The sequence below is a fragment of the Puccinia triticina genome, chromosome 3A (assembly GCF_026914185.1).
Source record: "Puccinia triticina chromosome 3A, complete sequence".
NCBI classification, from domain to species: Eukaryota; Fungi; Basidiomycota; class Pucciniomycetes; order Pucciniales; family Pucciniaceae; genus Puccinia; species Puccinia triticina.
Window position 1 is genome coordinate 8,235,627 of NC_070560.1, and position 59,903 is coordinate 8,295,529.

Sequence of the window (59,903 nt, forward strand, 5' to 3'; positions counted from 1 at the left end):
CTATGGTGCGCCAAATGGCCCCAATTTTTTTCTGCCACAAGAATACAATCTTTAAAACATATGCTGAGCTTCACGGCATTAGCACACTGTAAGCGCTCCCGGGAGGGGGGCGCTGCACTAACGAGGCTTACAAGGCGAGGACGAGGGGACAAGGCTGAGGCCTCGGGAGGACTTCTGGAACCAATGTTTCCTTTGATTGCGCAATCCTAGCTCAGGAGAGATGGAAGGAAAATCTCTGTTAGACTACGTACAAGCTGAGAGGAAAGGAGAAAGAATAGGAAACTGGGCAGACTCACCTAGCTCAGGAGAGATGGAAGGAACATCTCTGCTGAACTAGGAGGGGCGGGAGGAATGGTTGGACTAAGTATGGGTCTGTTTGGGATCCTGTGATCCATCTTGTGAAACCCCAAAGGCGGGGGGTTACACACACCTCGGGGCTGATTTGGCGGATTTCCTACTAAGGCAAACCCCCAAAACCTTATCTATGGTGCTCCAAACGGCCCCAATTTTTTTCTGCCAGAAGAATACACTCTATAGAAAATATGTTGAGCTCCAAGGAGGTATTACACATCAGGAACACCTTCTATCAACTGTGGGTCAGCTATGCTAACCAAACTTAACTAAGTCCCTCCCCTGCCTGAGGCTTTGCCAGAGGGACTTATGACTAATCTGCATTTCTCACATGAGAGATCCAGATAATTGACCACATTCATCATTATATTCCTCATTACTGAGTCAATTCTCAACCCCTCCTTACGGGACTCATTTTTTCTGAATGACATTCTTCTCAATAAAATTATCATGTATTTTTTATTCCATGTATCTAGCTCATCTACCTCTAAAATAAATATTTCAAAAACCAGGATAAAAGTCAAAATCACTGTGATGTTGAGCACATCACTACATTTCATTCTCAATTCATTTAGTATTTCCATAGTGCACTGACCCAACCACATTGGGACCCAATACGCAGAGATGATTGGTGGAAAAAAATAGAAACACATACTTCTATCATGTTGTATCAGCGAATTGACCTCAAGATAACTGCGCACAGTGTAGGACTCATGTGGGACACTAAATATAATTTGGTGAAATATCCGCTGAGGGGGAAATAAATTGCTTAATAGGTTGAAAGGCTATTACAACTTACGGGTGGTTTGAAAGACCTGCCCCTCTAATAATACTATGCAAATATCTAAGAGTCTTGTAATCAATATTTATAAAGATATGGCTGATTCCAAGATAGATCTTACTTTCATATAGTAATCTCTATCAGACCTAGATCACTTGATTCAACAGGCTAGCAAATCTGTTATAACTTCTTTGCTCGCAGGCAATATACTTACTTTGTTATACTCGTACTACATGTTCCTAATATGCTGTTTAATGCAAACTTGTTGTTGTGTTATTCTTGGTTTGACTACTGCCAAAAACACTAATACTGCTACTAAACTTCTACGCTACTTGTACTAACCACTAATACCGCTAATAACCGCACTGCTGACTAAACTACCGTATGTGACCAAACCTCTGTAGGCTGATGATAACTAAACTAACTAACCACTTGTGACCAAAACTCTGTAGGCTGATGGGGAAACCTCTGATGAGGGGAGAAAGGGCCTCCTTATATATTGAAGGGTGAGGGATTTTTGCTCCAGGGAAGCTCCTCATGAGGGATTATTGCTGCAGGGGATCTCAACTACACAGCCTCTCATGCATGTACTGCGCTGCATGTACAAACAACAAGGGGTTTATGCTGCAGGAGACACTCAACTACACAGCATCTGCATGCATGTGCTGCACTGCCTTACAAACAATGAGGGATTTATGCTGCAGGAGACACTTCCTGTACAGCTTATCTGCCTGCATATGCTGTGCTTCGTGTACAAACAATGAGGGATTTATGCTGCAGGAGACACTTCCTGTACAGCTTATCTGCCTGCATATGCTGTGCTACATGTACAAAAAATGAGGGAATTATGCTGCGGGAGACACTTCCTGTACAGCTTATCTACCTGCATATGCTGTACTATGCGTACAAACAATGAGGGATATATACTGCATGAGGCGCTTGAGCTACACAGCACTTTCATGCATGTACTGCGCTGCATGATGTCATGTGTTGCTATGCAACCAAGCCATCTTCCATCCTCTTCCACACACTCTGCATCCATTGTCTAACCTGTTCCATTCCCAATGTTGGGGGTCAAGGCCTCTCCTCCCATCTTGCTCCATCTTCCCTTCTTCCCCCACACTGTATTACACACTCCCTCCACTATAATACCTCTGCAATGGGCTTTTGGCATTGTCACACATATGGAACACCACAACGGGCGGTTATATTCTGATCCGGTGGAAATTCCAAGAAACTCGAGGAAATGGATGTTTTAGAAAAATAAAATGAGGGGGAGTATGGACGCAAAAAAGTCTGAAATTATATCAGAAGGAGGGGCAGATGCAGGCGTATCATCCACCCAAAACTTAGAAGGTTGAGTATTGTCAGAGTTGAGTTCTGGGGGTTCAAAGGAAAACACCACCAAAACCAAAATATCTCTCATGCAAGAAATGCAGATTAGTCATAAGTCCCTCCGGCAAAGCCTCAGGCAGGGGAGGGACTTAGTTAAGTTCGTATGCTAACCATAGCTGTCAGTGTAGCGTAGCGCTGCGCAAATATGCTATTTTTAGTGTAGTGTTAGTGCATCTGCGCTAACGCTACGCGCACAGGGTGCAAAGCTATTTTAGGTTTTAGTGTAGCGTTAGCGCAGATAAGCGCAATTGCACTAACGCCACAATGGAGCGCGCGCTGCGCAAATGCGCTATATTTTAGCGTAGCGTTAGCGCAATTGCGCGCATCTGAGCTAACGCTACGTGCACAGGGTGCAAAGCTATTTTAGGTTTTAGCGTAGCGTTAGTGCAGATACGCGTAATTGCACTAACCCCGCAAAAAGCGCTCCGCAGCTCGCCGTGGTGTAGACGTGAGGGAGGGACTTGTGTTAAGTTCGGCTGGCCCGCCGCCGCCGCAGACTTGTGTTACGTTCGGGGGAAGGGGACTTGAGTCTCGTCGCTCGTCACAGCGCGACGCGAAGTGGTATTTCGCGCATCTACCCCGAGTCGCGAGGTTTCCGGAGTACAACCCAAAGCAAACCACCATCACCACGAGCTGAGCAGCCTCCCCGATCGGAATAAACATACCTCAGGATGCCGCCATTTGGATTTGACAGGGTAAATGCCGCTCTCACCACATGCCCTCCGAAACAACATGCCGATGTCACTCTGCTTGCTCCTTTTGTAGGGCTCGGTCAACGTCGTCCCCGTCCTCGGCTCCGTGACTGATCTCGACACCGCATCTAGTAGTGGAGCCGCACATGTCGGAGGAGTTCCGCCCTACAAGAAGATTCAAAACCTCCGAAAATTTATCCTAGATTTCAGGCTGGGTGAATGTTTCATTTACAGGTACACAACCCCTCACGCAATTCGCTCTGTTTCCCAGTGGCCTTATTGTTCTTGTTCTAATCGCTCTTCCAACGCACCAACTCGTGCACCCGGGCTATTCTAGAGATCGGTTGCGTACCAATTTATTAGCTAAGGTTTATGCGCTCGAAGTCGAAATGCAGCATCTGATCGTCTACGATGAAGAACTGGCCCATTCGATCTCGAACATGCCAGGAGAAGTTCTACCGTTGGTCAGTCTCAATTTTTTTAATCGGAAGCAAATTATCACTCAAAAAAAATAAGTTAATGATTGGGTGACCAGTTCGAGATTGCGGTCAGAAAAGTAGCAGAAGCGCTGGTCTCGCCGATGGCCAAATCAGGAGATTTGTATGACGACGAGGATCCTGAGATCGAATTGGCCGCTCAAGGCATCCATGATCTTCCTGATTTTCAAGTCACTCTCAGAAGTGAAGCTCGATTGATGCAATTCAGAGATCTATTGGTCAGTCAGCCTCAGTCAAGAATTGCCATGCTTTTTTGTTTGTTTGTTCGTGGATCTGATCATTCCTATGTTTTACTGGCCAAACTACATCTGTGTCCCACAGGCTCCAAACATTTCCAAACTTGTTCGGATGCCCGGAATCGTAATTTCCGCCTCAACTTTGTCTTCTCGAGCGACGATGCTACATTTGGCATGCAAATCATGCCGACACGTACGCCGGATCGCCGTCCAAGGAGGCTTCACCGGCTTCACCCTACCGCGGGTGTGTACAGCGACGCCGATCCAGGGGGAAAAGAAAGAATGTCCTATGGACCCCTACACTATCATCCACGAGAAGTCTCGCTTCGTCGACCAACAGTCTGTCAAGCTCCAAGAAGCACCTGACATGGTCCCCGTCGGTGAGCTCCCCCGTCATATCCTGCTCTCCCTTGACCGATACCTCACCGGCAAGGTTGTCCCTGGCTCCCGGATCATCGCCACTGGGATCTACTCGACCTTCAACGGATCGGGGAAGAACCAAGGCGCAATCGCCCTGAGACAACCCTATCTGAGGGTCGTCGGGCTCGAGCTCGATGGAGACGGTCATGGGACTAATGGCGGGCACCATCAGTTTAGTGCGGAGGAAGAGGACGAGTTCAACAGGATGGCCAATTCGCCAGGGTTTTACCAGAGATTTGCCGAGTCGATCGCCCCTTCGATCTATGGTAACGAAGATATCAAGAAGGCGGTCGTCTGTCTCTTGATGGGCGGGTCGAAGAAGATCCTACCGGACGGGATGAGATTGCGAGGGGATATCAACGTCTTACTACTCGGAGACCCGGGAACGGCGAAGTCCCAGCTGTTGAAGTTTGTCGAGAAAGTCTCCCCAATCTCAGTTTACACCTCCGGGAAGGGTTCCTCGGCCGCCGGACTGACGGCCTCGGTTCAACGAGACCCTCAGTCGCGCGAGTTCTATCTCGAGGGGGGCGCCATGGTCCTCGCCGATGGCGGCGTGGTCTGTATCGACGAGTTTGACAAGATGAGAGACGAGGACCGGGTGGCAATCCACGAGGCTATGGAGCAACAGACCATTTCCATCGCCAAGGCCGGCATCACCACCATCCTCAACTCCAGAACTAGCGTCCTCGCCGCTGCCAACCCGGTCTTTGGGCGGTATGACGATATGAAAAGCCCCGGAGAAGTAAGCCCTATTCTCTCTTCTGATTCATCCCATAACCAGCATAACTCTGATCTTGACCCTCTTTCTATCTCTCCAGAACATTGACTTTCAAACAACGATTCTATCAAGATTTGATATGATTTTCATCGTTAAAGATGAGCATGACGAGTTGCGAGACAGGGTGTGCATGCCTGTTGTAAAGGTTTTCGAGCTTCCCAGTTTTATTGATTACCCTGCATATATTGCAGACTATCGCGCGGCACGTCATGGATTTACATATGAATCGGCCTGTAGAAGCACAGCAGACCGGAGAGATCGATTTACAGAAGATGAAACGATTTATAACATACGCCCGAACGTAAGAGACGCCGATCGACGCTCCAGAAGCTCTACAGAACATTAATCCCACATGTTACTAACCATCACCCCTTTTGTCTTAGTCGTTGCTCCCCCCGACTCTCGACTGAGGCGGCTGAGGAACTCAGCTCGCATTTTGTTTCGTTGAGGAAACAGGTCCAACAAGTCGAGCGAGACAACAACGAGCGGTCTTCGATCCCGATCACGATCAGGCCAGTCGCAGATCTTTTGCATTAAACACGAAGCGAGGGTAGAAAGAGCTGACCGTGGATGCTAAAACAACACATAGGCAGTTAGAGGCGATCATCCGGATCTCCGAGTCGATCGCCAAGCTGAGTCTGTCGCGTCGGGTAGAAGTGTACCATGTAGAAGAGTCGATCCGCCTTTTCAAGTATTCGACAATGGATGCCGTCCAGGCGGGAAACATCGAGGGGATCACCAAGGGAGAGTTACAGGAGGAGATCGCCAAGGTCGAGACCGACATCCGACGGCGGCTGCCCATCGGTTGGAGTACCTCCTATAGCTCGCTCCTCAACGAGTTCGTCAACCAGCAAGGATACAGCGCTCATGCCTTGGAACGGTGCTTGTATATCCTCGAGAGGAGAGAGGTCATCAGGTCCGCGTCTACTCTTTGATCTCTTTCCCTTCCCCTTTGTCGCTCATCTTGTCTTTTTTTCTCTTCTGGAAAATTAGGTTCACCGGCCAGAAACGCACCGTCCAAAGGATCGGAGCTTAGAGGCTCTCTATGCCACACTTGGAACATGAACGTACACAAACTGACATTAAGATGGTGGGACGTCTTACTCTTCTTTCCTTCTTTTTACCTGCTGCACAAAATTTGTCTTTCTCTTAGTTTTTTCAACTTACATGATCTCCTTTTTCGAAGTATTGTCTTACCACACTTTTTTTAATCTTGTTCAATGACGGAGTGCACTGTTTAGATATTATATATTGCTATCATCAAATATCTTGGCATACAGAGCGATCACCACAGAGTTTTGAGAACAATTTTTCCTTTTTGTTGCATGAAAGGAATCTGGGGCAGCTACTGTGGAGGTCTCTTGTGCCACTGCGTCAGTGAGATCCTTTCTGAGGCTGTCTTGCCATGCTAATCTAGCATTCCAGCCTTTTCCTTGCAGGCATAATGTTTTATTATTAGAGCTATGTATTGAGGTCATGATAAGCTTTCACTTTTTTGTAGTCATCTGAATTTCCATGCTTCTCTGCTTTTTATGACATGCATAAAGTGGTTTGGATATGCCCAAAAGGGGTTTGATTCTGTAATAGCTTGCAAACCCTAAGAAACTTTGCATTTCTTTCATCTTCTGGCGGGAGGGATGGGATTTCCTGTTGGTGATACTGGGAGTGTAGTGGCCTTGTTCTGGTGATCCTGGGTTGTCTGGAGGTGTGGTTCTGGTCTACTGAAGTCTGTGGGTCCTCCTCAGGCAGATCCTGACTTCAAAAATTTTCAGAGTTTGCTTACATAATTACATATGTACAAGTGGTTGGCACGCCTGGTAGCGCTGCCATGTCACAACTGCGCATGCACGCCATAACTCAAGAACTCAGGGAAGGAGTAGAGTTACAAAGAATTGGTGAGTTATAACTAGGGTTAAATTTGAATGAGGAAACAGAATCTGAAGTCAAAACAAAAATAACTTTTAAGATGAAAAAGATATAAGAGGATTTAGGTGTAAAGGAGTAGAAAAGGCAGACTTTAGGCTAACTATGTTGGCTCTAAGGCTGACAGAGGCCCAGCCCATGATTTTTCACCCCCTTCTATGTGCGTACATCAGGGTGACAGTAGACCCTAAAAATACCCAGTTGTTGTATTCTTTCTTGATAAAGGATGCAACAAAGGATGACAGGCTTGGTAATGAGAAAACTGTTGTGACATGTATTTAGTACTTGACAGCGTTAACTGTCACAGATATTTTTTAGATAGTTTTATTCTGATTTTATTACACTGTAATAAAATCATCATTCCTGCAAGCTACCACTCCAACAAAAACTAAGGGTAAAAAGGGAAGGAGAGAGCACTCCTCTTGGAAATGGGTCTCCCACAGAACTACTGTAACTGAGACTATCTAGGGTCTAGACTGGAGGAATTTCCATTGTGGTGATCAATTCTGGCACACATGTAAAATTGACCATAGAGCAATCGGTGCAGAGTGCAGAGAACACAGAACGGAGTGAAGCGGAGTGCACAACTGAAGGCGGCAAGGTGGTGGTGTGTAGAGCTCAACGGTGGAATAGAGATGGCACTTGGCACCCGCCGGCGAAAAGTTGAAAAATCAATCAACTTCATGAGCATTTGAATAATATGAATTGAACCCCAAGAAATACAATTAACAAACAGTTCAAATTGAATTAGGATTTGATTTCAGCCATTGTGCCTTAGTTTCAACTAAGTTCTAGATGACTTCTGCATAAATTCTAGGTGATTTAGATTAATTCAGGATCAGTTACAGATCAGTTATGGATGAGTTCCAGATAGAGAATTTCAACCAGTACCTGGAACCCACAGGTGGTGACGGATGCCTGATTTTTTGGAAAAATTGATGTGGTACCTGGGTACCACCCCCAAGTACCGCTTTCCCCTGCTGTTTTAATTGAGTAACCCTTGGCCCACTTTGAACTGACCTCAATGACTGACAATAGACCAGCAATCAGCCAGGACAGTCCTGGTGCAATCATTGAGGGAAGTAACAACTCCCCTCAATGACAAGTGTGTGCTTTCTGTTGGGGGAGTACCCTCAATGACCATGACCAACCTGTTTGATGACCAGAACAGGTCAGTCATCAATGTTCTGGTCATCAAGAGGTTCCCCCCTTGATGACAGACCTGTTCTGGTTGTAAAGGAGAGAATATCTTGATAACTCATCCATTCCGGTCATCAAGGACAACCCTTGATGACCTGTTTGCTGAAAAAAAGCCAGTGGATACCACTGGTACCGGCCCAAAAGACCTGTGGTACCCGCCAGACAGTGCCAGATGTGGTGGCGGTGTAAGACTCAAAAGTGGTTGTGAAACCCTTTTGCTGAATAGTGAAGGGTATGATGGAGGTGCAAAAATCTGCCCTTCTGCTATCAACACTGGGTCAATAAAATTCAATACAATATTGGGCCCAACTTTGTATTGAATTGATTGCCGTTACCTCAATGAGCCGTTACCGTTAGCAGTAACGGGCTTTTCTGCGGCCACTCTCTATTGTAACAAGGGTTTTTTCTTCTTTTTTTTCCTTTGAATTTGAGTATTGCAACACTTTATAATGTGTGGCAGCGTCCAGTAGCATATATTATCCCAACACCCCTGCTACATATCTAAAGTAGCAACAAGATAGGGGCAAAACATCTTGATGTACAAATTTTTTGTTACCAGTAACAAGTAGCAAGACCATAACATAATCTAAATAACAATTGTATATTGTAACGGCCCCCAAAAAGAAAATGGAGAATATTTTACTAGCGGTAGCGCACTGCTGTTACTGGTAACGGTTATGGTAACACATCAAAAATTGATACATTACAGGTAAGATGCTGTTACTGGCATCATACCGGCCCAGTGTTGCTGCTATCAGATAACAAAACCCACCAAGGTAAGCTTGGCAAGTTTTAATCAAGTGATAGGTCTAGTCTAGTTCCAGATGAAGTTGTTTGATGACAGTCCATTCCTTGCAACTGCCGTGACTAAGCCCCTCAGGGACTTAGTAGGCGGGAGAGGGATAAGCTCTGTGCCCTCAGAGAGGGCTATGGAAGCTCTCCCTCATCTCATTTCTCTTCTTTACATTTTCGAGCAAGCGCGGCAGCGTAGGCCTCTAGCACCCGCTCTAGGCCGGCACAAGCGCCCGTTAGGGTAGCTTCAAGCCAGCCGTGTGTGGGTTGGGGGGGGCTTTCCACCCCGTGTCCCCCGAGCCGCTGGAGACGCTCCAGAATTCATTCTGGGCTTCGGAGGCTCGAGAGGAGGGAAAACCCCCCGGAGCAGAAGAAAAAAGACGCGAGTGGGGGATCAGTGCTAGACCCATTTCGTGGATGCAGAAGGCTGGAGCTGGGGGGCAAACTCATGCGGAGAAACTGCCTGTTTATAAGCTGCCCAGCACCCTTCCTCATTGGGGCTAGGCCTTGGTACACACTAAACTGACACGCGTAACTGGAGCGGTATCCAGGTTACCTTTGTGCATGTGGCGGAGGCGCCAGGAGAAGGCTAAGGGCTTGTTCCCTAGCCTACCCGTGGCGGACTTCTTCTGGGTAGAAAAAGCCTTGCATAGGTGTTGGAAGGAGGGGTGGGAGCCACCCCGTCTTCCTGTGGCTTTCTCCTTCTTACAGGAAGGAAGGCGGACCATCTGACGTGTCCCAAGGCCTGTCACTAGGGTTGATTGTTGAAATTACTCAGGTGAAAAGAATTGTGTGTTGTGGGATTTGAACCCACAACCTTCTACATTCATGAGAGCTGCTCTTATACCACTGAGCTAAACACACAGTTGGTCTTACTGGTGATTTTTGGATATTAGATCACATAGCTTGGCCCCTCAAATGGAGCTTGAAGCATATATTCCAACATTGATCCCATGGACCACAGGACCTCGCTGCGCTGCGCTCCGGTTCCCTACCAGTATGTGAAAGATTTGAGAGTTTATGATGAGTGAATAGGGTGAAAGTTGACTTGATGATTCCGGTGGGGATTGAACACAGGTCCTCAAAGGGGTGATATATAAATTTGAGAAGAGTAACTAGGCTCTTAAGGGTATATGTCTCAGTTGGGAGTTGGATCAAGAACGGGGTAACTTGTGACAGGCATGTGATATGTCAACCAAGAGATATGAGAGTATGAGAATATGAGAGTGAGTTCAGTTGTTATTGCAGGTTTGAGGGATGATATGGTATGTTATAAAGTGTAAGGTTTGTAATGATGGCTCATGGTTGGTATCTGTATAACTGATGGGTACTGAGCTGAGGGAAAAACAACTGGGGGGAGAGAGCTCCTTATGTAGACAAATGTGAGGGATTTTAGCTACAAGGGGGACCCTGGATGAGGGATTTTAGCTGGTGGGCTGCGTAAAAGTGGTGTCAGAAGATACTAAATACAGGCAAAAAGTGGGGTGAGAAATGAAAGATGATGTCATACTAATGCAAGGAGTGCATAAACAAAGCGGGGAAATGTCAAATACAGGGGTACCTTATGTGGGTGCATGAATTGAAGGGTGAAAGACTAATACAAGGATTGTAGAAATTCTTAGATTTATGCGGTGGCTGTAGTTTGTGAGTCTGTTGAGTGAGGCTACCAGAGTTATAAAGATAATTGTATGTGTGTAATAATAAGATGATGATATTTATGTATGATAAAAAGTGAATGAAAAATGAAAATACAAGCTTGGCTGTCTACACAGTCCTATTTATATTAGTGCCCACCACTGGTGGGTGTGCACAAGTCCGTGCGGTCCTCCTCTCCTATCAAAACATTGGAGAATGCTTGCTTTCTCTGTGCGATTCACCCTTTGCATTTTATACTTTCCAAATTTAACTCCTCTTCTCTTACACACAGTGCACTCTGCTAACTTCACTTTTCATTTACGTGCACTCAATCACACTGCTGCTTTCACCTTGTGTGCTATCTCTTGCGCATTTGAGTCTATAAGCTTGGCTAGTTCCTTACTGGAGCTCTTATTATGTCGGAGATCTTTTCTTCTGTTGTTTTGCTTTTGTCAATAGCTCATGGCTATTCAGACATGCTCCGCATGCTCCAAAGCTTGCATCTTGGGTGATTGGGGGTCATATATGTCCAGTTTGGAGGCTTGGATGACACTGGATCCTTGTGACATGTTCTGTGAAACATCTCGAGATGATCAAGTTAAGAGCATACATAGGCTTGCTGATTTTTTTTTCTCAACAGAAATGGGTTCAGAAGAATGCATACAGCTGCAAGGTGTGCATAAATGAAGCGGGGAAATGTCAAATACAGAAGAAACGGGGTTGGTCCTCTGCATATGCAGTGGAGATAAGTAGGATAGAAAATAATATGTAATTGGCTGGTACTGGTTATGTGTATACCTTGGAAAGGTGACCTGAGGGGCAGTACACCAGGGGAGATATGTTCCCACTCCCCAGGGAGTGCCTTACCGTAACTTTTTTCCATAACTGTGCTGGAGGCCTTTGGTAAAGAAATATTGAATAGGTATGAACAAGACTGGAACTCCGCTTGAAATCAGTTTGAAATCATCCTGAAATAAACCATAACTTGCCAAGGAATAATCCAGAACTCATCTGGAATTCATCCAGAACTCATCCAAAATATAGGCCTTTCTTGGCTCCATGACCAGTGTGTCCTTTTCATGGGGATGTGAAAGGCGCAGTATTTCATATTGTCCCCCTCATGTACTCGCGTACATCAGGGGAACAATTGGTGTCTCAACACAAAGTTTTTACTTTTCATGTGTCTGTGAAAGGCTCATAGTGTGATATTTCCACCTCAATTTACGCGCGTACATTAGGGTGACTATTAGCAAAGTGCAAAAAAGTTCACTTGCATGTGCACATGTGGATTTTGAAAAGCAAAAAAAAACAAAAAACACAAAATCATTTTTGTGAAGAGGCCAGGATATGTGGCCAAACTGGGGTGGCACTGCAATCCAACCTTGACTTACCTCAGACTTTCACCCCAAAACAATAGTTTATCACCATTTTTTTAGCCAAATTTAAATTAATTACAGCATTTCCAAGAAAATGGGTTTCACTAATTTTACTGCAACATTACCACATTCCAAAACTCTAAACCCAATAATACCAAGTTGACTTTTACTTTAATTTTGTACATGAGGGCATATAATGTGAATTACAAGAAACTCATTTTTTTTACAGGAATTACATTCAAGAATGGCAATTTTGCTTTCCTATCCTTTGACATCATCAAACAGGAGCAATTGATGAGTTGGACTTGGGTGAAATATCATTTCATCATATTTTTTCCTCTAGTTGTACCTAGAAAACAAAAGAATTCTACACAACATTGTGTTGACTCCCAAATCAATTATGACTGACTTTTGAATCACTTCTACATCCACTTCAATTCATTTAGGGATGAGTTACTGATGCACATCAGGCACACATCTGACCAAAACTCACATCAAATTCAGCTCTGGCAATCCCTGGGGAGTGGGAACATATCTCCCCTGGTGTTAATAGGTTGATGACTGGGGCTGGCTGTGTCCATGAGGGTCCAAGAGGGTGTAACTTCCAATCCAGTGGGGTTCTGGTGACACTTCCAGTGATGACTAGGGGTAAAATTGGCTGTAGAATCCATTTCTGATCAGGTTAAAGATGACACTTGATACCTGGGTACCCGCCACAGGTGTGGGTACCTCCCCAAAAAAACCGCTAATTCTCAGCACCCGCACCCGCACTGGCACCCCTCTGAGGAGCAGGAAGCAGGTACCTGGGTACCTGCGGTTGTGGAGATTTTTTGTGGCTAAGTAAGCAAGGAAGCCTTCTCGGCCAGTTGGTGTATGTATACCACCCCGCCGAGAGGAAGCCCTCTTGGCGAGCTGGTGTGCGTGTTCCAGCCAGCCGAGAGGAAGCCCTCTCAGCGAGCTGGTATATGTATACCAGCCAACAAAGAGGAAGCCCTCTTGACGATCTGGCGTGAAGACCTCTCGGCGAGCTGGCGTATTTATACTAGCCAGCCAAGAGGAAGCCCTCTTGGCGAGCTGGTGTATGTATACCAGCCAGCCAAGAGGAAGCCATCTTGGCAAGTGTCACACAGCGCTTGGTACAGGCAGGCGGGTGGGCACTTTGAAGAAGGAAGAGAAGTATTGATGGAAGATCACTAACAGCGAAGGTTGGGGCTGAGTTTGAAGTAGTCTCTACTTCGGAGGATTTAAGCTTTGGATAACTTGAGTTTCTTTAAGTAAGAACACTAGAAGGGGCTCAAAGTGACAAAGTTTTGCAGAAGGCAGATTTCAAGGTGCTGAGAACAATAATCTTATTTTTATGAGGGAGGAAGAGATCATACAACCGGCGGCAGTACATATAGGAGACACGCGCACAAGTGGGTAAGGCATAATGAAAACAAAGAAGATGGCATAATGTATTTTAATGACAACGGTGCCTGTTAAGTCCTGCGAGTTTAGATGAGTATGGGCTGCTAACTAATCAAGAGCAAAGGAAGGGTTATTTGCTACAAGATTATGCGCCAAGAGATTAGGCAACAAAGCTATGAAATCTCGAACTTGACTAGAACCGGAAAGAGATAGTTGAGACTTGATCCTATCTTCCAATCCCAATCGCACTGATTTGGGTACGTGACTAGTTGCAATTGCTGGCTTGATTTGAAGATGTTTCAAATTTGGTGATTGGGGATGTTGTGCGAATGAACAAGGAATGTTATTGGCCAGCACACTTGAAGGAATCCATTCTGTTGTATGACAGCAAGCTGGTGTATGTATACCAGCCAGCCAAGAGGAAGCCATCTTGGCGAGCTGGTGCATGTATATCAGCCAGTCAAGAGGAAGTCTTGGAAAGCTGGTTTCCGCATACCATCCCACCGGGAGGAAGTCATCTTGGCAAGCTGGTGTACATTATACATACCAGCCCGTCAAGAGGAATCCCTCTTGGCGACAAGCTGGTGTGTGTGTACCCACTTGCCAAGAGCAATCTATCTTGGCGAGTTGGTATATTTATACCAGCTCGCCAAGATGAAGCCCTCTTGGCAAGCTGGTGTATCATACCAGCCTGTCAAGAGGAATCCCTCTCAGCGAGCTGGTGTATCATACCAGTCCGTCAAGAGGAATCCCTCTCAGCAACAAGCTAGTGTATGTGTAGTATTCCCACTTGCCAAGAAGGATCCATCTTGGCAAGTTGGTATATATATACCAGCTCACCAAGTGGAATCCCTCTTGGCAATGGGTTGTTTGTATACCACTCGCCATGAGGGATTCCACTTGGCAAGGTAGACGGATATTGGGGGGGTACCGCAGCTCATCAGGCCGGACACCCGCACCCGCTGGCGGGTACCTGCTAGCCGCCAACAGGTACCCGCCCACAGACACAAGGTACCCTCAAAGAGGTACCTGATGACATCTCTAGATCAGGTCCATTTGGTGGTATCTTGTGGCCTGGTATGAGTAAATCTATGTATTAGAAAAAACTTTTGGTTTTTCACTTTTCCCTCTACCACAAGGAGTGCCTGTTTTTGGCAAAAACTGTGCAAGTACCAGTGGTGCAAACGGTACCCGGGTCCATTTTAACATTGTCCAGTTCCAGCATGATTAATTATTTCTTCCACTATTTTCACAAAAAGAATCTAGTAAAGTTAGAAAAAACTTTTCACACACACTGCACAGCACTCTCTGGAAAGTGTGTCAAAAGCTCCCCAGGTGATACCTGTGATACCTGATGAAATGTGGTGGGTGCAGAAGTGCCATCTCTAGCTGTTTCAACTTAGCTTCATTGCATAGTGAATGTGAACAGTGCAAAGTGACTGTGCACATTACAGAGTGGTTGGGTGGAGTTACAACATGCAGCAGTTATGTATGCTGAACTAGAGGAAGCTGACCAATTTTCTCTGGTAGTATAGGGATTTTTATATATTTGATCCCTCTTGATTTTCTTTATGATCATGGGATCTATGTATGTCATTGATAGCCGCATTATCTCACCCTTCTTATCATCTACTCCTCTTCCTAATTGTTGAGCCTTACTCAAACAACATAGATTTTCAAAAAGTGTCACTTCCTTGGAGATGGGAGACTGATATGCTACATAATAAGAAGAATGTGGGAGGCACAATTAATTGGTTTGTTCCACGCCCCAAAGATACATAGATTGTAGAGATGTTCATGATATCATTGGTGGGGACAACAAAGCACTACAAGAAAAAGTGACTGCCACTGGTTGACATGCAGGAACTCTGAGGCAGCTGGTGGTCTTACTTTGATCTTTGTCTAAGGTTGCCTCAAGCAAGCTTCAATGCACAGTCACTGTGCAAAACATTGTCATGTAATTGGGTGGAGTTCCAACAGCCATTATGCTGGACTATCTTGCATGTCAACCGGGATGAGTTTGGAGATAGCTATTGATGGAGTAGATAGATTGACGTGTGGTCGACTCAAAGCTTGAGCCGTGCTGGGCCAAGAATACATGTTGTATGTACAGGTCGGGGCGAGGATATAGAGGAAGTCTGCTGGTAGCCGGATGCAAGTTGTACACTGCCCCTCTAGAGCTTGCTGTGTTCGTTGGTTGAGCCAGAGGTTCATGAATACACATCTCGAGCTGTTAGTGCCTTGAGTAGGATGGGATCATCGGCTGATGAGTGAGTGTAGGATTCCCTTGGTTCGAGTTGGTGCCCCTGAGGCATGAGAGGATGATGCAGACGGCTGGCATGGGTTCCTCTTCGCACTGCAGGAGTGATGTTTCTGTGGCCGACGGCCCAGGACGTCCCGTCGGCACCAATGTGCCAGGATGTGTACAGCAGCAGACCCCCCTCTGGTGCTGTGTCAGACCCTGTATGTACGATGTGCATCGGATCAGGGAAAAATGCCAAGAGTTTCCAAGGCCATCTTTTTGGTTTTTTGTGCCAAGCCTTGCCAAGAGCTCGGGGTAGATTGAGTTCTCTGTCCGTTTTTTTTTTTTTGCGTCGTTCCCCCTCTTCCGCTGCTGATTCTTATCACTCAACCATATCCTATCAACCAACCTTCCTCATTCAACCCTTCCTCAACCTCAACCTCAACCGCACTGCCCCTGGCAGTAGCAGTAACAAATACATATTTAAATAAATATTTTTAGCTGGCCGCGACATACATATTTACAGCTGCAGGCACAAACTGCCCATCAGCCACACCCCACTCCAAGCTCCACAAAATACATATAACCCACGTAACTGCACTAGCCAACTCTCCCATCACCACGAGAGCTAACTGCAGACCTCCAGCTGAGGAGCACCCCAGCCTGATCGCCACCTCTCCGCTTCCCATACAGAGGCGTGAGCTTGCATCTCGCTTCCCCTCTCCCCCTCGTATGCATTCATTCCCTCGCTCCGGTCGACCATCCCGGGCCCAGGCTAACTAACACTCTCTTCTCCCATCCCTTTCATTCGGCTGAATGGTCCAATTGATCCTTGCATGTGTGTCCCCGACCCCGTCATAGCAAGTGCATTCACTCGAAGCACCAAGTCAGACGCGGAAACATCCTGAGTCCAAACAAAATACAAAAATTGTTAAGTCTGTTCTTCGCCTGTGCTTTCACCTGCTTATGTCACATCTATTTCCATATTTTGCCCGCTTCTCTGCTGACTCTCCATCTCTCTCTCCTCCTGACTGTGCAGATCTTCACCCCAGTACATAGCGTAGCTGCCATCTTCCAATTATCCGCAAACATTATCACCTCTGAAACCTCTGACCTCACCCTCAATCATGGCCACCTTCTTCCCGCCCGGGGCGCCCAACAACGGCTCGGCTACTGCCGAAGTGTTACAGTGCGAATGGCAGGAGCCGCCCTGCTCGGAATTGTTTCCGGATCCTGAGGTCAGTCCACGCTTCTCCTTCTTGCCTCGCTCTCAAAGCCCCGGAGCTCATCGCCCCATCTGTCGCTATCAGGCCCTCTACCGCCATCTTTGCGATCGCCATATTGGGCGCAAATCGACTGGAAACCTCACCCTTCGCTGCCATTGGAAGGTGCGTTGCTGATTATCTTCTCCAGGATGTTGGCCCCAAGATTAATCTTTGGCTGCAACTTGGATATTAATTATCCAGAATTGCGAAACAGTTTGCGTCAAGCGAGACCATATTACCAGCCATTTGCGAGGTCAGTATCCACACCCGCCGAACATGGATATTTCATCGCTTCTGACATCTGCTCTTCCCTCTCGAATCAGTCCATACACCTTTAAAACCTCATAATTGTGATGTCAGTCTGTGTTTCTCCTCCAACACGATTCTAATCACCCTTGTACTCAACATCCATCGTATCGTTTCTCATCAGGTATGCGGCAAAGCTTTCAAGCGACCCCAAGATCTCAAGAAGCATGAAAAGATCCACACAGAGGAGCATCACATTCATCACAAGCACTCCAAAGCAGCCAAGGCCCCTGTCTTCTGTCCAGCCAATTACACGAATCGCCACTATGCGCCACTTCCCCAGCATGCCCAAGCTCAACAGTCCCACAACAGTATCTCCTCGTCAGCTAGCCCGTTTGAGTTCAGCAATCCTCAACGCCCCAATCAATTTGCTTGGCCCTCAGTCCGTCACTTGGTCCAACAGCAGCAAGATATGAACGAATCCGTTGCCATCCATGGTCTCGCACAGGCAGCTGCCGAACAAGCTTATCACTCCGTACTGGCCAGCTCAACCTCCAGCTCTCAAAATCTCTTGAGTGGCGCTCCATCTGCGACTGGGCCCATGTTTCCTAACACAGCCACATACGCCACACCTATACCCGCAGTCACCACCGCGAACCATATGTCTATGACCAACAACCCCCTTGCACCCGCTTCTAGTCTCGATTCCTCCCGACGGCTTGGCTCGACTGGGGTCGATTTGAGCTATCCATCCCTGCAGATGCTGGGTCGTCCCCATAATAGTATCTCGGGTGCTGCTTCGATGGGCTCGATTCCCGATTGCCTATCTGATCAAGGACTCTCGCCCAACTTCCCACAAGACTCTAGTAGCTACACTCGATCTAGCTTTAGTTCGTCTCAACATGACCCATTTTCATCTGCAGGCCAGCCTTCTGATACCACTCGATCTCAACCGGGCGACGACCTGTTCCAGAGCTTCTGCGCTCCTCGTCAATCATTCAGCGCTCAGCCTCCCCCCGCTGTCGGAGGTCACAAGCGGGATTATGATGAAGCTGTCTATGACTTGATTTCGAGATGCAAGCGAAGCAAATTCGAGGAGGATTCAGACGAGAGTGAGTCGACTGATCCCCACCCATGTAGTCCCCCGCGACTGATCTCTCACGTCTTTTATTAATATGTTTTTTCCAGCCATCGCTCGATTAGCCAAGTTCCTATGCCCAGACGTCAATCTCAACCTTCCCTCATTGGATTCACACAGCTCCTCTGATGCGTCCTCGCCAGTCTCCTCGCCCCATCCTTACCCGGCTGATCCGAGCTCTTCTCTTAGTCCACCTGCCGACTTTGATTGGCTTGCGGAAAAGGCTGAGACGGACAAGCTGACTGACTTGTTAGCCCACATTGGGAGCGAGATCGAGTCGTCGACGGCCGCGATGTTCGGACCATCGTGGCCAGACATCCTATCATTCAACACCTCCTTGCCGGCCGACCAGCCCCCAGTGAAAAGACCGTCGATGTCTTCATTTTCCAGCGCTCCTCTCAATCAGTTCCCGAACCCTGAAGTTGATCATGTTCCCCAGTTTCATGCTGCCCGCCTCCCCTCAAACCCGCCCTACGCATCTATGCCTCCGGCTACTGCTTCATCCAATTACCCAACCTTACCGACCTTCCACTCGGGTTATCCAAACCTTCAGCGACCGCCGGCCGACTGCCAAATGCGAGTTTCCAAACCGCTTGCGCCACCCGAGCTTTCGGCCGTCTCCCATTACTCCGCGTCGATGGGTATTCACAAAGTGAACCCCCTCCAACGCGCCATGCCAGTGACTACTCACACGCCGGCCTTGGATCCCATGCTTCAGTCGTCGGACCCGAAACCGGCAGACCAGACCGAGTTCCCGAGCGACGGCGTAGATTCAAGTTCTGCACGTGTGAGCATCGACAAGAGTCTCGAGTTGGCCCCGATGGGCGCCGGCAAGTCGAAGCCGTTATCTGGAACGACCTTACCACCGCTCCGGGCCTTGTTTGGCGACTCTGACCGAGGTTCGTCGCCGGTCAGTGCGGTCTCGCCCCCAGGCTCGCCAGCTCATTTCGGGAGCTTCGTGCAAGCTGGCCGCAGCACGATGGGCGGGCCGAAATCGATCTATCCCTCGTTGATGAATCTGACAGCGAGTTTCAGTCGGTCCGGGCAGGAGAAGACTGCGGGCGACAATACGGAGACAGCAGACTCGCTGGTGCCCAGCGTGCGTGGCATGAACCTTGCGTCTCGCAGGGCGAGTGTGGCTTCACTGAGGTCTACCTCGTCGCCGTCGGTGCCGGAGGAATGGGTGAACGAGATTGAGGAGGAGACAGATACGGTGCGAGAGGAAGGAGACTCAGACTCGGAGGGATGCGATGAAGGGGGCCAAAGTGTGCCGCACCACAAGCGATTCCGACTCTCGCCCGGCTCGACGCGCCGCTCCACGCCCTCCCTGGCTGCATCGTCCATCCAGAGCCTCACTCTTAACCTCTCGGGTCACGACAAGGATGCGCTCGAGCAGACCGGCAAGCAACTCAGCCTCATTCACTCCCTCATCATCCGCATCAACGAGGCCCACCGCCAGACTATCCTCGCCCGATCCACCACCCGGCTCCCGTCCGCCTATCCCTTCTGCCCCTCGCCTAACCAGCTCGCCGCCCGGAAGGAGAGCGTCATGTCCCCTGCCGTCGACAATGACGATGACGATAACCAGTCTGACTGCTCTGAAGTCACCAACGTCGTCTGACTTCCCTCTTCTGTCCACCCCTTCCTTCTCTTCTTAACCACTTTTGAAAGCTCTACTTCTATTTCCTATCTCGCCTGTTGTTGTTCATTTTTTCGTTTATTTTTATGGCCACTCTCACACTACATCTGGTCTACAATCTATCCAATATACATCTTACACACTCTTTTCAATATGCACAAGGTTCTTTCCGTTTGTCTGGAAAGAAACAAGAAGAAGAAGATAAAATATTCACCGAGCAAGTTTTGGCTTGTCCTCGTTTTCAACTGGCTTCTTATTCCGTTTCTACGTCTCTCTGTGTTGTTCTTCAGGGTTCTGCATACATAACATCCGTCGTGTATTTCTCGCCCCCCACACTCTTAAAAAACTTTTATTATACACGACTTGAGCCTGTTTTCTCTTCGGTTTTGATTCTTTGTTTGCTTGGTTTGTGTGATCTTCGATGTTTCCCTCTCTTTTTTTTAGGTTGATTATTCTTCCTCAACATATACATGCGCTTGATCGATTGTTAACTTTGAGCTTTTCTTGTTCTTAAGTTTTATTATTATTTAAATTATTAATATGTGAATGTGTGTTCTTGCCTCTCATTCTTTACACCCAAACATTTATATTACGCTGTTCAAATACACGTGTTACATCTCTTCATTGATGTTGAAGTAGCGATGAAATATAGCCACAAAAAATTCCTTCATGGTTTCTACCATACAATTGTGTGCTTGTAATTATACACACCCACACTGAATGCGGCTAGCAAAGAATAAAACTGGAGATTGCTCGCTCGCTGCATACTCTAACTTAACTAAGTCCCTCTATTGGAGGGGGGACGCCGTCCCGCAGGGACCCTCCGAACTGCATACTGCGTTCTTGTCTGCTGGGCTCTTCTGGTGGGTCTCAACTCCCGAGTAGTGCCACTTCTTTGATGTTCGGCCATCGCCTATCCTTCCCACACACTCCATGTCGCGTGACTGTGATCTTACACACCACTGGTCTCCCCGGAGACGGTGTAAAAGCACAGGAGAACGGTTCGGCATCATCTATGCTGGTTACAGTGAGCACACCAACCCCGGGGATTTTCTATGAACAGACCCGGTGACTATACCGTCCTTTGCAAGGCTTCATTGGCAGCGCCGTTGAGGAATATAAAAGGGCCCCGTCATACAGTCGAAAGCCACCATCCCACTCGGCATCCCATCACAGCTGCCTTCTCACGACCTACCAATAACGACACCAGAAAAACTCGCTCCTAGTTCAATAATCACCAAATCCAACCCCAGACAATCCAAGATGGTTTCCCTGGTGTATCTGATCACCCTTCTTTCCGCCTTTGTCGGTGTTTCTTTTGCCGAAGACATCGCTGCTGGTAAAGAACATGGAGTAGACTCGAAATGGCTTGGCGGGTATGGCATGGCGAGCAGCTACTACTACTACGCCAGCATGGGCTATGGGTTGAGTATGAGCTGGCTCAACCCGTGGGCGAACATGTGGGGCGGCTGCTACGCCTACAGTCTTTTGGGCGCAGGGTTCAACAACATGCTCTTCGCTAAGGCCACCGACACCAAAGCCAGCATCAGCCGACGGGCCATCTCCCTCGATGCTGAGCAACTCTTCCGCAGAGACGACGACAAAGTTACGTGCAAGAGCAACACCGGCGACTCCCATACTTTCTCGACCTCGGAGTGCCTTAGGTGTGTTTCCCGGCTACCAATCGGAGGCTGCTTCATTCTCTAATCGCAAGTTGACCCCAAACACATTGTTTTCCCAGTGCTGCTCGACAATTGTCTGAAAAAGGCGTCTCCACCGCATCTGCCGGCGATTGCAAGGTGACCTTGGTCAGTCCACAAAGCCGAGTCCAACCAAAGGAAGTGTAAGTGATCAACGACTGTGAGCATCAACCCCCATCGCGAGAATGGTTTTGCTGAAGCTTTCTATCGTGACTTCTACAGCTCTAACACTTCATTAGAGAAGGCCGCACGTAGCATGTTGAAGGCTTGCTCGGACTCCAAAGTAAGCACTTTGTTGGGTTTTTTCAATTATAAGCATAAAGTGTCTGACTCTTCCTCGAATTGCTTGTAATCAGGACACACACGACCATCCCGCCGCCGCCAAGGATGCGGATCCAAAACAGGTTGCCATGCTGCTCTCGAAGGCCTCTTGAGAACTTCATCCCCCATCTAAGACGCTTCTTAATGTGATTTAATTTTTATCTGATTTTGTCCGATTATTATTTATCTCCCCCATTCCTATATGCATATAACTATATCTTGTCATGAATCTCTTCAGTTCGACTACATAAATACCTAAAATTGTAATCAAAAGTCTCTTTCCATGTCAAGCGATAAAGGCATGATTGTTGAGCTACTTATGTCAGTTTCTCATGTTTTGTCTGCTTCCTACATGTCACACACATTTCACTTTCATTTCACATCATGTATGTAGTATACCTGAGGCAGCAGTCGTGGAAGGACCTTTCATCCACACTCTGTGCCTGCTGCTCTCAGGTATGTATCTCTTCACTCTTTTCTTTCTTTCTGTTCCTTTTTCTTTTCTTGTTCTCAGTCTAATTGCAATCAATCATCCTTCCACGAACCTCGACCACCACCCACACTCTGTGCCTGCTGCTCTCAGAACCCTGCTCTCACTTATCAATGATAGGAAATCAACCTCATCCATCTAAGAGGTCGATTGCACCCCCATGAAGCTATGAGCGTGAGACAACCTGCGAAGTGCAACTTTTGCCCGTCTGCCCGAAACCAGGGGTCTATGTAGTCAGGCTAGGGTTTGAGTTCTAGAGGAGCCTGATGCCATTTTGCATCCGGTGTGACACCCCCGAGCAGCTTCAAGCAACCGGCCTTTGTCATTTCACCCACAGCCGACCCAACCGGGCATTGGTCCATCCCGCATCATCGCGTCTGTTTGTTCGTAACGTGTGCCCTTATCGGAAAAGTGTGCTTGCGATGTTATGGCAGGGCTCGGAGTCGGATTTGGCTATCTCACTTCACAGCCAGCCGGATTTGGTCTTATCACACTCACCGCCACCAAAGAAGCAGGAGAATGCGGCACATGACTTTGGTGGGGAGAGAACAATAAGGCATTGCCCGCCACCACAAAGTCGCATTTTATGTCAACAGCAACCCTTGTCGCTTCCAAGAGAAGCGCAATCAAACAACCACCAATGCAGCCTCAAGCCAATCATAATCAGTCGACTATAATCACATCGACCCGGCGCCTCCATTCTGGGAACGCACTAACACACAATCCACCCATCAATATTTCAACTTTCTGCCGCATCGAATCCCCGAGTCCTTGTACCGTTTCTGTCAGGATCGATTTCACTCAGCCACCTCCTTCTTGCTGTCGCTATGTTGCAAAACCAGAGTTCGGCACCTCTTCCTTTTGCCCGCGAAACACACCCTATGGGTGGTGGATGCAGTGGTGCCCGCGAGATACACCATATGGTTGGTGGGTGCACTATAACCCGCGAAACATACCCTTGTGGGCGTCGGTACGCCTGAGCGCATATGATCGTGACAGACATACCATGGGTGGTGGCTGCATCATAGCCATGACTTGATCCATGACACACTGAATGGGGCATATAATTCTTGGAGAAATGTGAGCCACCCGAAATCCTTAGGTAAAAAAACATTTATAGACTATGCTGCTGCCTCATCATCTTTGTGCAAAACTTGATACTGATTCACTCACAACCTAGGATAGCCGCGACCGCTTACAATTGCCATATGTAGCTCCTAGGATTCGACCTCACTTACAGCAAGCAGAGCCTCACCTAGGCTACGTGTGATTCAGGTGGATGGGGTGTTTGCTTCGAAAATCTTGACTCAACTGTATAAGCACGCACTGGGATCTAGGAGTAGACATAATTGTGGCCCAGCCAAAGCGAATCCCATTTGTCTTCAAATCTGTTCGTACATGCAAAGTTTGCTTATTTAAAAGTTACACTCAGAGGCATGCATTATGTTTTGTCAGTTATGTCCTTCATACAATTACGGACATACTTCGCGCACTGTGAAAAACACTTTGCGCACTGCACAGTGCGCGGATTCCCAAACACTTCGCGCACTGCGGGTAAAATACACAACTTTTTGAAGTTTTTTTTTGACCAATCAATAGACAGGCTTCTCATTGGCCTCTCTGAATTTTTTGGGAGTTTTTTGAAGCATTCTTCTACGTTAAAAAAATCATTAAAAACCAGAAGAAATGTAGGATTTGGGCGCCTAAAAAACAAGGTTCTCATAGCCCCAAAATTCCAAATCATTTATTGAGTAATGAAACATGCAAGAACACCTACTTCAGAAGTTTTTAGCCACTTTTTGCAAGAATACAGGTCTGAAAAATCAGGATAATTTAGATGCAATGTGCTAATATGTGGTGAAGTTTGTTATTTTTCAGACCCGTATGCTTGCACAAAGTGGCTGAAAACTTTTGAAGTAGCTGTTCTTACATGTTTCAGTACTCAATAAATAATTTGAAATTTTTGGGCTATGGGAACCTTGTTTTTTAGGCGCCCAAATCCTACATTTCTTCTGGTTTTCAATGATTTTTTTTAACATAGAAGAATGCTTCAAAAAACTCCCAAAAAATTCAGAGAGGCCAATGAGAGGCCTGTCTATTGATTGGTCAAAAACAATCTTCAAAAAGTTGCGTATTTTACCCGCAGTGCGCAAAGTGTTTGGGAATCCGCGCACTGTGCAGTGCGCGAAGTGTTTTTCGCAGTGCGCGAAGTATGCCCGTACAATTAATATCACAAAAGCTGAGTTCCAGTTCGCACAGGCCAGAGCTTGTACTTGCCTTAAGCTTCCGAGGAAGCGCTTCGAACAATGTTCCGTGAAAATATGCTTTATTAGGTGCACAGAGGGAAATTCTGTAGCTTCGCGTTCATGCATGTTTTTAGCAGGCGCTGAGAAAGAACGCGGGAAACATTGGACAATGGAAGCTACGGAAAAGATTATCTCGAAAGTCATTTTAGGCCGGGGAATAAAGCAATTTGTATCGATGATATCAATTCGAGCTGTAATTGAAATTGAAAAAATTGCGGTCGCGCCCATGATCACTTTCGTTTCCTCTTTGAAGAAGCTCGTTCTTGCCTTTTCTGGGCTCTCAACTCTTTCCTTCCTCTAGCGTCGACCATCTAAGAAAATAAGAACATGATATAAATTGAGTAAACCTCGGCAGAAAGGGATCCAGCTTATGTTATGTCTGATTGAAATGATATGATATGGAAACCAAACGAACCTTGTATCGCCCCTTGACTCCTCTAGGTCTGCCTTTTTGACCTCTATTCGCACCTTTGGCTACTACGATTTTGATGTCGCTCTTAGTCTTGGGAGTTTTGTGCATCCGACTCATAAGTTTTTCGATTTCAAGCGACTTTTCTTTCTCCGTTAGATCGCTAGTTTCGTTAACCGTATTGGCCTTGCTCTGAGCCTTTTCAATCCGGCGTAGAGTTCGTAATTTCTTGCGTCCTTTCGCTTCTGCTATCTTCTTTATCGGCCTCGCATTCAGTGCTCTCATTTTATCCCTCAAAATCTTGACTGCTTCTTTGGTTACCGGTACGTGTTCTCTGAAATGTCTCATCTCATCATCCATGAACCATGTAGGGAGTTCATTTTTGTCGTCAAAGAATGCATCTCGCTTGAAACCAGAGTCAACTAGTTGATCCTTCGTCTTCTTGCGGTTGACCAAGTCAAGCGCTAGCTGTATGGCCTGCGGAGTGAGCAGCCCTTTTTCTGAAAGATAAGGATATGCAACCGTCAAATTTAACAGTAAAATGAAGAAATCATACTTGCAAAATGCATACCTCGAATAATTTTGGCGTTCTTTTCATCGGGATCTGGGAGTTCGTCGTCCCAAACCCCACCGATCGAGGAGGGCTCAATTGTTCCCATTTCGCTGTCACTGTCTTCTACTTCTGGTGCGGCCAAGTATTTTTCATCCTCGTCGTCATCAAAGCAGATGCTTCCATTACTGGCTTGAGATTCATCATGACCGTTGTCCGAGTCACCGACACCATCTGGAATCAAGGCATCGACGCCTCCTAACGCTTTGAATACTGGCTGATCAAACCATAAATCTGCAGCCGATGCTTGGGCCTCGACAGTCTTGTCGTTTCGCTCTTCGAAATCTACGAGTAGTTTTGGCTTCTTTGCGGCTAAAGGTTTTGAGGCAGATCCTTGTGCTTTCCTCGAGGCAACAATTCGTGCAGCTTGAAGCGTGACGTCTTCCCCATCGCTATCACTATCATCATCGTTGTCGTCAAATTTCTTAGATTTAGCTCTTTTCTGTCGAACGACTTCGATATCATCCCCGCTTCCAATTTCATCATTTTCCTCATCGGCAGGGTCATCTTGGTCATTGCAACCAGTCCATTCCGACTCTTGGTCCTCGTTGTGCTTCGACCTTCGCGCTTCTTCGCGTGCTTTTCGTTTGGCGTCTTTTCGCAATTGGTTTTCTTGATATTCGTCGTATGCAAGGTCCAGGCCTTCCTCGAGATTCTGCAGTTTTGCTTCATCCTCAGAAAGCTCTTCATCTTCACAGTCCTCCGGGTCAGTGTCCATCGGTGAGTCTGAATCATATTCTCCATCGGCATATTTCATGTCATCATCCGAGCTCAAGTCGTGAGAATTCATGTTTTGAAGTCCGAAGACTTCGCCATCCGCGTTTTCTATTCCGATATCCATGGGAGTGGTCATTTGAAGTTGCATGCGCTGCACATCACGGGTTCTTTTTTCGTTCAGTCTCCGTCGTTCGCGCTTGTTTTCCAAAGCTTTTTCGTTTTGGATGCGCGCAAGCTGAAGGGGAGATTATAGAAAGATAAAGAAATATTCAACAAAATGGTCTAATTTAGGGACTATGACGGGAGAGCAAGGAGAGTCAAGACCTACCTCTTCCTTCATAATTTTTTCTTCGTCTATTGGTTCAACCTCTACGGGAGCCTCTGATGACGTCTGATCGACTGGCTTACTGTCGATTCCTAGCAGTTCTCGAACGGTGGTGCGCCATTTGAGGATTTTCTTGAAATCACCTTTGCCCAATACTTTCAGATCCGTCAAGGTGGTCTTTATTTCAGCAGTTGTTGCCTTCAGTTTGTATATTTCTTTATCTTGTTGAGAATCGTCAAACTTGATGCAATTGGCGACCCCGAGGATGCTGACTGGATCTTTCGTATTGATCAAGGCAGAGGCTGACGAAGATTTGTGTAACGTGTAGTCTCCTTCGTCATATCCTTCTCTCGTTCGACGTTTCTTCTCGGGCTTGAAGACGTTCTGGGCATTTGGAGTAAGTTTACTACTACTTGCTTCGGCTTGATCCTCGGTAAGTCTTTTGGTCAAGTCGACATCTTTGAAAACATGAGCAGGATCTAACAGCCGAGGGTCAATTTTCTTGGGGGCCAAGTAACCTTGGCAGACGACAAAGATTTCGGCAGAGACGTTTCTAGAGGAAGGTGGTTTCGTAGCCTCGACTTTCTTAAATAGCTGGTTGAAGATGTACAGCAATGAGTTATAGTCTTTCGACCGGAACACCTTGGTCACGAACGTTCCATTCTGCGCCAGCATTTCCGTCGCTAACTTCAAGGAGTGGAGTACTAGTTCCGACTGGCTGAAGGCGTCCTGAATCCACGCCGTCCCAACGTTAGGAGCTCCATCGTGTAGAACACTAAATCAGATTCGGAGAAGGACGAACAGATCAGCTGATTACCAAAAGCTATATTTAACTTCATGCGGAGGTCTGTTCATACACATCAGCTTTCCAATCCTTCAATTCACTACGAAGCCAAAGCCTGCAGCTTTGAGTGCGAATATCTTCAGTGGCCGTCACGACCTTAGGAATAGGCTTGATAGGTACCAGATCGACCCCGAGGATCAAGCCTAGGACATCACAGCGAAATCAGGAAAAGAAAGCTTTCAGTTGCCTGGATGCAAAATGATATGTCGCAAAACCTTCGACGGGAACACAATTCGCCAATCGACGCACTATTAGCGGGCATCCATTTCGCAGCTACTTGAAGCCAACCACCAGGGGCAGCACATAAATCGATACAACATCTGGCGGATTCCAAGAACTGATAGCGTTTGTTGAGTTGAATTAACTTGAACGCTGACCGAGCTCGATAGCCTTGTTCTTTGGCAAGTCGGTAATACTTGTCCAGTCGGCCTTTCCCAGTCTTTTTCTCTCGTTTCCCCATCGTGTGTGGTGTTTCGTTTTCTTTACGGGTAGATGTATGTACGTTCACGACTTGGCTTCTATGATGTGGTTGGCCGGACAAGAAAGTGGGCGGGGACGAGGAAGCTGCGCTGTGCCGCAGTTTACCCCTACACGGCGGGGGTAGCTTAACTAATCCTCTCGAACGGAGCCCCGAAGGGAGCCCGCGTCCCCGCGGGACAATCTCCGTAGGAGAGGCTTATGAGTAACATGCCCCAATCCTTGTGTAAGGGTTTCTCCTTGAAACAGAAGTCAAGCTAGATGCATATATCACCAGGGGAGATTTTGATGCAATCTCCAGAGAGTGCCATTTTGATGAAATTAGTGTAAGAATTAATGAAAAATTCTGGAACTAATCCACAAATGATCTGAACCTGATCCTGGATTCATGCATAAATCATCCATAAGTCATGCAGAAGTCAACTGGAACACAACTGGAATGCAGTTGAAACCACTAAGACACAATGGCCACAAACAAATCATAATTCAATTTGAACTGTTTGTTAATATTAATTGAGATGAATTCATGGGGTTCAATTCATATTATTTACATGCGCATGAAGGTGGTCATTGTTTTCACTTTGATAATGTAGCTGTCATGTGTGCGTGTGTAAGTTTGTTACAAATCACAGGTTGGGCCTCATGCAGCTCAACAACATGTAGGGCTGGGCCTCGGGTGATATCCGACTGCTTGGGAGGTTATACCCGGAACCCTCCTCCGGTTAGCCTGATCTTGGGTATTCAAACACCAAGTATCCGTTGGGTATTGGGCATACCCGTCAGAGACCAACAGTTTTACAAGATAACTTCTCCTTGCTGGTATTCTATTCCTCCTTGTCAATCTCAACCTCCCTAACGCTCACAAGAGACCTCCCGAAAAATGAAAAAACGGCCGGCAGACAATTTGGAACATGTTTGGCCTGATACTCAGCCATTTCTGACCTCACCAAGTGCATCGCAGAGGGACAACTCGCAAACCCTGCGGAAGTCGTGGGTCTGGAAGTACTTTGTTGACAAAGCGGGCAAAAACAAGGTCCAGTGTACAGTTGTCTTGGAAAATACAAGTCAACCTTGCAATGCCCTCCTAACCCGCGACCAAAGTGGCAGTACAAAATCAATGAGTGAACATCTCTTTTGCAAACATCATCTCCTCAATCCAAGCAAGGTTGACAGCGGCCTAAATAAAATTAACCAGGTGAGAATGAGATCAAAATCAGGTTTTGGGTCAAAACTTATCTGTTTCAACCTTTTCCTCCCCAGAACTCTGAAGAACCGCTCTCATCCAATTCACTCAAGAAAGCGATTGCATATCTCCTTGCTGATGCCGATCTACCTTTTGCCTTTGTTGAGCAACAGTCTTTTCGCAAACTTATGTGTCTATTAAATCCATCAGTTCAACCGGGAAACACTGCAAGGATAATTAAATTTCCCAAAAAGAATACTCAAAGTTTGAGGTTGGGAAAATCATTGGAAAAAAATCACTCTGTACTGAAAAAAAATGCAAACTGAGCGTGCTCAGCCAGAAAAATAAAAATGTGTCAGACTGAGTAAAAAACAATGGGGCACATTTTTGGGGTGATTTGTTGGACGGGCCTGCACAAGGCCCGCATGGGCCCCTAAAAGGCCCGTTAGGCCCATTGAAAAAGTAGTATTTGTTTGGAATTCCGATGCTCTGCTAAAATGTGAAATGGGTCAAACTGAATAAAAAACATGGGGGTGCATTTTTGGGGAGATTTTCTGGACGGGCCTGAATGAGGCTCACATGGCCCCCACAAAGCCCACTGGGCCCATTGAAAGAGTAGCCTTGGTTAAGAAAGCATATCCCACTTTCTTAAATCCACAGAATTCTAGACCTGCAGATCTAAGTTTTGGGGTGTTTTTTTCTCACAAAATGGGGCAAAAATGCCCCATTCTTCTCACTAGGCACATTGAATATCCCCAAAGGCCCGAAGGCCCTATGGATGACCCTCCAGCTGTGCCAGAGCAACGAGCAAAAGAGGGCCGGTTGGTAAACTAGCCAGGGAGGGCCTAACCAAGCAGTTAGGGGGCGGACGAAGCCGAATCCCCTGCGGATCAATGAATCCCAAATCCCCTTCCTTATATATGTAATTACCCACAGGTACCATCTAACCGCACCGCCCGCTTACCCAGATCACAGCCACGCCACCCTCCTCCTATCGTAACTGCCCCGGTGGCGCCCCTATCCTCGATGCACCAGCGGTCGTCGCCACGGGGCACAATGACTGGCCTGAGTCAGGCCAGTCACCGCAGCACTACACATGCGGATGACCAGTCTGAGGGGTGTTGGTATCCATCCCTAAGACCGGTCATCGCAGCTCATCGAGTGGACTGAGACCCAATGACTGGCACAAGCCAGTCATTGAGTGGGTACACAAACCTACCTGCCGGCACACACCGGCCATTGAGAGGGTAAACAACCCACTCGATGACCGGCACACGCCAGTCATTGAGTGGACTGAGACCCGATGACTGGCACAAGCCAGTTTGTGCCAGTCATCGAGTGGGTACACAACCCTCTCGATGCCGGCACACACCGGCCATCGAGAGGGTAAACAACCCACTTGATGCCCGGCACACGCCAGTAATTGAGTGGACTGAGACCCAATGACTGGCACAAGCCAGTCATCGAGTGGGTCTCAATACACTCGATGACCAGCACACGCCGGTTATCGAGTGGGTACACAACCCTCTCGATGCCGGCACACACCAGTCATTGAGTGGGTACACAACCCACTCGATGACGGGCACACGCCAGTCATCGAGTGGAATGTGACCCAATGACTGGCACAAGCCAGTCATCGAGTATGTACACAACCCTCTTGATGCCGGCACACACTGGCCATTGAGAGGGTAAACAACCCACTCGATGACCGGCACACGCCAGTCATCGAGTGGACTGAGACCCAATGACTGGCACAATGTGTACCCAGCGATGACCGGCATCGGTATTCCAGCCATCCCTCAGGCCAGTCATCGCAGCACTACACATGCGAATGACCGGTCTGAGAGGCCTTGGTCTTCCATCCATCCCTAAGACCGGTCATCGCAGCGCTATACATGCGGATGACCGGCCTTCCTCAGGCCGGTTATTGCAAGACTACACGTGCGGATGATCCGCCTCGGTCGTCCCTCAATCCCTCAGGCCGGTCATCCGCACGTGTAGTGCTGTGATGACCGGCCTGCGGAAGGCCGGTCATCCGCATGTATAGCGCTGCGATGACCGGTCTTAGGGATGGATGGAAGACCGAGGCCCCTCAGACCGGTCATTCGCATGTGTAGTCGCACCCTGAGCTGGCTGAGCTGTGCACAGATGAGCGCTGAGCTCATAATTTGTTTCCAAATTCTGTGGTATTGATACATCTGATCATAAATACATGAATTTCTTCTTGGCTTTTTATAATTTTGCACTGTTTATTGTGTAGAAAGATCTACTATTTTAAACTTGGATAACTTCCAAATATTATACCATTAGAAATTAAGCAGCATTTTTATTGAAAACATTCCAATAACGAGTATGGAATAAAATTCTGGGTGAGGTAAGTTTTTAAAATCTAACTACCATATGAGGAGTGTTTTGATGTGGCTGCTATTCCATGAGATGTGATTAAGACGGCTTGGATAGCAAAGGGGGTCAAACATTCCAAATTGGGGAGGTGAAATACTTGCTTGTTTCCTCTGTTGCTGTAAGGCCAAGTTTGAAAATCTCAAGAACCATGATTTAAATGAATGCATTCAAGTCTCCTGAATTGTGACACACCCAGTCCCTGCTTGCCCTGCTTCAGGAAGAATTTCTGTTGATTTCTGCTGGGATAGGCCAGTGGGGGGGGGGGGGGGGGAGGAATATCAGTGGATGGTGACCCAAATATTGAAGGGCTAATGAGGTGACTTGGGGAGCTTTTTGGCAGGAAAGGAGGATGGATTGGTGCCCTGCAGCGGCGGAGCCGCCTTGGCCTCTAGTGCTCAGCTAAGAAACAAAAATGTGTCAACCTGAGTAAAAAAAACGTGGGGCCACACTTTTGGGGAGGGCTTATTGACAGACCTGCATCAGGCCCGTCAGGGCCCACCCAAAAAGTAGTCTTGGTTAAGAATGCCCATATGATGTTTCAGAAAAACACCAATTGACCACTAATCAACAGAAGATATTGAAGGGCTTCTGACATCTGTATGACATTTGTGCACTCACAGAATGTATGTCCAGGCCCTTTCCTTTCCTTGGAACCCTGTTGGCCCGTACAGGCCTGGCATCAGGCCCGTCCAAAAAGCCTCCCCAACAATGTGCCCCTAGGGTTTTTACTCAGTCTGACACATTTTATTTCTTAGCTGAGCATATGCTTTCTTAACCAAGGCTACTCTTTCAATGGGCCCAGTGGGCTTTGTGGGGACCATGTGGGCCTCATTCAGGCCCGTCCAAAAAATCTCCCCAAAAATGTACCCCCATGTTTTTTATTCAGTTTGACCCATTTCACATTTTAGCAGAGCATGGGAATTCCAAACAAATACTACTTTTTCAATGGGCCCAACGGGCCTTTTAGGGGCCCATGCAGGCCTTGTGCAGGCCCGTCCAACAAATCACCCCAAAAATGTGCCCCATTGTTTTTTACTCAGTCTGACACATTTTTATTTTTCTGGCTGAGCACGCTCAGTTTGCATTTTTTTTCAGCACAGAGTGATTTTTTTTCAATGATTTTCCCAACCTCAAACTTTGAGTATTTTTTTTGGGAAATTTAATTATCCTTGAAGTGAAACTTGCTATTCTCCCGAAAATCGATTGCGATGGAAGTACACTACTTGCACCAGTCTCACTCCAACCATATCAGAACAATTTTTAAACATATCAAACACGTTGGATTCATGCTTGACACATGGACTTTGCCAAACACTCTTGCTTTCATGGGAATAACTGGCCATGCAATTACCAATAATTGGGACTTGATAGATATTATTATTGCCATGCCTCAGGTTCATGGTCAGTTTTTTGTGGTATGTTATACAAAGAAAAGACAGAGAAACTGATGATTCAGTTAATTTTGAATGACTTAGGAGCTCATACCGGTGTAAACTTTGCAAATGTGTTTATCGAGGTTCTTGAGGGATTCAATCTCGCAAATTCATTAACGAGCATCACCGCTGACAACGCCAGCAACAATGGAACACTTGCTGCAAGGGTTGAAGAGCTTCTTGATGGACAGTTCTTTGCATCCAAGCACCTGCTCAGATGCATGGCACATGTGATCAACCTTGCCGCAAAAGATGGCCTTCAGGCCTTTGGAGCCAAGTACGACGAATCCAAGGTGGAGCTGACAATGAATCAGCTGGACGCAAATGAAAGGGCCGCCGGCGACGCAACAACCAAACCTGTTGGAGGAACAGACATTGATCTGAAGTCTGTTATCTCTTGTATACACGTTCTAACAACGTTTGTCCAAGCAAGTCCTTAACGACGTGAACAATTTAAGTCTACAATGACTCTGTGCCTCTTGCAAACCCGTGATACCACCAAATATCAAAAAACAAAACACTCATTGCCGTCTAAAACTCAATCTTCAGGTGAAGAACCTTTTCCGGAAAGTGAAAGCAACAACAAGTTACTTATTTTGGATGTGAAGATGCGCTGGAATTCGACCTATCTAATGCTTGATTGTGCTGCCGAACTGAGGGAAGTGTGTACTTTGTTCTGCCATGGCTCTGAAGTTTCCAAATACTTGCTAAAACCGGTCAAATGGGAAAAAGTATCCCAGTTGGTGCAGTTTTTGAAACCTCTCCACAAAGCGACAGAATTTCTATGCTCTTCCCAATATCCAACACTCAATATGTCTCTTCCTATATACATATCACTCATGAAACAAATAATGATAGTTCAATCAGCCTACAAATCCAAACAACTCATTCTGGCAGCCAAGAGTATGATTTCAAAACTCACCAAATATTTACTTCTTGCTTTGGAGAAGAATGACCCTCTCTGTGCAATGATACTCGATCCACGCATCAAGATGGTTTATATAGAAAAGAACACCAAGTTCATTCAACAACAGATAAAACCCGAATTTAATCCGTTGTCCGTTCTTTCCATGTTCAAATCCCAAGCTCGGGGTTTTGATTGCAGCGAAGCCAGATCTAGCCACGCAAGCCAACCGCAGCATCAACCAAAACAGATGAGCTCAATTCTTGCCAATATTTTTGGACCGGACAATACAACAAACAGCCCAGATTCGGAGATACGTGAATACCTGAAGGAAATTAATGAAGGTCCAAAAACAAACGTTCTTGAATACTGGCGCAACAAGACTAGTGTATATCCCTCTCTCGCAGCAATGGCAAGATGCTATCTTGCAATTCCAGCCACCAGCGCACCTTCCGAGCGAGTATTTTCATTATACAAGTCAATTATTGGACCCCAGCGCGGCAGTCTTAGTGCTCAGTCAATAGAAAGTCTCATCTGTCTCAAAGAGTGGTACCGCTCATGCAGGATGTTGGACCCCATCCCTTATGATGATATACCTCAAGATGAAATTAAATATGATTAGCTTAAATTGACTATATCCTCTAATATATTATCTGCTTCCTACAATTTTATACATACATGCAGGCTTGTATAAGAAATTGAGCAAAAAAAAATCCTCGTTTCCCCTCTCTTTGAACTGTTCAACCAAACCCTCTCAATGGTTGGTCCAACCTGTCATTGAGAGGAGCATACACCCTCTCAATGACCGGTTCAACCGGTCATCCTGAGGGGTACACTCTCTCTCAATGACCGGTTGAACCGGCTATTGAGATGAGCCTACACCTTTTGGTCATCCTGGCTTGAAAGTTGCTACCCATCAGGTATACCCAAAGGCTCCAGTTAATTACCTGACCAAAGGTGTTGGGTATTTCTCGGCAAAATACCCTCCCGTGCCCCGCCCAAACGAGTCGGATAGTCGGGTATACCCGAATGGGCCGCGGTCAGGGCCCAGCCCTAACAACATGTGCACCCCTGTTAGAATGATGTGAAAGGCCCATCTGAATGGGCACATTTCCCTAAAGAAGGCTGGTATCATCTAGAATTGAGCCAAAAAAGGATGAAGTATGAGTCAAGTCAAGCTTGGAGGTGTGTGGTCCCAGATTTCAGCTAGACATCCTGGCTTCTTAACATATGTAAGCTTGTGAGTTGTTTTTGTGTTTGTTTGTTTTCCAATGTTTCCACGCACATGCATGTGAGTTTTTTTCCACTTTGCCTATGTAACCTTTGTGTACGCGCGTACATTAGGGTGAAAGATCACTGGAGGGGCCTTTCACAGCTCCCTTATAAGTAAAAACTGGTCAGAAAGCCATGAAAGTCCCCGCGAGTCACATTTACGTTGTGTGGAACCCCTTTGACATAGAAAAATTGATCAACAGAAATTTGCCATAAATTATGGTATTCAAAAATTGCATAAGATTTTTTTACGGGTTTACTTCGCGCACGGAGGGAAACTCGTTGCGCACGGGAATTTCTGGTGACTCAACGTCACGTGACGTCGGGCCCCCCTCCGTGCGCGCCACCAGCTCCCCTCAAAAAACCATCCGCACACGGGGGTGCCGTGCAGTGACAGGTGGCCAGGTTGAGACACCCCGGCCATCTGGAGGAAACAATCCCCTTGATGACCGGTCTGTCCCTCTTGATGACCGGAATAGACCGGTCATTGGGAGGCTACAATCCTCTTGATGACCGGTACAGACCAGTCATCAAGAGGCTACATCCCTCTCAATGACCGGAATCGACCGGTCATCAGGAGGTTACATCCCTCTCAATGACTGGCATAGACCGGTCATTGAGAGGGATGTGTCCCCTTGATGACCGGTACAGACCGGTCATCAAGGAGGATGTGTCCTCTGGATGACCGGTCTATTCCGGTCATCCATCGGGAGGGATTTAACCTCCCAATGACCGGTCTATTCCGGTCATCAAGAGGGATGTAGCCTCTTGATGACCGGTCTATACTGGTCATCAAGAGGGATGTAGCCTCTTGATGACCGGTCTATGCCGGTCATTGAGAGGGATGTAGCCTCTTGATGACCGGTCTATGCTGGTCATCAAGAGGGATGTAGCCTCCCAATGACCGGTCTATTGCGGTCATCGAGAGGGATGTAGCCTCCCAATGACCGGTCTATTCCGGTCATTGAGAGGGATGTGTCCCCTCGATGACCGGTACAGACCGGTCATTGAAGGGGATGTGTCCTCTCGATGACCGGTCTATTCCGGTCATCCATTGGGAGGGATGTAACCTCCCGATGACCGGTCTATTCTGGTCATCAAGAGGGATGTAGCCTCTTGATGACCGGTCTATGCCGGTCATCAAGAGGGATGTAGCCTCCCAATGACTGGTCTGTACCGGTCATCGAGAGGGATGTAGCCTCCCGATGACCGGTTTGTACCGGTCATCAAGGGGGATGTGTCCTCTCAATGACCGGAATGCCGGTCATCAAGAGAGATGTGATATACCCTCTTGATGACCGGTCTGTGCCGTTCATCAAGGGGATTGTTTCCTCTGGATGGCGGAGTGCTCCACCCCGGCCACCTGTCACCGCACGGCACCCTTGTGTGCAGATAGTTTTTTGAGGGGAGCTGGTGGCGCGCACGGAGGGGGGCCCAATGTCACATGACATCAAGTCAACAGAAATTCCCGTGCGCAACGGGTTTCCCTCCGTGCTCAAAGTAAACCCGTTTTTTTACATAAAATCATAAACTGCAATTTTGGCTGGGAGATGTCACTTTGAGTTTTATGCACACTGACATCTCCCAGCCAAAATTGGCTTTATGATTTTATGTAAACAGTGACATATGCAATTTTGAATACCATAAATGAGTAATAATTGGACATTGATTAACTATGATTTCATTAATTTATCCTCAGAAAATTAAATGGTTCTATACAACATTGCGCAAGGTCCTGTGAAAATTCTGCATCACTTCTGACACACTTCCCATTGAATTCTGAAGAATTTCTCAATCATTTCCTAATCCACATCTGACTCACATCAGACCCAGAACAAAATAAAATCATAATCTGGCACTCTCTGGAGAGTGCATCAAAGTTTCCCCTGGTGTATGGTGTTGCAAGCGTGTGTAGGAGCATACCCAACTCCCGCTTGGCCAAGTGCCTCTGAGGGTTGGGTATGTGCCCAGCAGGCTTGATTGGGCAGGTTGCGCGGGGGGCAGAGCTTGGCACACAGCCAAGTCCTGCCACTATGAAAAAAACTTGAGAAAGTGCTGTCAGTTGACATACGCATTCCAGGTTGAAACTTCAAGTACATCCATGGTCATTCCAAGTTTAATAACAGGTTAGCTCAGCATCAAAAGAAGATCTGTAGCTCAGCTTTGGACTTAGCACAGTAGTTGCATGTGCTAAGTGTGTCCTGAGCCATACACCTCAACACCTGCACAGTACTGGTGCTGACTGGTCATCCACGCAAATCCATACTGGCTTCTTGACAAGCCCCTGGGAAGAATGCCCACTATTTTGGCAAGAATACGCGCCCGTGTCAACTAGGAGGAATCCCCCCTGGTTGACAAGGGCATACCTTCACGTTGGTAAATCCCTCCCGGTCGACAACACAAAAAACACAACCATGTCAACCAGGAGGAAGCCCTCCCGGTCATTAACACAATACAACCTGTCGACCGGGAGGAGTCCCTCCCATTCAACTGCTGTATATAGTTGTTGACCAAGAAGGACTCTCCCGGTCAACAGGTTTATATTGTGGTCGACCGGGAGGTACTCCTCCCAGTTGACAGCCACATATATCAGTCAATTGGGAGGAGTCCCTCCCGTTCGACCCCAATATAAACAAGCCAACCGGGAGGAGTCCCTCCCGGTCAACAGCCATATTGAGCAGTTGACCGGGAGGGACTCTCCCGGTCAACATGTTTATATTGTGGTCGACCGGGAGGGACTCTCCCGGTCAACAGGTTTATATTGTGGTCGACCGGGAGGGACTCCTCCTGGTCAACAGTCACATATATCAGTCAATCAGGAGGAGTCCCTCCCGGTCAACCCCAATATGAACCAGCCAACCGGGAGGAGTCCCTCCCGGTTGACAGCCATATCAAGCAGTCAACCGGGAGAAGTCGCCATATCAAGCAGTCGACCGGGAGGGGCTCTCCCCGTCAACAGGTTTATATTGTGGTTGACTGGGAGGGACTCCTCCCGGTCAACAGTGACATGTATCAGTCAATCGGGAGGAGTCCCTCCTGGTCGACCCCAATATGAACCAGCCAACCGGGAGGAGTCCCTCCCGGTCATCAACACAATACAACCTGTTGAACAGGAGGAGCCCTTCCCGGTCAACCACAATATAAACCTGTCGACCGGGAGAGTCCCTCCCGGTCAACAACTATATACAGCAGTCAACCGGGAGGGACTCCTTCCGGTCGACAGGTTGTATTGTGTTGATGACTGGGAGGGCTTCCTCCCGGTAGACAGGTTGTGTTGTGTTGATGATGCGGAGGACTTCCTACCAGTCGACACGGTTGTGTTTTTTGTGTTGTCGACCGGGAGGGATTTACCAACGTGAAGGTATGCCCTTGTTGACCAGGGGGGATTCCTCCTATTTGACATGGGCGCGTATTCTTGCCGACATAGGGGGCATTCTTCCCAGGGGCTGGTCAACAAGCCAGCATGGATGACCTTGAAGCTCAGGAGGGACAAGGATGTGTAGAGCACCCAGCTTGGCATTTGCCTCAGGAAGTATATGCACCTCAGACTGTTTGTACCTCAGTCTAGTGTGTTGTGCACTGTAGACTAAAGCTGAGGAACTTCCAAACATTCCAGGGTGTACCACCTGGGATTAATTTGTATGAGCCTGGTATGAACTAGGTATGAACTTGAGTATGCTGCATGTCAACTGACAGCACTTTCTCAATTTTTTTTCATAGTGTGCTTGGCTGAGATCAAGCTCTGTGCTGATGGGATCTATGACTTGGCATGCAACACACCAGTCATCAGACGCTGTCCCTTGTCTCTGCCTTGAAAGGCAAGAACAATGTACCCTTGAGGAGGGGAAACGTTCTCCCTACTCAACATTTAGGGTGTTCAAAGTTGACTTGCATAAAATCATAACACCATAAAATCATAAAATTCTAAGCTGAAAAAAATATGTTGCACCCATGCACTCAAATCAGAGCAAAATTTCTAGAATGATACATATGAAATCATCACTTGAAAGTTTTATGATTTTATGCATTGAAAATGTTATGATTTCAACTTTGAACACCTTAATTGCACATTGGAAATTGACAAGGGAGATTTTCCTTCTTGATGGCCGGTCTGTGGCTGGTCATTTGGGTGGAAAGAATCCCTTTGTGGTGGGCAATACTTGTATCGATCATCAAGAAGGGAGTCTTCCCTTCTGAATGCCCGGTTTGTAGACCGACCATTGAGGAGGGAAACTTCTCTCCTTCATGGCCGGCACAGCTTTTGGTGTGCGTGGCACCCTCACTTGAAATTGGCCTAGCGAGGCTTTGTGCCAAAGCCCACTTCCCTTGCAATGTGCCAAGCGGGGGTTGGGAGTGTGCCAGGCGGGCTTGAGGATTGGCCAAGTGGGCTTTAGGGTTGGCCACACGCGCTTGGCCTCTTTTTGGCCAAACTTTGGTGAGTGCCCAGACGAGCTTGCAGCACCATATGTGTATGCATCTACATTGTAGTATTCTCTATATAAGCTTGTAGTACTCAACTGCTCTCATTTCCTCTCTTCTTCACCAAGCTGTTCTTCACCTTGAGGTTTCCCTTTTTACCACTTCTCACAATTCATTAGTGAAATATCATTCTTTTATTTAGACTTCTGGCCTTTGGCCCTCTGTCCCTCCAATCTTCCCAGTGAGGGTTCGTGAGGGTTCACAGAACCCTTAAACCTTGTGGTGTTGAAATAAAAGTGTGTCACCTGATAAGAAAAGGTGCTCCACCTCTTTTCTAGATAACTCCGACTTTGAATGGTTACCGGCGCTGGGCTTCTGCAACGTACATATCTCTTCAGTGCTCCGCGATGAGCCTGATATGATCCGCCTAGTCTACGTAAGGTCCAACCGCTCCGCTTACACACAGTAAAATCTGCAAGTAAGTAAGTAGAATTTTGGGTGGTAAAAACTCTCCGCAGTGTAGTAATACACAAAAGTTGAGTAAGAATAGCAGTAACTACAGTAAAATCGTAAAGTGTGTAGTATGTAGAATGATAGAATAGAAGAAGGTAAGTGAGAGAAAAGCCACCACAAAATTCCCTATTCCTCCACTCCCTCCACCTGCATAGCTCTGCTCCCAGCCGACGTCACCTGCATTCTTCCTTTCCCACACTCAACACTGGGTTGATATGATTTGATACAATCACTTCAAGGATAACTAAATTTCCCAAAAAAAATTCTCAAAGTTTGAGATTGGGAAAATCATTGAAAAAAAATCACTCTGTACTGAAAAAAAATGCTAACTGAGCGTGCTCAGCCAAAAAAAATGAAAATGTGTCAGACTGAGTAAAAAACAATGGGGCACATTTTTGGGGTGATTTGTTGGACAGGCCTGCATGAGGCCCGCATGGGCCCCTAACAGGCCCATTGGGCCAATTGAAAAAGTAGTATTTGTTTGGAATTCCCATGCTCTACTAAAATGTGAAATGGGTCAAACTGAATAAAAAATGAGGGGGCACATTTTTGGGGAGATTTTTTGGATGGGCCTGCATGAGGCCCACATGGCCCCCACAAAGCCCACTGGGCCCATTGAAAGACTAGCCTTGGTCAAGAATTCCTATGCTCAGCTAAGAAACAAAAATGTGTCAACCTGAGTAAAAAACATGGGGCGACACTGTTGAGGTAGTATATGTTGGTACACCTCACACACTGTGGGTATCTCGCTGTTGCTGCGGCCCGCAGCAACATCATGACGCTGCATATCAGAATGCAGCGTCAGCTGCAGCAACATCTGGCCAGCTGATTTGCCTTTGGACAGCCGGCCACCGCAGTACATACATAACAACCTCTTGATGACCGGTCCTTGTTCCGGCCATGGAGAGGATTACACACTTCTCTCACTCCTCTTGGTGACCAGCTCATGGATTGGTCATCGGGAGGAGTCCACACTCCTCTTGATGCCAGTACACACCGGCGTCAAGAGGAGTACAGACACCTCTCGATGGCCGGCACAACGACTGGTAACCAAGAGGAGTATGCACTCCTCTCAATGGCTGGCCCAAGGCACGGTCATTGGGAGGAGTACATACACACTTCCCTCGATGGACGGCACAGACCGGGCATCGAGGTGCATGTACTCCTCTCAACGCCGGCCTGTGTTGGCATTGAGAGGAGTAAGGATTCCTCCTCCCGATGACCAGTCCTTGTGCTGGTCATTGAGAGGAGTGTGGACTCCTCCCGATGACCAGTCGTTATGCTGGTCATCGAGAGGAGTGTGGACAACTCTCAATGGCCGGCACAAGGACTCCTCCTGATGGCGGGTCCTTGGGCCAGCCATTGAGAGGAGTGCGTACTCCTCTCGGTGACCGGTTGTTGTGCCGGCCATCAAGAGGTGCGTTGTGTGTACATACCCCGGTGGCCGGCTGAAAAGTGTTGCTGCAATACTTGTTGCGCAGGGTTCGAATCCCCACTGAATCGTCAGATGTCGCTGCGGTCCGGAGCAACATTGAGATGCCCGCACACAGCGGGCAATTGGATGTCGCACGCAGCCCGCAGCGACACCCAAGCCAAGGGGACCCCCTTTACGCGGGTGTCGCTGCGGGCTGCGTGCGACACCCGATTGCCCGCTGTGGCAGTGACACCTGTGGATATAGCTCAATGGTAGAGCAACCCAGCATGCATTGGGGAGATGTGGGTTCGATTCCCCCTGTCCGCACTATTCCTTTTACTCGCTCTACACACACTTTTGGGGAGGGCTTATTGACAGACCTGCATTACTCCTCTCAATAACTGGGACTGTTCTGGTCATCAAGAGGTGTGTTTACTCTGTAGAGGTAGTATATGTTGGTACACCTCACACCTGTGGATATAGCTCAATGGTAGAGCAACCCAGCATGCATCAGGGAGATGCGGCTTCAATTCCCCCTGTCCGCACTATTCCTTTTACTCGCTCTACATACTCCTCTCAATAACTGGGACCATTCTGTTCATTGAGAGGTGTGTTTACTCCTCTCAATAACTGGGACCGTTCTGGTCATTGAGAGGTGTGCTTACATACTCCTCTCAATAACCGGGACCATTCCAGTCATCAAGAGGAATGCTTAATCCCCTTGATGACTGGTGATTTGCACTCCACGTGCGTGCTGGCTGGTCATCAGGGGAGTGTGCATGTACTCCGCTCTGGGACCAGCCTGTGCCAGCCATCTGCACAGTGAAGTCATGGAGTATGTACTTCTGCCCCTCAAAATCTGTTTTTGAGGGGCTGTGTACCCAATCCATGGCTTTTTAGTAGTTTGAAAATCCCCGGGGAGCAACGGTGGGCAGCTAACGCTACAGTAACGCGTAAAGTAGCGTTAAAGTAGCGATTTTGGGACCGTTACCACTGTCGTTAGCAGTAACGGATTGTAGTTAAGGTATCCTCGCATGATGTACTTCTTTCTTAGCTGGAAGCTACGATATCTGGTAAGGTAACTGGTTATTTATTTCTGTGGTTACGATATCCCACATGTCAAGCGTTATCCGTTACAAGTAACAGAGACAAGTTATGGAAAGAAGCATGAAAACAAAACAATTCCAATTGAAATTGAGCCTATTTACCTTGGGGAAGCAATGCATTAAAAGCTTCCCCAGCTGCTTGAAATTCACCGGTCGGTCTCAAAAAGGATCAATAAAGCTGGTGTATGTTTACTTCGTGGAACAAAGAGGGTGGTGTTCAGTGAAACCGCTTGCTCAGTTCCTGTCTCACAGTGAAAATTCTGATGTACAGACATCAAAGAACATTTGTATCAGAATTGTGGCTGTAGCAGCCCCAGCCCAAAGTGGACCCACTTCGGGCTTCTTCACCCCTGGATAAAGCTATTTTGAGTTATCCAGGGTGAAAATCAAGCTACGATATCCTTTGCCGGGCAAAAAGAAATAACGAGGCTTGTTACGCTACTTCAGAGCACAAAATATGCCCGTTACTGTTAGTGGTAACGACACCAGAGGGTAACGCGGGGTCTTTACTTTACTAATATCTGCCAGATATCGTAGAGTAAAGTAACTGCCCACCGTTGCGGGGAGGCTTTCCGCTTATTTTTTGTATTTTTTATCATCCTTTTTTATGTCATGCTGGGGGGTCCAAATACCCCAAGAAAATGGAGGAGGGGCAAGAAAAATCCCCTCTGCCGGCTGGCAGAAAAAAACGGGGAATTTCAAGCTTTTCATTTGCAGTGCGCAAAGCGTTTTGAGCTACTGCGCACTGTGGCCAGGACATTGAGTGGAAGCCCCCTGCAGTGCGCGACAAGTTTTTTGCAGTGCGCAAAGTACATCTGCAAAAAAATCATGCATGTTGAGTTGCCAAAATTTGGGCAGGTAGCCTGTGTTAGACAGATGAAGCCTTGCCATGAATATTGGCAACTCAGCTTCCATAATTTTGTGTGCAGAGAAAGTTGCCAAAATGCATGCAAGTTGCTTGCCATCAGTGTTGAGTCCCACTGTTTTCACAGGAGAAGTGGAAAAGACAAGAAATTGAAGGAACAAAAAGGAAGAGAAAACACAGCTTGTATGGGTGCTCAAGTTGGGCTTTAGGATAACTGTTGTTTTTTTACATATTTGTGAATCTTACACATCACTTGTTGCGTTCTGAGAGATTGGAGTGTACACATTTATTTACATGGCAAAATACAACAAGGAAACGGACCATTGGTCATTCTATGAGAGAAAAAGAAGCATGGGTATGTTCACATGTTTGCTATCTGGTCATGCTATTTTCATCACTGGAAAATGCAAAACATACACAGACAATTAGATCATTTTTGGGAGTGCCAGATGATCTTAAGATGAAAATTAATTGCTCACACTCTTCCGCAACCGCCATTGCTACAACCCCCTTTAGATGGTGTGTGTTTGCTGGGGCTTTCCGTCTTTCGCTTTGTTAAAGTTTTGGCACTGGACCTATCAAAGTTTAAACAGAGGGGGAAGGAGATTTGCGTGAATACTCAATACGCTACTTCAGACGAATGAATCCATAAATTAGCAGGTACTCACGGCCCAGGATAGCTGGTTTCAACACGTCGTCTCTCGATGAACTTATGGGTTACTTTGGATTCTAAGACTTGGATTGATTGAATGATGACTAGGATCGCCAAGATTAGAATCAACTTATTGAACATTTTGCTGTGGTGATGAATATGGTTGCAGGTGGAATCTTTTAACCGCTACCTGGACTGAGAATATACGGTTAATGTGTGTCCTTAGCTGTTGGAGATCGTTGCTACTCAAAAAGTCCTGAAGCCTAAGGAACGGATGGGTTTATATATCCGACGTTCGTCAATTTTCGCTTCGTTCGATCTTCTCCTTGCCATGTAACCAACGACCAACTAGACAGGATGAGGGGACTGGGATAAGGCGAGGCTAAGTAAGATCGTTAAGCTGGAACTCGGTTGTCAAGCTTTCCTCGAATCGATTGACAGGTTGCTGCTGAGGTTGCCAAACCAATGATCATCAACTACCCCCATCCAGATACAATTCTAAGGGAGAGGACCGGAGGTACCGCGCTCGTTTGATCGAGCCAAAAACGACATAAACCTTTATTTACGTTCAATTCCATCCGCCCCTGGTGTGATATACATTGGTATCTATGTTACCACTTCAAACATGGTTGGATTTCCCGCGCGGAATATCCGGTAGCGGTCACGTGATATCCAGTAAATACCCGGAATATCTGGTCGGATTCTCGGATTGAGCTCCCCACTCTCACGCCCATCAGGCCCTGTCTCGCACACATCTCAGATTGATGGCACGCGAGCAAGGAACGCAGGAGGGTGCCAAAGTCCATGCGCAGGATTGGACGGGCGTGTTTTGTATACCAATGATCCGCCCGGAATAGAATAGACAGGCCTGAGCGTTGGTCAAGAAGATAGTCTTGAGTCGATAAAGATTATCCTCCTCAGAGACCTCTTCCCCTCGCTCACCGCTCCCCGACCGTCCATCCTAGCTATTTCGTTTTAGACCCTTTTTTCACAACAACGTATTGTCTTTTGCTTATTGCTTGGACTTCGTGAAGAAGTTCAAGCGGTAAAGTTATGTGGTTATCGGGCACAGCACAAGTTTAAGCTGAAGGATTCTGCCCGTGCCGCCCACAGCATGGGGATCGTGACTGTCAGATTCTAGGCCCGGGCCCGCCCGAATCAGGCGCAGGCCCAGTTCAGCCTGGCCCAGTGGAACCAAGCAGCCTCATCGATCCCACCAACAGCCACACAGAAGCCTCGGAACATCCCTCCAACAGTAAGTAAGAGATCCCTCACAACGAACTGAACCAGGTCGAGAAATACAACCAACCCTGATGATCCAGTCAAGATACTAATAAAACAACCCTTTCTGATTACCGTGTCGTACAGATCACAAGAACATGAAGGAGAAAACCCAAACCGGTCGAGACCAAACCGCCGCAATCACGTCCCTGTTTACCTGGACAGGCTTGATGTAGTCACAACCAAGCCCTGGTACGTAGCAACAGCGATTCACCTGTTCTGCACGAAAAACTCTATAAAAGGAGTGCTAAATCTCCCACTTTTGTTTTCCTCTTCATCCGCTTCCTTTCAGATCATATCCCAGAACCTCCTTCACTCAGAACCCAATACTCAACCTCACTGTCTCAATTGTTCTCCTTTTTCTCTCATTGTTATCATCAGCCTTAGTGCGATGACCTCACTCCGCACCATCGCCATCCCCATTTCCTTTTTCTTACTATTCCCTGTCATCAGAATAAGACCTTGTCCTTCTCCTATTCTTTCCTCGTTGTGTTCCACTGACAGCCTAGAAACCTGCCCTTAAAGGTATATTTCTCCTTTCCCATTTTCTACCTCTATGTCTTGTTCATCTTTACATGTAAAATAGTTTTCTGACTTAAAGATGAAATAAAAACTTAAAGTCTTGTCATTCTCACAGTGACGTCATCAATCCTCAGCTGTGTGGATGGCAATATCCAGGTTGGTCAACAGCCTGATCCCCCCCTACTGTTCCGGCTTCCGCCTCACGTTTTCGACTCAACACCGCAGCCTCCACCACCAATCCAATGGCTTTCCGACCGTATGCACCGGCAACAAAGATTGCAGTGGTCCGTATGGCTCTCCAGGGGATCAGTTTGGTGGAGATCTGTCGGTTGCTGAGTCTTTTGGTCTCTCGGCAGTCGTTCTCTCGCTGGCTACACCTATTCAAAGAAACTCGCTGCGTTGTAAAGGATCCGGACGAGTACAAGGCCCAGGGCCGACCAAGCACACTCACCAACGACGAGTGTGAGTTCATTGTTGAACTCGTTCGATCAGAGCCCGGCTTGTTCTTGGCTGAAATACAAGAACGACTCTATGACTCCAGCGGAACCCTTCTATGTGTTGAGACGGTCCACCGAAACCTCGTCCAGCAACTGTCAATCACCTTGAAGAAACCCAAAACCCAAAACATCCGTAAATCACTTCTTCGCAAGTATACCTTTGTCCAGCAGATGGAATTCTTCCCTGCAGACTTCTTGGTTTTCACAGGCAAGTAATCCTTTTTGTCTCTGCTATTTCCCTCAAAACAACTGATTAAGATTCATTTCCTTGGGCAGATGAAAGCTCATTCTGCAATAATGACCTGCTGTGATCGTATGCCAGGTTGTCTCGAGGGACGCCCGCGGCTTGGTTTGTCATCAATCAGAATCCACTCCGTCTCAGTTTACTTGCCGCAATCTTGATGGACAGACTTGTGGCACTCACAACAACCGCCGAAACATTCAACGGGCATAAATTTGAACATTTCCTCAAATACGAATTGGTAAGTCAGAGGAAATGGTCTTACTTTGCTTGGTCTGCCTAGCTGACTCCACACTTCAGCTCCCTTGGATGAATCGCTACCCGGATTATAACTCCGTTCTGGTATGCGACAATGCCACTGTCCACCGAGGCGAACGAGTCCGGGACCTTTGCGAGGCAGCTGGGGTATGGCTTTTGTTCCTCCCACCGTATTGCCCGGAGTTAAATCCAATCGAGCTCGGATTTGCAGCGATCAAGCACAATTTAGGAGCCTCTCAGGTCCTCAACGATGCCATCGACCCCAAATGGGAAATAAAAAAGGTAGCTGGCAAACTCCTGACTGCTGAGTTCAGCTACAAAGTCTTTTGACATGCTGGCTACTGTGTTCCCCCCAGTCTGAACTGAAGAATCTTTTCTCTCACCTTCATCAATCAGTGAAGTGTCTTATCTCCGATTAGTTAAAAAAGCCATGTAGAGTATTATCCGCCATATTAACTGTTTTACTCGAGATCATTTCCTGTCTCCAAGCCAATTGTTACCTGTAATGTGCCTTGACTATGCTTTGAAAATTAGCTTGTAATGTGAAATGAAAGTCTGCAAATGCAAAATGAAAGTTGATCCATAAAGAACTGATCTCTTGGACGTTTGGGTACAAAGGCCCTGTGGTTTCTTCTCAGTAGCCATGCCAACTTTGAACAGTCATTTTGATTGGTAGGCAGTTCATGGACCATAGTGCAGTGTCAGAGCTTTGCTACGTCTTGCAATAAAGAGTCTCTTGTCCCTCAAATGTTGTCATCCAATTCCAATTTTTTGAATCAAATGTGAACAGTTGGTCTTGATTTCATGTGATATAAAGTGGCCAGTTGCGGTGGAGGTAATCAAAAATGGTAATTTTTATGATACAAGATAAAATCAAGCTAAAGTTTACTTTAAGGCTTCAATTCATGATGGAAGTGATTGGAGAAGTAAGACTGGGTAACTGTAAGACTACAATGGGTTATCTTTTGGAACTCTGAGGCTACAATGGGTTATTATTTTAGGAAATTTAAGGCTACAATGGGCTATTTTTTTAGGTTAAATGCTGGATGATTCTGCGAATGAGGAAGAAAAAGTGATAGAAATCTACTCAGAAGATTTAAATCTTTCAAACTTGTGGACATTGTTGCGCAACTGTGCAACAAAGACATTGGGTAAGCCCCACTGTCTCATTATCTCTCGGGTTATGTCTTTTCATTGGAAAACCTTGGGATTAGTCGCCTTGTTCTGGATAAGAATGGCAATGATACCTTCTCTATCAGCTGCCGGTATCTTGACAAATGGGAGATACTCGTCAAGGAGGTTCAATTCAAGATCAATGACGGATGCGCTATCAGAATTGGACTTGGGGCCGGGGCTCCAGTGGGTAGATGGATTCTGGAGTTTGCGTTTTTTCGACGCCAACAGCTTCTTGAATTTCAAATCCGCAGGAGGGGTGTGAAAGTCTACTCCCGCCTTCCCTTCAACCTGCAAAAGCAACCACCTGTCAGCGTTATGAAAATTGATGGAAAAAAAAGAGAAAATACGGACAATGGCATGGGCCCATTGTTGGACCATAGCAGGCGTCAGAGGTATATATCGAGTGGGATTGGTCGGGTCGATATGCACAGGCATTCTCGTTTTGTACTTCACGTTGGGCGGGTTTGCAGCAAATATTTAATTAGTATAAACATTGATCACATCAAAATCACCGGCAACGGTGATTGCTGAAGGATCAGATGGATTGGTCACCTTTGACGATGAGGCGGATATTGCAGCCTTTTGGGTCAAGACATGCTTCTTGATGTTGAGGAAGGCCTTAGCTTGCTTCTTGGTGGTCTCGGGGTTGATCATGAGCAGTTCCATTGACGCCTTTGTGCGGTCCCGGCCAGTCAACATGACGGCAGCAGTCCAGCAATCAAATGAAGACTCATCCGTGATTCGGTAGTCAGCGGACTTCTTGAACTCGTCGCCATCAGCAATATTCATTGAGACTTTCCACTCCATCTGTGGCAATCCTTTGATAATGGCGTTTCGAATGAGATCGCCGGCGCCATCAAACTGATCATTGCACTTGCTTGCAACAAACTCTTGGAAATCCTTGAGGGTTGATGAAGCGAGGAATTCGATTGGGAAAAAATTTGGCTTCTCGGATTTGATCATTGCCCACGTCAATTTGTTTGTTGTCAAAAACGTTTTGTAGAACAACTTGAAACTAGTCTTGCAGTCAATCACCTGAGGCTGAAGACCAGACAGGTGTTTCAGTATCACTTTGATCTACAGAAAAAAAAAACTTACGGTCAATTGCGCCGGTTGCGGACCAAGCCCGCAAATCCGCCATAATTTGGAGGCCAAGAAGTATCCTGCAGGAAGATTCTCCCTGTTGAAAAGATTGAGTCCAATCCGAGACATCTTTGTAGCAACAATGAGACTAAGAACCACTAAAAAGGGAGCAGAAAATTCATTGGCTGGAGCCTTTCAAATGCCACAACTGGACACAGCCTTCCTGGCTGTGCCAAAGTGGCAGTGATCCTGTGTTCACGCCACAAGGCAAAAACAAAAAAACTAAATCATAGAATGCCATGATTTTTGCACAGCAAGCAGGACCATCCTTCCAAGCTTTCTGCAAAACACATGATATCTAGGGGAAAAAGGTTTCAAACTCAATTTTTTTTAACCACCCACCCACCCCATTTTGAGGGCAGGCAGGGTTTTTGCCCTCAAACTCTTTCTTGAAAAATTCTACAATCAACAAAAATATCTTTTCTAGTCTGATTGAGTACTAACCCTTTGATACGCCGGATGGCTAGGAAATCAAGGGTTTTTCTACTCTCAACCTTTTCCCACACTCGGGCTAGCTGAGGACTCAACATCCCTACTAGCCCTAGAGGATGGAAAATTTACACCTTTAAGGCGCATGGCTTCGACAGCGGCGCAGTAAACACAGGCGTATGTTTTTACACTAACCTCGACACGAGTACTAGAAATAAACGGCAGTGAATGCTAAATGGATCATGGATGTAAAGCTGCCAACTCTCTTGCATCCATTGGGCCCTGTCTTGCCCGCATCTCAGATTGTGAAACTACCATAAAACCCCCAGTTGTACGTGCGACTTGCACCCAGACAATGAAAATAAATGAAATAACAACAGGCCATGAACGGGTTAAGGGGCTTCTTCTTTTTTTTTTTTTTTAAGTGCAGATTTGACTTAACATTGTGCACTATGCATATTCAACTAGCTTACAAATTTAACTACGTAGCAGAACCACACAGCCTTACAATTGAAAATAGAGGGGAGAACTTTCACGGGCTTTCTGGGAGTTTGCTTTTGAGAGTTTTTTTTTTTTTGCTATTTATTTATTTAGAAGAGAAGAAAGAAAAAGGAGGAAAAAGATGGGTGAAAAAGGGAAGAACCCGTGGGGAGAAGTTGGGTCCAAAGAGCTGGAAGGGGGATCTCAAAGGGTATCCCCAAATTTGCTTTCCCGTTGGAATTGAGGGAGTCTGGCCAAGAGTTTGATGAAGGATTTTTGTGGCCAGGAAGGCCAAGGGGTTGTGGAGGAGAGTTCTGGTCGTGACCGTGGTGATCCTCTTGTCGCGGAGAATTGTCCTGGCTACTGCTATAGCCCCGGGGTACCTGGAACAAGAGACAAGGTAGTGATCCACTGTTTCAGGGACCCCACACTCCAAGCAAATTGGGTATGGAGCTCGACTGCACTTGAATTGGAAAGCATTCAAATGGATGTGCCCTGAGCAAAGTTGATGGAATGCCGCCTGGACAGGAAAGGTCATTCGCAGGGACCCTTTCCATAGTTTCTCCTTCCGGAGCAAATTGGTCTTCTCGGCTGACACGCTGCCCCTGATCGACTCGTCAAGGAGGGAAGCTCCGCTGGCCTCCGCCGCTTTTCTGTTGGCCAGGTCGTTGCCCTTGATCCTGATGTGGCCCGGTGTGGAACTCCTACGCAAGGCGTGAGCTGAGCTTGGAAGGGAAATAGCAAAAACTAGGTAAGTTTAGGCTAAAGGTGCTTGAAGGGCTGCCTTCCTAAAATAAACTCTGGGAAAAATTTACACTAAGAATTTAGTGTGGCTAAATCAGAAGAAATATTCTTAAGTATTTCAACTACAGTCCCTAAGAACCAGGACTCTGTGCGTGGGATGAGAGGTGTTATAGTTTGACTTAAGTGTATTTTTTAGAAGGGTCAATTTATATTTGTTATGTTATCAAGTTCTCAATTTATGATTTCAATTTATATTATTATTATTACTATTATGATCTTACTATTTAGATGGGTGATGGAAGTGGAAGTAATTTCTTAATATTACTATTTATGCTGGCATGGGGAAGAAAGGGAACAAGAAGCGGCAGAAGAGGCCTCCTTATATAATAAATAATCTAGTCTGAGAGTGGATTTTACAAGTGTGAAATAGAATACTACTTTGGGATGCTGTACAGTTGTAGTGTTGAAATACTAATCTATATTGGGAAGCTGTACATGATATTTGTGAAATAGTATATTACTACTTTGAGTTGTGATCACTTATCTTGTTCCTCTTTGGGGTGGAAACATGATCTAAGAGTAGATTTTCTAACATGTGATAATGGAATCTTTCAGCAGTGTCCCCTTCTGTCCTAGAATAGATTTGTACTATGTAATGTGTGTGATTTGTATGTGAAACTAGGATTCTACTATGTACTTGCATATGTAATTAAATAGTCTATTACTGGTTTTCTGGGTGATAATTTAACTGACATTTCTATTTAATCTGTAGATTGTGTTTTAATTTGTACTAGAAGGGTTTTGTTTGTACTTTATAGTATACTATTATATTAATTTTTCCCTATTTTTGATATGTTTTTATGTGGATTAGTCTTACCACACCGGGCACCATTGGACCATAATCTGTGTTGAGATTGGGATAGAGTCAGCTGTATCCTGGATTTGAGAAAGAATGTATTGGCCTGATTTTGGAGCCCTTGTGTTCCTCAACCTGTCAATGGCCGCTTGGCTGTCTGTCAAGATGATTATTTGGGCCCCGGTTACCGGGAGCTTTGCCGTGCTGCCTATATCCAGTCCAAGCCGGATGCCTACCAATTCACACTTGAAGTTGGAGGCCGTGCCCGGCGGACCTAAGAATGCAAGTTCAGACAGACTTCCATCTATTGAGACCACCGCTGCTCCTAGCCCTTCCTCTGGGTGAGCAGAGACGTCAGTGAAGATAACCAGGTCAGAAGCGGGGTTTATTGTTTCAAGGAACAATACCACTGATTGTTTTGCCTCCTGCTTGCTGGCCCTGTCAACAACGAGCTCCATATGTCTTTTGGGTCACCATGGGGGCCTGCTAACGTTGACAAAATTCACCAACTTGAGCCTTTTCTCCGCAAGGCCAGCCATGAGTACCTCCCGGTTGAGAGAGGTGTGGACCGGGCTAGGGAAAGTCCTGGCCGTCCACAACAGTTCAGTTCAAATCTGCTGCTCTATCGCCGTAGCCCTGTGAGTCACCCTAGTCAGCTTAGTCAGGTAAAAGTTTTTAATCCGGTTTATAGCGGTTGTTTTGATGCATCTGAAGGGCCGATACTTGTTGAGGTATTTGACCGGCGTGGACTTCAGAGCCCCTAACGCAAAACACACCGCCAAGCGTTCTATGAGATCATGTTTGAAACTTGCTGCCTGTTCAGGGAGGTGAACCAGACCTGCGCCCCGTAGAGAACCCTGGGCACGAGAACGGCCGAGATCAGAAGCCTGTGCTCCTGCTCCCGTATTCCCCACGCCAAGCTGCCAATCCTAAGGAGCTGGCCTAGAGTGTCATCGGCTTTTTTCCTAACCTGTGCGTGTTGCTTCCTGAACGTCAGTTTCTCATCAAGCTGAAGGCCCAGAAATTTGACGTCCCGCTGCGGGGCTAATTCCTGGTCATTAAAGAGGAAAGGGGACTTAGCCGCTTTTGAATGTGTCAAGATCACGAATTGTGCCTTCCGGCTATCAAAGATAGCCCCATGGCTCCTGCCCCACGAGAGCAACTCCTCCCCTATCTGATTCAATCGCGCCCTGGCCTCTTCTATGGTCCTTCCCGCCGAGAGGTCAACAAAATCATCAATGAAGCCTAAAGACACCTCATCTGTAAGGACTCAGAGAGAGTCCTTCACTTAATTGAGTGAGATGGGCACAAAGGGGGGCACAAGTGCCTGTCGAGGCAAAATCTAGTTCACAGGGCTGAATTGCAAGGGTTTTGATATAGCCGGGAGAGATGTGGGAGCAGGGATCTCTGCCGGCTAGGATGTGGAAGGAGGCACGGGTTGATATTGCCTAGATGTTGTGACATCTCATTGTGAAACCCCGCGATGCGCGGGGGCTTCAGTCTCCCCCCCTATAAGAAACAAGGGGGGTCTTGGTCGAACTATGTTGTCGGAGTCGAAAGTGTGGGGATGAGTAGGTACAGCCGATCCAAAGCAAGGGGGAAAGGGAAGGAGGAAAATTGGGGAAGGGGTGTGAAGTTAAAAGAATTCAGATGACTGAGATAATATTTCTTGTTAGGAAAAGGTCTATCTGACAATCTCAGAGACATAGAAGAAAAAGGAAACAAGAAGTATGTACCTGAGAGCGGAACTGTAGCCGGCTCTGGTATAAAGAAAACAAGTAGAAACTTTTGACTGTTATGCAGCTTTGACCACGAAATCGTGGTATGAACGGTCCTGCTTGAGGACAGCAGCTGAGACGGAAGTCAGCGCTTGGACTTCCCGGTGGGAAGCTAAATAACGGAGACAATTCTCTTACGTTAGCTCGTTCAGGCTTGCAACCTTATAGTCCGCCGATACGAGTGCGCAGTGTGCCGTGATTGTTCGGGTCTGCTGAATTAACAGCACCTCACATCAGCTCTTGGCTACACTGGTTTATTGAACACTACATCGATGGACTTACCGCTTGTAGAGCTGGTGATCCTATCGATGAGGCTAGGGATGCTGAGGTCTGATTCGGCTTCGGGTGCGTGCTCGCTGAGACAGAAACAATTCCATTGTTTATCAGCGGCAGACCTCTCGGCTAAGGGCAATCCCAATGAGCATCACTCACCTGTTTGGTCGTGTGCTTCTGTTGGGATGCTTAGGCTCTTCGTCGGTTGTTGACGTGGCTATAGAATATGAACAGAGTTTCATCTTTAGCTTACTCCTTCCGTCTGGGAGTCACATGCATATGCATGGACCTAAGGGATGCGCGGACTTACTGTTCCCCCTTGCGGGGTTAGGGTTTCGTTCCTTGCGCTTCCTTTGACCCGGGACAAGCCCTAGGTCTTGACATCCCGCCATGCTTCGATCCGGGAGGGTCGAAGCAGCCTGAGAAGAGGGCTTGATGCCGATTGTTTCCAGCGCTCGCCGAATGATTAAACAACCGACTGGTTTAGTCAGAAAATCTGCGGCATTTGACTCGGAGCGGATGTAGCTGAGTTGAATTAATCTTCGGACTACCAGCTCGCGGACAAAATGCAACCGGATTGACATGTGCTTTGTACGAAAGCTATTCTGCAAGGTTTCCGACTTTGCAAGGTCAATGGCTCCCCTGTTGTCGACTAGGACTTGAATGTTCATTAAGTTTTCCCGTATCTTGACTTCAGATATGAGGTTGGATAGCCAGGCGAGCTCCCGGCCCAAGTCCGACAAGGCCTTGTATTCGGCTTCCGTCGTTGACAAGGACACAGTCGCTTGCTTAGACGATTTCCAGGCAAGCAAGTGCGCTCCCGCCATGATGGCGAACCCAGTGGAGGATCGTCGTGTGTCGGGGCAGTTCCCCCAGTCCGCGTCGACGTAGGCTTTGATGGAATTGTCCGAGTTCTTGCGGTATGCGAGTCCGAGAGACTTGGTGCCGGCCAGGTAGCGATAGACTTGAATAGCAGCATGATAGTGGGGCATACCAGGATTTTCCAGGTACTGGGATAAGGAACTGACAGCGTAGGCTATTTCAGGGCGCGTCAGCACGCTCAAGTAGTTCAGGGAGCCGATTAGCGCTCGAAAGTTAACGCCAGTTCTCTTGAAGTCTGTGATCTCCTGCTTTGAGGCTTTCTTGAGATAGGCCTTTGGGTTGAGAGGACATGACGCGGGGTGGAGCTTGTCGAGACCAAATTCTACCAGTTTTTGCTCGATGAACTGGGATTGATTGATGTGAATACTGTCTTCGTTCCGTTCAATGTTCATTCCTAGTAAGAACTTTGCTTCACCCATGTATTTAATTTTGAATTCGGCTTCCATCTCCTCCTTGAAGCAAAGCGGATTCTTGCTTATGAAGACCAGATCGTCTACGTGGGCATAGACAATTGTGTCTTCCCGCCCTGGAACCTTGGCCCAATAAAACACGCACGGGTCGGCCACTGATATAGTGAAGCCGATTTTCTTGAGGTAGTTCGACAGTCAATTGTACCAAACCAGGGGCGACTGTCGTAGGCCGTAGATTGCCTTCTTAAGTTCAAGAACTGTGTTCGGTGGCATTGCAAGGCCAGGGGGCGGAAGAAGCGTGACCTTGTCCTCCAGTGGACAAGTAAGAAACGCACTTTGGACGTCGAGTTGATGAATTTCAAGACCGTTGTCGGCCGCAAAGGAAATGAGCATTCTGAGGGAGCAGGGTCGACCAGTTGGTGCATACCGAGCCTCATAGTTCAGGCCATAGGTCTGCCTGAACCCCTGCGCGCATATGCGCGCTTTAAATTCAAGGACCTGGTTATCGGGACCGAGCTTTTTCCGGAAGGCCCAGGTTGCGGGTATTGGAGAGTCGTCTGAAGTCCGCATTCTTTGAATCCATACGTCATGCTGGATCATGTTGGCCACTTCTTTCAGCTCGGCTTCTTTCCAGTCGAGCGACTCCGTTGAGCTCATTGCCTGTTTGTGGTTTTTCGGCTCAACCGTCACCGTGGCATGATACATCTGACGCCTGGAGTACGACCTAATGTTGGCCGGATCTATATCGCTGTTGATTAGCAATGGATGACGGGGACCGATTACTTTCAGGCAAAGACGTTGTCTCGGTTCACTTGGGTGATCTTGACGGCTGCTTTCCTCCTGATTGATTGCGGCCTCACTGCGGCAATCCTCCTGGTACTCACTGTCATCATTGTCCAGTTGAGGTCCTGGAGGAAGATGATGGAGGATTCGAGCAAGATCAGTTTCTTCTTCCCTTGCTTCCTCATCAGCTTGTTGCTGGTTTTCGATCTCTTCATCCTCACAGAAAGGGAGTGGATCGGCTTCGGTGAATGATGGCAGCTTGTTAATCCCATAGACGTTGAAGCTTCTATTCAAGGCCGGACAGCTGGGAAACGTCCGCTCGTCGAAATATACTTGTTTTGAAGTCACAAACGACTTATCCTCGGGTCGAAAGATCCGATAAGCTGTGAAATCATTGTCGTAGCCGAGCATGATTCTGTCCCATGAAACTGAACCGAACTTGGAGCCCCGGTTTTGTTTTGGTTTTACGATCCACGCCCGGCAGCCGAAAGGCCGAAAGAAGGACATATTCGGCTTGATTTTAAACATCAGCTCCATCGGAGACGCCCGGGATTTACTGAGAGAGGGCAGGCAATTGGTTGTCGCGGTTGCTGACTTCACCGCTTCTCCCCACCACTCCGGGGCCATGTTGGCCTGCATTAGCATTGTCCGGGTCATTTCAATCACTGTTCAATTGGCGCGTTCAGCGAAACCGTTGTGTTGAGGTGTGTAGGGCGGCGAGACATTGTGCTGCACACCAGCGTCTTTGAGAATTTCGCTCAGGGCCTTGCTGACAAACTCGCCGCCGCCATCTGTTATCAGTTTCTTGATGTGGTTGCCAGTTTGGTTTTCAAAGAAGGCCTTGTACTGCAGTATGGCAGCAGAAGCGTCGCTTTTCTGCTTGAGTATCTCCGTGTGGATGTAGCCGGAGTACTGATCGACAAGCGTGAGAAAGTATTGAGCGCCGTTATTGGTTGCCGGTGTAATGGGCCCGACTAAATCCCCGTGCACAACTTCAAGCTGGCTGGTGGTAGCCTTGAAGTGACTGTTGAACGGAAGACGCGGGATTTTGCCTTTCATGCAGGCTTCACAAGCTCGCGTCGCCTCGTCCGGTAGTTGCTTTTCAATCATGACTTCAATCCGCTTGCGGCTGGCGTGGCCGAGTCTGCAGTGCCAGAGATCAAAGTCGCTTGGTTTGGCGGTCGGGGCCGCCTCAGTGAGATGAGCCATTGCCGCTCCTTCAGTTTTTTGAAGACCAACAATTTCGAAGATGGAGTTCGTCGTGTCGATGCTTATGGTGGTACAATCATCGATCTTGACTTCAAAACCACTCGGGGCAGGTGAGATCACTGCCTTGTTCTCCATGAGTTGCGCGAACGAGATCAGGCTGCGAGAGAGGTTAGGAACATATAAAGCGTCCGTCAAGACGACCTTGGATCCATTTTCAAGAGTGAGGGTGGCGTTTCCTCTTGCGACCGCAAACAGTTCGTTCCGATCCCATTTGTTTCCAGTCGCTATACTGACTCTGACAGGTGTGGTCGTGCTAAACAGTTCTAAGGAGTTTAGCATGTGGTGACTAGCACCTGAGTCTAGCACCATGCTAAGGTGATCGTCCTTAGCGTCGGGTCCCGTTAAATAGCCAAAGGTTGGTCGGACTATGTTGGCTGACTCAGTAGGTTCAGATGCCGTAGTAGTGACCAGACCGGTTGGGGGGTTTTGTCGAGTCTTCTTGTACAACCCTGGATGTAAAGTCCAACAGTTTTCCTCAGTATGCGTGGTGGCGAGAGGATTATGTTGTTTGTTTGAACACAGGTGTGGATTGATGCGCCTCTTCTTTTGATTTCTGTTTCGACCGGATGAGGATTGAGCCTGAGTGTTCAAGGCAGTAGATGATCCAGTGGTCACTTCATCGTCTTGATTCATTGTTGCGGATACGGCGTCATGATGGGCGATGTCTCGGAGTTTAGTGGTTATTTGCTTTGGATGCGAGAGCATGTCTGCGTTGCTGATTAGGGTCTCCATTAAAGAGGGTCGCTTGCGAGAGATTCTCGCGATAATGGTGCAACTAAGGATGGTACCAGGGACCTCCAAGCCCATAGCGGCGAATTCAGCTAGCATGGATTCTAGTTGAGTGATGTAGCGGTTGATATCGTCCTTATATTGAATATCTTCCCACTTCCTCCACGCGTGGTAGATGGCTAGAACTGACGCCGATGCATATTCGCCTTTCAACTCCTTCCATAGGGTGAAGGCATTGTTGATGTTATCGTCGGTGATGATGTGGTTGTAGATGTCATCTTCAATGTGACCGCTGATGACTGCTGCAGCTCGCACATACTCCAGTTTCGCTTCGTCCGTGGCATTTTGGGGTAGAGGCTGCTCGATACATTTGAGGAGGCTCTTAACTGCCAGGTACGTCTTCACTTTTCTCTGCCATATGGGAAAGTTCTTCCCATCGAACGTCGGACATTTGAACAAGTCACGATCGTCACTTGAGGTGGTGGTGGCGGAGCTTGTGGTGTTCGAAGAGGAGGCGGCAGGAGTTTGGCGAGTACCGGCCATGTTGTTCCGCTCTCAGTTCTGTTGGTGAGGTCGGGAGGTTCCGAGATTCGAGACTGTAAATCTAAAAGAATTCAGATGACTGAGATAATATTTCTTGTTAGGAAAAGGTCTATCTGACAATCTCAGAGACATAGAAGAAAAAGGAAACAAGAAGTATGTACCTGAGAGCGGAACTGTAGCCGGCTCTGGTATAAAGAAAACAAGTAGAAACTTTTGACTGTTATGCAGCTTTGACCACGAAATCGTGGTATGAACGGTCCTGCTTGAGGACAGCAGCTGAGACAGAAGTCAGCGCTTGGACTTCCCGGTGGGAAGCTAAATAACGGAGACAATTCTCTTACGTTAGCTCGTTCAGGCTTGCGACCTTATAGTCCGCCGATACGAGTGCGCAGTGTGCCGTGATTGTTCGGGTCTGCTGAATTAACAGCACCTCACATCAGCTCTTGGCTACACTGGTTTATTGAACACTACATCGATGAACTTACCGCTCGTAGAGCTGGTGATCCTATCGATGAGGCTAGGGATGCTGAGGTCTGATTCGGCTTCGGGTGCGTGCTCGCTGAGACAGAAACAATTCCATTGTTTATCAGCGGCAGACCTCTCGGCTAAGGGCAATCCCAATGAGCATCACTCACCTGTTTGGTCGTGTGCTTCTGTTGGGATGCTTAGGCTCTTCGTCGGTTGTTGACGTGGCTATAGAATATGAACAGAGTTTCAGCTTTAGCTTACTCCTTCCGTCTGGGAGTCACATGCATATGCATGGACCTAAGGGATGCGCGGACTTACTGTTCCCCCTTGCGGGGTTAGGGTTTCGTTCCTTGCGCTTCCTTTGACCCGGGACAAGCCCTAGGTCTTGACAGAAGTGGGATGGGGATGGGGTTCATTGCCAATGGGGGTGAGATCAGGTTCGAGAGTTTGAAACCAGGGTTTGGGGGACGTCGGAGCAGATGTTTGAGGTTCTTAAGCGCTGTTAATGGCGGGTTGCGTAAGCAGCGTCCAAGATGGAAGTGGTAAAGGGTGCGGTTACGGACAGGGACATACCTATCCCCGCCTGGGCCAGTCGACAGAAGATCTTGGAGGAGAGATCCACATTGGAAGGTGACTTGATCCTCCGGGACAAGTTCGTCATTGTGGAGTGGACTGGAGCCTTCGGTGTTGGTAACTGCATCGGGGTCGCCGGCCATAGCGGCGAGTTCATGTTCAGTGGCAATCTCGTCAAGGGGGTTGTTGTAT

At 47.3% G+C, this 59,903-nt stretch overlaps 4 protein-coding genes across 4 annotated transcripts; 3 read left to right on the forward strand and 1 right to left on the reverse strand.

Annotated features, from left to right (window-relative positions):
* Positions 1-3,198: 3,198 nt before the first annotated feature.
* Positions 3,199-6,186, forward strand: PtA15_3A882 (uncharacterized protein; the record flags this gene model as incomplete). Its single annotated transcript, XM_053167894.1, has 10 exons — positions 3,199-3,222; positions 3,293-3,453; positions 3,557-3,683; positions 3,755-3,934; positions 4,038-5,114; positions 5,191-5,274; positions 5,342-5,451; positions 5,534-5,662; positions 5,740-6,066; positions 6,144-6,186. 10 exons carry the CDS (start codon positions 3,199-3,201, stop codon positions 6,184-6,186), a joined length of 2,262 nt encoding a protein of 753 aa, XP_053019066.1.
* A 10,666-nt stretch (positions 6,187-16,852) lies between these two features.
* Positions 16,853-19,995, forward strand: PtA15_3A883 (uncharacterized protein; the record flags this gene model as incomplete). The annotated part of the gene is made up of 6 exons (XM_053167895.1): positions 16,853-16,963; positions 17,036-17,113; positions 17,192-17,243; positions 17,314-17,345; positions 17,421-18,348; positions 18,425-19,995. 6 exons carry the CDS (start codon positions 16,853-16,855, stop codon positions 19,993-19,995), a joined length of 2,772 nt encoding a protein of 923 aa, XP_053019067.1.
* A 104-nt stretch (positions 19,996-20,099) lies between these two features.
* Positions 20,100-20,462, forward strand: PtA15_3A884 (uncharacterized protein; the record flags this gene model as incomplete). Its single annotated transcript, XM_053167896.1, has 1 exon — positions 20,100-20,462. The coding sequence occupies one exon, from the start codon at positions 20,100-20,102 to the stop codon at positions 20,460-20,462; it is 363 nt and encodes a 120-aa protein (XP_053019068.1).
* Positions 20,463-25,060: 4,598 nt separating this feature from the next.
* PtA15_3A885 (uncharacterized protein) lies at positions 25,061-44,517 on the reverse strand (the record flags this gene model as incomplete). Its single annotated transcript, XM_053167897.1, has 8 exons — positions 25,061-25,141; positions 25,246-25,739; positions 25,811-26,801; positions 26,895-27,666; positions 27,749-27,878; positions 27,985-28,304; positions 44,204-44,299; positions 44,393-44,517. 8 exons carry the CDS (start codon positions 44,515-44,517, stop codon positions 25,061-25,063), a joined length of 3,009 nt encoding a protein of 1,002 aa, XP_053019069.1.
* Between the last annotated feature and the right edge of the window lie 15,386 nt (positions 44,518-59,903).